Source organism: Camelus dromedarius, chromosome 34 (genome assembly GCF_036321535.1).
Source record: "Camelus dromedarius isolate mCamDro1 chromosome 34, mCamDro1.pat, whole genome shotgun sequence".
In the NCBI taxonomy this organism is placed as follows: Eukaryota; Metazoa; Chordata; class Mammalia; order Artiodactyla; family Camelidae; genus Camelus; species Camelus dromedarius.
Genome location: NC_087469.1, coordinates 13479986 through 13551435, shown reverse-complemented (window position 1 = coordinate 13551435; position 71450 = coordinate 13479986). Strand labels below are relative to the sequence as shown.

Here is a 71450-nt window from a genome sequence, read left to right as displayed (position 1 = left end):
CCATTCTAACCAAAATGTACCCTCTCATCCACTGAATACCATCTGAAAGTTCATCATTAGAGATTTGTGTTTTCTGGTTAAAGATTTTGTCTTCATTAAAAAAAAAAAAAAAAAGGCCTGGAAGAGGGTGTGAAACGTTTATGATCCCCAACAAGCTTTGAAAGACTGATGATGAATTTGTGAAATCTTTTCTGAGAGTTGGTTTTGACACAAAATTGAAGGTAAAGAAAAGGACTTTCTCTTTAGGACTATGAGGGTTCGGGGAAGAGGGATTTTTACCAAGACCAGAAGTGGGTACAGAGAGATTGGAGACTGTAAAGGAAAGCTCACCCGACTTCGTAATTTGGCCTTCGTCATGTGGTAGAGTCTGGGTTATCTGAAAAAATAGAGCATTGGTTTTGGACAGGAAGTAGGGACAAGGTGAAACATTCAACGGCCTTGAGCCTGTCTGCGGATTAAGTTGAATCAGAGAGATGGGCCTGACATCAAGTTTTGAAGAAAAAAATATTATTTCAGAGCTCCTCTCGCTCCTACCAGCTCCCATCTCCTTCCATCCTGTATTAGCCTCTCTCTTGCCTCTTGAAAGGGTCACTCACCTCTTAGCAAGCTTGTTCTCTTCCTCATTCCCTCCCTAAATTATACACATTTTATATTCGTCTTATGTATATTTCCTGTAACATTTATCAAGGCTCTTCCATGTGTCCACCTCTTTGCCAGGCTTTTCCCTTATACGATTTAACTCTCACAACAACCCTGTGAATTATTATCATTATCCCCATTTTATAGACAAAGAGATTAAGAATTTGATATTAATAAACATTTTGTGAGTGTCTGCAAGCCAGGTTCTACAGTTGGTTTAAAGATATAAAAGTGAATAGACCTAGTTCCCATCCTCCAAATCACTGGAAGGATGTGGATGTTCACAAAGACAGTGACATGTTGTGAGGAGAGCTGCGGTAGATCTTAGGACAAGGTAGGATAGGATTTTTTTGCTAATCCCCATCAGATCTGAGATTTGAGGTCCTACTTTTTCTGGCCTCTTGGCATTTTGATAGAACTTACTCAAAATTCTCTGCAACATGGAATTTCAGGTACTTGATGAATTTCACAATTCATTTTTGGTTTCCTGACCTGGGATCAAACAGCTTTGGGGAAGGCTGCTTCCTCCCAGGTGGAATAACAAACATTTTGGTCAGACCTGCTCCAAATTCTGCTTTAGGAGTACTTTATCTGGGGTTTCCACAAAAAGCCATGCTGGAGACAAGGATCTGAGTGCAGGTAGCTTATTTTTGGAAATGATCTCAGGGAAAAGGAAGAGTGAAACAAGAAAAGACAGAAAGCCAACCCAAGGGTGGGTTACTGGGCTGTTAATTTTAATGGGAAATTTAGGATCAATAATCTCAGGCCTTTTGAGATGCTATGAAGAATGCATCACTAGAGACCCAGAAGAGGGGAGCACTTATCCACCGGCTCCCAGGGTGTGTTGACTCTTTTACACTTCCAGGTTTGCACATGTAATAGTATGGCTGAGCGGATTCCCACACACATTCCACATGTGGTGGCAGAGACATCCTACAGCAGAAAGCAGGGCGTGTGTAAGTGGTGCAGCTGAGAAGCTGCTGTTTGGCTACAATTGCACGCAGCCAGCTGAAAACATAGCCTGAGTAATGTGACATGCGGCATACAATGTGTCTAACACAGAGAGCTTGCCGATGGCACCTGAACTCAGGGTCCTGTAAAAATGTTGAGAGTGGAGGGTAGAGGACAGCCCAGCTGTAAGGCAAAGCCCACATTATCTGGTTTGCAATGAGCTAAAAACTTAGAAAGGCCTCTTGCTCCATTTACTTGTGATTTATTCTGAGAGTCCCTCCCTTGTTCCTTATCTTATTGCTGTGTTTTGAGTTAAGGCATCTTGTCTGGATTACAAGATGAAACAGTGCCTGGAGGGTCTGTGGCACCAAGTCACTGACACCCAACAGCTCATTACACTAATTGGCCTCTCTCAGCACATCTGATCATGTCATTCATTCTCCTGTTCAGAATGTTCCGCGGACTCACGTCGCATAGACATTTCCTGTCCTGACAGTCAAGCCTCTCTCCAGTATGACCCTGGGGTGCTGTTCCAGATCTGGTGTCCAATTACATCCTTTACTTGTACTCTGCATTTCAGCTAAACTAAAGACCAGGTGGGCTTCCTCTGGATAAGGTGGAAAACTTCTTCAACGGCAGAGATTAGAGGCCCATGTTTTATTCCATAATCTACCAGCAACCAGCTCTGTGATTAGTTTTGTATGGAAGATACAGGGTAGGAGGATTATGTTAGTGTATTCCCAAACCTGGATAAATATCCAGATCACCAGGGGAGAGTTAGAAGAGAAAAACAGATTGTAAAGCCCCACTCCTGGAGATTCTGATTTGTATGTGTAGGTTGGACCAGCAGGGTATGTACTTTTTAAATTAGCATATACATACCTAATTCAATTGTAAATCTAGTTTTGTGAACCATAGGATTAGATGATTTTTAGTATTGCTTCAAACCTGTGAGGCCCCCAATGCGTGAATAAGCTGTCACTAAGCTCAAGAAGGCTCTAAGAAACTGGGACACAAAGGGATAACTTTTGTCTTGACAGAGGGGAAGTTGGGAAAAGAGCAAAGCAAGCAAAATAGGGAAACAAATAGTGGGTTCAATGGAGTGAAGAGGGATCAGCCATCAGGGTCAGTCTGAGGATACCAGGACCCCAAAAGAGAGCTGAGAGGATGGAGACAGGGGACATTAAGGCGAATTCCAACAATTTAGCAATTTGGGAGGGGGGAACTTCTTAACTGATGGGGATTGTTCTTTACTGTCAAGCTCAAATTCCAAGATGGAAGGTTTGTTTTTCCTGGGCCAGATATTGTGCAATTTCTGTGATAAACTGAAATGTAAGTGGTGTGTGGAATGCCCTCCTCTAAACTTGCATGGTGTTTTATTTTTAATAAATCATTTTTTTCTGGATCTTATCACATTTTTTGCATATTTAGTTAGATACGTTCTATCTTCTCTTTTCCAGTAGAATGTCAGAGCCTCGAGGGTGAGAGTTTGTACACCGCATTATCTCCCACAGGGAGATAGTAAATTCAATTGTTAAGAAAACCAGATTTGGAGTTAGACCTAGATTTTATATGACCTTTGTGATTTAACCTTTGTTACAAATTACCTTCGTAATCTCGTAAAATACTTCATCTCTAACATGGAAGTGATAAAACCTAGTTCATAGGATTTGGGGGAGAATTAAAACAAAGTATTATATGTAAAATGCTTTGGATGCTGGCATGCTGGGGTCCACATACTAGTGCTGGGACAGAAAGAGCATGGGGTGTACATATATGATGAGTGTTCAGTAAGTGGTAAATGATTATTTTTGCATTTTACTGAGGAGACATTAACTGAACAAATGTTTCTAAAATTGTACTCAAATATTACCAAGGGTATAAGCAAAAGTTCCGTTTTTTTAAGTTAATTTTTAGGGCTGCGGTCCCAGGGGAACCTCTGGCTTTTTCTACCTCTAATCAGGTCCCCAGATCTCTAAACCCAGAATAAAACTGCTCAGTCTCTTGTCACTGCCTGGCACTGATTACAGACAAAGATGCCGTCTCCCTTCTGCAAGCTGGGAAAAAGCCTTGGGGCGAAGCCTCAATCAGACGTCTCGTCTTTTAGTTCAGAAAGAATTCTAAGGCTGTCCAAGCTCTGATCCCCCAACCAGAACACGGACTAAGGGAAGGGGTGTCCTCTTAGTTCCTTCATCTGTGTTAGCACCGCAGCCATCTGTCTGTCTGTCTGCTAAGAGTTGAACCAAAAGGGACACGGCTGAAGCTTCAGGCTGAAGGAGGTGAGTGACTGTATCTGGGCTGAACTTTTTGCCTAACCCCCCAACCTCAAGTCACAGAGGCTCTGGGAAGGGCCACCTCACTTTTCTGGTCTGTCTGAGTCCACCAGTCTGGCACAGCTGGGCTGGCTCCATCCACTCAGAGGACTCTCCCCAGAGACTGACCGCAGTTATTGTAAACCTGAGCAGACACTGGAGGTAGAAGGGCACAATAAATGGACCAAAGTAAAGATCCAGATTCGTCAGCTCATCCTTGGGTCTCTTCTTCCCAGCAGAACCTGCCCTCATCTCGGAGGCAGATGGGTCCTCCTGATGGAGGTCCAGAGGCCGAGTGACTAGGGGGTCATGGGAATAGACCCACAGGCTTCCAGAAAGGCCTTTCTGCTGAAGTCAAAAATATCTCTGTGTGGATCTAGTTCTAAAGAACAAGGAGGTGACAGGGAGGGCAGCGTGGTCTCTCTCTCTCTCTCTCCTTCTAAGTGACTGTTTCCCCTTGTTTCCACAGAATTCCTTAAGTGACAATGATGCCTGAGAATTCTTCCGTGACAGAGTTCATCCTCGCAGGCTTAACCAACCAGCCGCAACTCCAGATGCCCCTCTTCTTCCTGTTTCTAGGTTTCTACATGGTCACCGTGGCAGGGAACCTGGGCTTGATAACGCTGATTGGACTCAACTGTAATCTGCACACCCCCATGTACTTTTTCCTCTATAATTTGTCCTTCATAGATTTCTGCTATTCTACTGTCATCACTCCCAAAATGCTGATGAGTTTTGTCTCAAAGAAGAATATCATCTCCTATGCAGGGTGTATGACTCAGCTCTTCTTTTTTCTTTTCTTTGTCATCTCTGAGTCCTTTGTCCTGTCCGCGATGGCATATGACCGCTATGTCGCCATCTGTAACCCACTGGTGTACACGGCCACCATTTCTCCCCAGGCCTGCTTACTTCTCTTGTTGGGTGTGTACGTGATGGGGTTTGCTGGGGCCATGGCCCACACAGCATGCATGGTGAGACTGACCTTCTGTGCCAACAGGCTGGTTGACCATTACATGTGTGACATCCTTCCCCTTCTTGAGCGCTCATGCACCAGCACGTATGTAAATGAGCTGGTGGTTTTTGTCATTGTGGGCATCGATATTGGCGTGCCCACAGTTACCATCTTCATTTCCTACGCCCTCATCCTCTCCAGCATCCTCCGTATTCGCTCCACTGAAGGCAGGTCCAAAGCCTTTAGCACCTGCAGTTCCCACGTAATCGCAGTTTCTCTTTTCTTTGGGTCGGGGGCGTTCATGTACCTCAAACCACCTTCTCTTTTACCCATGAACCAGGGGAAAGTGTCCTCCTTGTTCTATACCATCGTGGTGCCCATGCTCAACCCGTTAATCTACAGCCTGAGGAATAAGGATGTCAAAGCTGCCCTGAAGAAAACTTTAAGCAGAAAATCACTCTCCTGAGAAACGAGCAATACTTCGGAAAGGGACTTTTTTCCTTCCATAGATGATTCAGCTTCCATTGGTCACACAGAAGAAATCTGAACTCTTTCTCAAACAAGTTTGTCTTTCCCATCTTAAAAGTCCTTTGATTTAAGAAGATTCTTAAAACGACAGGATACTCACATTTAGTGGGCCTTAAGGATGAGCTAGTTAAGTTCTCTCCTGTTTCTGAGACTAGATCCAGGCTTACATGCCTTCCCCCAGGTCACACAGGTACTCAGCAGCAAAACCGTGACTAGAACCCAAGCTCTTCATCTCTAACACTGATTTCTTTCCATTATGGCTCACTTTCTTCCTCCCTCAGCCCTGGAAGATTTCATTTCAAATGTGAGCTGGTCTAGGACACCAAAATCTGGTTCTGTCTACAGAAATCTCAGGCAACTTTTCAAGGGCTAATTTTAAATATCGCATTTTTGCATGAAGGTAGGAGGTATAACATTTTGTTGAGATGGTCTTGGCTAAATGACCAGATAAATTCTTGAAGAATTTTGCAGAGTGTGGAGGAAGTGTGCTAGGACCCAGAGAGCAGCAAGCATGGTCCCTCCTGAGACAGCGGCGTGGGGATTTGGGGACTTGGCCTTTATGGGATTTGGTGATGCTGGCTGGAAGACCTCATAGAACATGTCTAGGCTACAAAGGACAGGATTGGGGAATTACTTCACACATAATCATTTCTTTGTTTTCTAATCGTGCTTTTAAAGCGAGAGTGAGAAGTCTGTAGCTCAGGGTAGTCAGTTAAGGGTCTGGAGACTGTTTCAGAACCATAGAAAACCTTGTGTTATAAGCCAGTAATCAGGTTAGCACAACAGGGCGGCCAGTCACAGAGGAAATGGCCACAGACTGTTACAGTACCCAGACAGAGGCCATGTGGGGTGTTCTCTGCTTCTCCAGATCACCTTTCTGCCCTTTGTAACTTACTCCACAAGTTAGATTTTATTTTCAACTTGATTTTCATGATTTTGTAAAATTCTACCATAGGGCTGTATTATATCTAATGAGCAGTTTTCTACTACTGTAATTAGTTTAATTTTTCCAAATTATAAATAGTGCTTCATTAACACACATTCAATAAATCTTTGAGTGCCCCCACCCCACCCCCAATTATATTCCTAGATGGGGAATTACTGAATTATACAAAATCCTCGAATTGTATTGCAAAATCCCTTCCTGAAAGTTTATCCCAACTTGCGCTCTCACCACCAGCATAAACATATCTGAACTGTCTATTTTGGCCAGATTCTGCACTGGTAAGGGTGGCACTCATGAAAACTTATTACCTTTAATTTTGGTGGTAGTGGTGTTTGTATTACTGTCTCCTCCTCTTTTATCTTTGTTTTTCTTCATTTCATAAACTACTTGTGGTATCTGGATGGGTAAAGAAAAGTAAAGAGGGAAGAAAATTGAAAATGTCTTCTCCTTCCTTCTTTTCCTTCCTTATATACTTCTTTTCTTTTTTTTTAAACAGCTTTCTTGGCTTAATCATACTGCTGGTAAGCTTTTTCATCCTAGGAAGGGAAGGTCTTTGGAGCCTTTACTCCTGTGATAATCTGCTGCGAGGTGCCCTTCTGGAATATCTTCCTCCGACCCCTCTGTGAGTTACAGGACCCCTGCTCCGTGTTCTCATGGCATGTTGCACTTCACCTGTCAAGTGCTAGTCACCATGTTAGGGTCCTTGCCCACCTACTCTTCTGTATCCGCCCCCAGCACAAATTAGATTGTAAGTTTTATGTGAGCAGAGTCCCTGAGGTCCGTTCTGATATGTCCCCCACACCGAGCACACGCAGAGTTGGGGTTTAACAAATGTGTCTTGGATGCATCCAGCAGTTTTAGCAGCTAACTAGCTAAAGGGGCTCCCCTGTTCTCGCTCTTCCGGCAACACATTACAGATAAACACGTGTTCATTTCTAATACCCCATTGCTGATGCCTTGATGATATTTTTCCGATGTTCATTCCTGATTCTCAGTTTTAAGCACACGCTGCCAGGTGTCTGCAGCAGAAACCGGACCCTGTCTAAGATTTGTAACCTCCCACCTTCCATTCCTTTTGACGGTAAAATGCATAGTGTTACATAAAATGGTTAACTTCAGCAAACTCTAAATCACTATCCAATTGAACATAAGGTTTTGAGGGAAACTTTATAAAATACCAACAACTGGGCATTCATTTCATACTCCCCATTGTAACCAACATCCCAGAGGCAACACTGAAGAAAAATTTGTACGATGAAAAATGAATCATTCATGTATGAAGCTCCCATTTTCCCCAGAGTAATGGAAACATAAGGTCGAATGATTGAGTTCAAAAGAGAAATATACTTAGGAAAAAGTCACCAAGACCACAGCCTGATTCTTCTTTGCTGACTTTGCAGGGCACAAAACTGCTTCCTCGAAGGAAAGCTTCCTTTTTCTTTACTCTCACAAATGGTATTCATTCTACATCCTCTCACAGTTGTTTCTGGGACATTTGATAATGCAGAGTTTTTGGAACTTTGCAAGTTCCTTAGTAATTTATTGGAGAAGATTACTACTTTTTGCTTTGTAATTAAAAGTAATTACATGTGGGGAGACATGAGACTATGAAATGTCACATTCCTTTTCAATCTTAGTTTTCGCATCCATTTGATGATTCTTGCCTGAATCAATTATTACTCTGATGGATGTAAAATGGAGATTTTCTAACTCCATTAACCCTTGTTATTTAGTTTTCATTCTGTCAGGAAGAGCCTCTTTTTCCTCCTGTATTTATTTATTCATTCATTCATGCATGTGTATCATTGTGGACTCATGCATTCCAATTTTATCTGAGCTATGATTCATTATTGTCATTATTTACTTTGATCCTCAATTTGTCCCTGATTTGTCTAGTGTGACCCTCTTCACACTAGTTCTTATGTCCTTTTAGTCTATCTCCCTTAGATATGGAGCACTTTATTACTTTCTGCCAAAACAATCAGGCTCATTCCGTACTTTCCCTGCCCCAGAACTGGTTCTACGTAGAGACAAACGGTCTTTGAAACGAAGATATAAATGCTAGATGAAATGAGCTGTATTTAATGTAATGCTGCAAACAGGTATTTAATGGGAGAATATCCATGTCTGTAACGTACTTGTTTATATGTTTGCTCTTTGTATACCTGTCTGTGTTCAAGCGAGACATGCTTTCTGTGAATGGGCCAGTGTTTTGTGTCCCAACGCCGATGACTCTTAAGTGTTGCCTCTGGTCTCCTTCTCACCACCTTATACCTGTTCACACAACAGTTTCCCCGGGTTCCCTCCCATCAGCGACCAGCGAAACCACATGAAAGGAAGAACTAGGCACGGAGTGGGAGAAAAAAAAGCCCCAAGACTTTATTGTACCATATACAGCAACATATAACAATGTTATACCATTGTATCAATGATTACAATGTATAATTATACTGGTGTTTATTCCTTGTTCTTACGTAATTCCTCTCCCTTCATTCTCCTTTCACTTCAGACAGGTAGCTTTGGCTTGTATTTATTTGCTTTAGGTGTTTTGGCTAGGTATAAATCAGAAGCACCTTGCAGTTAATACCCCTTCTATTTTTGAAGCCAAAATCTACTGAAGAAATAGTACTGGTTGGCCAGGAGGAGTAGGTTCAGTGAAGGAGAACTCTTAGGGCAACGAGGTGAAAGACAGAGAGAGACTCCTGTAGTCAGAAAGTGGACAGAAGTCAGTGGGTTTAGCAGACAGCAGGGGCCAGAGGACCTAAACAGCTCCTTATGCTCTTTTTAGTAGGGTGACCATATAATTTGTTATCCAAATCCAGACACTTTTGAGAGTGAGAGGGTTTAGTATTAATAATTATACAGGGATAATGGATGTAAATCAAGTCTATTCCAGGCAATCTGGGGTTATTTTAGGCAGCTTCAGTGGAAATTTACAAATGTAGTTGCTCACATACCTTTGAATGTTTCTTAGAATATTCATGTTGCAGATCACATGGTGAAAAATTTTGTTATCTGAACGATGATGGGATTAAAACCTGTAGGTACAGCTCCTGTTAATACCTTAGCCGGCACACATCCGTGGAATAACTTTGTGCAGGGGTGTGTGTGTGTGTGTGTGCTTCTTTGCATGTGTGATGTGATATTTTAATCTCCTCATATATAGTAAGAGCCTGTCTATAGCCCTCAGCAGAGATGAGGGTGGGTGGTGCTTGTGGTGGTGGTGGTGTGGCATCTCCACTGTTCTGAGCAGTTTATGGTGCTAGAAACATTTTGTCTGAGGTGCTTTCCATATCACCTACAAGTCTGACCTAACTTTTTTTTTTTTTGTCCCAGTCTCAAAACTCCCTTTGACAATTTGGAAATAGGGGTAAAATAAGTTTGGGACCATCCTCCCTTAAAGTCACGTGTAAGTGCCAAAAGTTAATGAAAGAGAGGAAAAATGAGCCTCTCCCCCTCCCCAATTCAGCACTAAATAGCATGAAATCCTTCGAGTTGAGGAGAAGTTTGAGTACAACACCCGAGTCCCAAGATGCCAGGTAAACATCATCATTCAGGCTGTAAACAAAGACAGTGCAATTTCTTCCCTATAGGGACAAATCTCTGAGAAATTCCCAGAGGATTAAAACTGTATCTAATCAGATCCCTGAGTTCATCAAGTAGCATAAAGTTCTTCACGACATGCCAGCTGGGGTTCTGATGAAAATGAGGGTTGCTATTTTTTTTCTCCTGAAGTTGATGTATGCCATCTGGGAAAATCTACAAACAGAAATCTCGGTCTATTCCTAGAGCACCTTGGAGACTGAGGTCTGTAAAAGCTCTAATTCTCAGCAGCAAGGGAATCGGAAGAGTTAAAACTTAAGACTGCCTGCCTTATGCCACTTTCTCCTTTGGGCTAATGGAAAAAGAGATTGCATAAGACCTAAGACTGTGGGGGGCCAGGGAAGAGGAAGGTGAATGTCTGACTGCCATCTTCCCTCATAGTTTTATTTTTAATTCACAACCAAGGGGTCTCGTACGTATTGATCCCTGCCCTACTCTTAACACAGACACCGGTGTGAAATGTAGTGAATGGACTCAGAGGAGGAAGGTAGGACGTGCAGACAGAAGGGACACTCATGGCTTTCTCTCCAGGGCAGGAGCCCTGTATCTGGTTGGGACAGAGAGGCAGAATGAATGGAGACAGTGGTGGACAGGAGACCTCCTGTCTCTCAGAGCCTGAGTCAGCGGTCTCGGGTTGGACTCCTGGCCCTTAGAATGTCTTTCTGAAAGTCGCTGGGCAGCCAATTCAGGTGCTCCATCTCCTCACCTCCCAAGTGGGGACAGAATTCTTGCTGCCCATACTAACAGACTCTAGCTTGGAGTCACGATCAGCCCAGGGGAGCTAAGAGATAGTCATAGACACATTGTCAGTAGCTTGGGGGGAGGAGGCAGATGAGAGGAAAAAGGCAAAAAGGAGGGCATCCAAGCACTGGCTCATCTTCTAGACCTTTTTTCCATCAGCTATGCTTGTGCCTATAACCAATTCATGTATTTCATCCCTTGTTCCCACAGCAGCTCCCCAGAAGAGAATGCCTCTAAGAAACAGCTCCTCAGTGACTGAGTTTATCCTTGTGGGATTATCAGAACAGTCAGAGCTCCGGCTCCCCCTCTTCCTCCTGTTCTCAGGGATCTATGTGTTTACTGTGGTGGGCAACTTGGGCTTGATCACCTTAATCAGGCTGAATTCCAGCCTTCATACTCCAATGTACTTTTTCCTCTTCAACTTGTCTTTCATAGATCTCTGTTATTCCTGCGTGTTTACCCCCAAAATGCTAAATGGTTTTGTGTCAGAAAATATCATCTCTTACGTGGGATGCATGGCTCAATTATTTTTCTTCTGTTTCTTTGTGAATTCTGAGTGCTACGTGTTGGTGTCGATGGCCTATGATCGCTATGTGGCCATCTGCAACCCGCTGCTCTACACCGTCACCATGTCCCCTCGGGTGTGCTCTCTGCTGACGTTTGGTTCGTATGTGGTGGGGTTTGCTGGGGCCATGGCCCATGCTGGAAGCATGCTGAGACTGACCTTCTGTGATTCCAACATCATCGACCACTATCTGTGTGAAGTCCTCCCCCTCCTGCAGCTCTCCTGCACAAGCACCCATGTCAATAAGCTGGTGTTTTCTGCTGTTGTTGGAGCGGTCATCACAATATCCAGTATTGGCATCTTAATCTCTTACGCTTTAATTCTCTCCAATATCCTCCACATTCCTTCTGCTCATGGTAGGTCCAAAGCCTTCAGCACGTGTGGCTCCCACATAGTTGCTGTGGCTTTGTTTTTTGGGTCAGGGGCATTCACCTATCTAACAACCTCTTTTCCTGGAGCTAAGGACCAGGGTAAATTTGCCTCAGTCTTCTATACCAACGTGGTTCCCATGCTTAACCCTTTGATCTACAGTTTGAGGAATAAGGATGTTAAACTTGCACTGGGGAAGACTCTGAACAGAGTGCTCTTTTGATAGTTCTGTTTGTATCACTTACTTACTGGTGAGCATCGTTTTCAAGTATCTTTTTATCTACAGCTGGAGGAATTTTAATCTTTTTTCTTAAGTAGCATCTTCTCCCTATTTAAAAATTGCAAATCTCTTACTTACACTCTTTCTGAGGTTTATACTACTTAAATTGGCTCATTGCATGCAATTTAGCATCTATTAAGTGCCTATTGTTTACTGGACTCTATACTAGGTCCAAGAGTTCAAGGCTCTATGCCTTCCATCCTTTTCTTTGTGAGCTAAATGGGTTTATCCAAGCAACTTTTCCAGCTAGGAGACAGGGCAAGTGGTAGTATGAAGGTCCAGGAGAGTGATTTTTTTTTCCTTCAGTTACGGAAGCATCCTTACCAAAGATAAAAGGTAGATACACCTTGGGCCATAGGTAAGATAGTCTCCCAACCCCTAGGGAGGTTGCTTGTCCAGGAAGACTGTAAATCATCTCTTTCATATACACCCACGTACACACAACAGAAGGCCCCACCCAAGGGTTCTTTACACGGCCTGTTGAAATGTAAAGATAAATCAAACTAAAATCTCTTTCCAAGTTTCAAAACTCTTAGGCCTTGGATTGGTAACCATGGGTTAGGTCGTCTTATAATTGGGCCAGATTCTTGGGCTCTGGGTTCCAAGGCTGAAAGCAAAAGAACAAAGGAGAAATTCCATGGATTCACATGACTATGTTAATGGCCACCCCTATTCTGCCCTGGAGACACTGTGCATATTCATAGGCATTTAGGACAATTTTTTTTCTAACTACTTTGTTTTTAATGGAGGTACTGGGGATTGAACCCAGGACCTTATGCATGCTAAGCATATGCTCTACCACTGAGCTAAACCCACCCCCAACCCCAGGACAATTCTTATTCTTTACAGTAGATTCAGATTTTACTGTCTCTGAGAACGTGTGTGTGTGTGTGTGTGTGTGTGTGTGTGTGTGTGTGTGTGTGTGTGTGTGTGTGTGTATACTACAGTTAACCATTAGAGAATTAGGAAAAAAGAGGAGTCATATTACACTATTCACTTGTAGGAAGACTTGGAAGGGATCCCAGTTTTGAGTATCAAAGACTGGTCTGTACTAACCTGTGGAAAATTCTGCTATTCTAAAATAGCCCAGATTGTGAGGAGTACACCCTCATGAACTTCCCTGAGTGTAGCAGAAGGTGGACGTAGGGCCAAACCAGCCCATATGGAAAGATGGGCGGATGGGGCCTCATGGTGTGGTCGGAAGAATGGGGCACCCTCTGTGTAGAGGACAGAACTTGGGATGTCCATGAGGAGACCACGTGTGAAAGCATCTGGTACTCTTCTTTTGGATATGGGGAGAGTCACACCAAGTACTCAGGCTTGATATTTCCTTTTTCTTATATTTTTCCAACTCATCTATCAAATTGGATAGTTGCACAGTGTGTATTGGTATGAGAGACAAGGAAACAAAGAGAAGCAAGACCTTCCTCAAATTAACCTCTCTGCTGATACTCAGAGGCAGAAGTCATAGCATCACAGAAGTGGCCGCATCATACCGAGAAGAAAGGTAGTTCAAGTGTTCCAGGTCACGGCCAGAAACAAGACATCCTGCGATGGAGCTGAGAACAGCAGAGAGAAGCCACCTGTAGCGTGGAACTGACTAAGGAGGAGACGTGAAATAAAGCCTATCTTCTCCAAAAATGCTAAAGGGAGGCTATCTCTGAAGGTAGAAAAATCTGATACCTGGGTTATATCTAGATTATGATGACAATGATACTTAACCTTTAATGAGCATACGGGCTGTGGCTGGACACTCTGTTTGGTACCTTGCACATATTAACTCACTTATTGGAATTGCGTCAGTGCCATTCTGAAACACTGCTGGTCAGTCCTCTGGACTTAGCTGAAGCTTGCCCTCCAGAGGTCTAGGTCCAGGCATGTGGGGATCTGGGGATATTAGGAAGAGTTGAGAATAAGAAAGAATAAGAACAAATATAATTTGATGTGCATAAAGGGAAGAATTATCATTTGTATAAATGAATGAAAATAAGGAATAAATCAGAACCATAAGGATGTGAGTAGAAAGGGGTAACTATTAAATAAATGCATTAACGCCCCAAAATAACTTTCTTTACATTCATCCCGTATTGGCACTGGGGTGAGTAGAGGTGAAAGCATACGTATGACTTAACGAGACGCTGGCTCAGATTCCTTTGTCAGGGAATATCCGAAATGACAAAAACTCTCTCTTTTTTTAAGTTTAGGTGTTTTAATAATGGAGTGAATATTTTACATAAGGAGTTATATAAAATCCATGGTTATACACGTAGGGGCCTAAGAAAGATGCAAAATATAAATTTTAAGAGAAATATAATTTTTTTAAAAAAAAACAACTTCACTGAGTCACCAGCACAACCTGGTGGCTGCTAAAATGAACTACTTGTTTCAGTGTTCGAAAGTTTCTCTTGTGAGTTATGCCTCCATTCTTGTATGGACCTGGCTTTTTTTTATATATATATAATCACATTAAGAAATTTATAACTATTTAAATGAAAATTTACACAACTTTTGTAAAACAAATATAGGTATTTCAAAACTGTATACATACTGGTCCTCTAATATCAATGTGATTGGATGATTTGTCTCCTCTCAAAATTGATTTATTTCCAGAGGGCAAGAAGTGTGTCACAAATTTTTAAATTATAATCCTGCTCCTCATAGAAACTTAATACTGCGTGAAATAAAAGAAATGATCGGTAGCTCACAGAGAAAAAAGTGTGACAATGAATATATATACGTTCATGTGTAACTGAAAATTGTGCTCTACACTCGAATTTGACATAACATTGTAAAATGATTATAAATCAATTAAAAATGTAAAAAAAAAAAGAAATGATTGTTTTACTTCTTGGCAACATTTTAAAGAGTTTGCGGGTTTTACAGGTGATTTATGCCCATTTTATGGAGTCTGGGATTTTTGTCAGATTCATGATATCTGTAATCTGAGATGGCCCTTCCTCCAAATGATCATGACTACAAGTATTTGGGAAAAAGCTGAAAGATCATTTGCCAGAAAGGTTTTAAAAAATATTTCACCATGGATGAGGGCAGTTGCACTACTACATGACCTCTAAATATAAGATTTTTAAAACTATTGATGACTCATTAAAATAGATTGTTTTTATCTGCTTGTATTTCCACTCACTAATGCAGAAATTCAACTCCTGTGAAATTTCCTCAAGAATTTCTGGGACTCTCCAGAAAGATCTCCTTGTGCTCGGGAAGCAGCCGTCTCACTGGCAGCTCACTACTCTCTCCTGCGACCTCCCCCTCCCCCAAAGTTGCAGGATTTGTGCTCTGCAGAGGCGGAGAGCAGCGGCTGGCCCCTGAGTTCCGGTCAGATATGCCTGCTGCCCTCTCGCCAGAGCTTTGAGACCAGTCTATCAGAGTACAGACACATTCTCTGAGGCTCTGTTCCTAGCCCCTGACACAGAATTCCATTTCCTTCATTTCCCACCTCCTGCACACATTTGCTGCTCTGGTTGATGGCCAATTTCATTGCTTTTTTTCTTTTTCACATACCCATGTAAGAAGCAATTAAACGAGCATCTGTGATGTAGCAAGCCCTGCATGTGGCACTGGGGATGCGGCACTGAACTATACAGATATGGTCCTAGTTCTCATGAAGCATCCATCCCAACAAATAAATATGGACACAAAACAGATCATCTCACCATGAATTAATGAAGCCCACTACTTTATCAGACATTATGAATCTTCTTTGGGCTTACCTGAATTCCTGTTCAATAACTATTGATTTTACTAGCTTTGGCAAGTGACACAATTTTTATTGAGTTTTAGATGAGACTGTAGGCTTAATCTAGACAACAACAGAAGTCCAAGTTAGCACAGGGAACCAAATTCAATATCTTGTAATAACCTATAATGGAAAAGAATCTGAAAAAGTATGTATGTATAACTGAATCACTTTGCTGTACACTTGAAACTAACACAACATTGTAAATCAACTATACTTCAATAAAAATAAGTAAGAAACAAAACAAAAATCTGTGATTCACTTGTGTGACTCACACACCATGAATCATTGTGATTTTCCATACCATGTTTATATATATGTGTTACACACACACGCGCGCGTATGTAAATGTAGATAATGGAGATGATGCGAGTTCCTAAATCTTTAAGGAGCCCAGAAACAGTATTTTGAAGTTTTCCTTTTTCTCCTCTGTGTTCAGGATTATATGAAGTTATAATTGCTACAAAGCTGGCAGAAGTCTTCCCTGGAAAGGAAGAGTGTGGATGTTTTTAGGAATGGAGAGAATAGAAGAGAAATGTGTGGAACCACAGTTCAGATGCAGAATAACTAAAAAGTCATCTGGAGGCAGACGTAGTGGAAGGGGCAGGGAAGAAAGGTGGATTTTGGCTGTGTTTGGCGTGGGTGACCTCATACACGCAAAGGGAATGAGTTAGACAAACACATAGGGGTTAGGGACATATGATCAACTCTTTGGTTCTGAATATTGAGCCTAAGTTGCTTGAGTGTAACTTTATTTTCACCAATCTGTACTGAGGTGAGACAAAACAAGCATTTAACACACACACACTTCTAGTGGGCCCATTCTGAACCTTGGAAATCCCTTGGTGTGTTGAGGAAATTTATTGTCATAGCAGCAACGTGCACACAGGATGCCCCATAACAATATGTATTAAGAACACATCAAGGCTTAAGGAAGCTGTCCTAGTACACACAACATTGATTACACTGATACTATTCATCTCAAGTTAAATTTGAGATAATAATAAAATCAATCCAAATTGGCAATAGTTTAAGATTTCTGTTTCAAGGAGAATATAATTTTAAAATTCCCTTCAATTCTTCAATTTCTGTTTCTGAGATAAAAGCCTATATCCTTTATCTTTTTTAAATTAAACTTTTTAAAGTAGTTGGTTCACATGCAGTTTTAAAACTAATGCAGAGAAATCCCATGAATCCTTTATTCAATTTCCCCCAATGGTAACATCTTAAGACTACAGCATATTATCACAACCAGGATGTTGACACTGATACAATTATTGATCTTATTCAGATTTTTTAACTTTTACTCCTTTATGTATTGTGTGTGTGTTTAGTGCTATATCATTTTGTCACATATGTAGGTGTGTGTATTCAACAACAAAGTCATTATGCACGACAGTTTCATCACCACTAAGATGCCCTGCGCCATCCTTAACTTGTGTTGTCTATCTCCCTCCTTAAACTTAATTCCCAGACTTAAACTCTAATCTTTAAACCACTAATCTGTTCTCTATCTCGATTATTCTTTCATTTAATTCATATTATATAAGATTATATAAATGGAACAGTACAGTACATAATATTTTGGGATCGGCTCTTTTCATTCTGCATAATTCCCTTGAAATTCATCCAGATTGCTGCCTGTATCAATAGTCCATTCCCTTTTTAAATTTCTGAATAATATGTCATGGTGTGGATAGATAAACACAGTTTATTTATTTATTGAAGGATACCTGGATTGTTTCCAGTTTGGGGCTATTACAAATAGAGTTGGTATAAACATTTATGTACAAGTTTCTGTGTGAAAATAAGTTTTCCTTGGCTTGGGATATATTCCCAAGGGTGCAATTGCTGGTTACTATTTTATAAGAAACAGACAGTTTTCCAGAGTGACTGTAATATTTTATATTCCCCCACAGCTTTTCTGTATCACTGTCAGCATTTGGTTCTGGCACTATATTTTATTTTAGCCTTTCTGATAGATACGTAGTGTTATTTATTTGTGGTTTTAATTGTGTTTCCCTAGTAACGTTGAACATCTTTTCAAGTGCTTATTTACCACCTGCATGTCCTGTTCCGTGAAATATCTATTCATGTCTTTTTATCATTTTCTAATTGTTACTTAATTTTGCTTTTAAGTTTTGAAAGTTCTTTATATATTCTACAAAGACTGACCATTTTCAGGGGAATGACTTTCCTCCCTGTGTTGGGACAGTGTGTGATTTCTCAGTGATTTTCTGATGTTGGTTCCTCCTACCACCCTGGGAATTCTTAATAAATTTTTATTACTTAAGAAAAAAGAAAAAAGTTTTGAGAGTTCTTTATATATTCTTGATACTAGTCCTTTGTCAGATATATGCTTGAAATTATTTTCTCCCTATCTGTCTTTATCCTTTTAACAGGGTATTTGACAGAGCCAAAATATTTAATTTTGAGTGAACCTAAATTTATAAATTTTCCCTTTTATGATTGTGCTTTTGATGTCAAGTTTTATGCCAAGCTCTAGATCCTGAAGATTCTCCCCAAATCTGTGTTCTTTTAGCCAACTAAATTAGATTAACATTACTGGGTTTTGGTCTTAACCCTCAACTCTATCTATCCTACTTAGAAGAGAAAGTTTCAGAAACAGGTGAAGATCAGAATCTTCCAGGCAGGCTTTCTTGGTGATCTTAGCTAAGAGTTTACTCTTCCTCTTCTATGGTTCTAGGAGACTGTGAGACAGAGTAAATCCCATTATTATCATTAGCTTTCATAACGAAATGAATTATTTGGTGCTTTAACTTTGTTAATTACAATTGTAATTCTGATGACATTTGGGAAAGATTGATACAAAAAAAAATTCTCTCCTTTAAAAAGGAGAGAGATATGTATATGTGTGTGTGTGTGTATATATACACACATATATATATATATATATATGAGGGGAAGGTAATTAGGTTTACTTATTTATTTATATTTGGAGGAGGTACTGCGGATTCAGCCCAGGACCTAATGCATGCTAAGCATGTGCTCTACCATTTGAGCTATACCGTAACCCCATTAAAAAGGAGCAATATTAATCAGAAATGAAAAAGGACCATTTTCCTCTGAGTGAACCCAAATGTACAGCTGTACAAATTATTCCCTTCATGGGTTGATTTTTCTTAATCATATTTTTGACTGCCTTCTGTCTGATACTCAATCACAAAAATTAGGAAAATAGCATATTTCCCCACTAAGTCATAACTAAAATTCCTTGCCATAGTGTGAGTTCCATGAATGTAGGGAACTCTGTTTTGTTCTGTATTATATCCCAGGTGCTGCACCTACTGTTCAGAAATATTTGTGGACTTTTGAATGATGGCCATTCTGACTGGTGGGAGGGGACACCTCATTGTAGTTTTGATTTGCATTTCTCTGATAATTAGCGATACTGAGCATTTTTTCATGTGCTTATTGGCCATTTGTATGTCTTCATTGGAGAACTGCTTGTTTTGGCCCCAGGTCAATGTGCTTGGGGAAAGGGTTTTCTCTCCTATATGAATTCTGTAGTAGGAAGCTCGACATTGAATCTCATTAATATGAGACTGAATGGCAGATTATCCCTCAAAGGTACATGCCCACACATTTTTTTTTCATACTTATTGAAAGAGTGAATTTATATTTTCAAGTCTGGTAACTGGTTTATTTACATAATTTCAAATATGACATTTGGGAGTGGAACACTTGCTGTTTTTCCCTTGGATATGATTAAATGGATGCCAAGAAAGTTCAGGTCATTATCCTATAACTTGTTTCAACTTGTTTTCATATTTTTAAGATGCTTTTCATCTCTGGCAGCAGCATTAAACGTTGGTGGAACTGAACAATAAGCCAGCTGGCAAAGGAGAAATGTAATCTCCGAAGGCTTAGTCCCGATATCATGAAGAAAAGTACAGAAGGGCAGATTTGGACCGAGAGGCAATTTAAACGTAAGTGAATCAAAGAAATAGGTTCTATGAGGGCAACTGGAGAATGTTCATCAAATTTACATACACACATATCCATAGGCTTAATAAATGCACTCTAATAATTTATGTATTGGTTTATTAATTGTAACTTTTTTTTGGAAATAACAAAGACTGGGATTAACCTAGTTATGGTTTTTCAAAAAGAGATCATATGAATTTTTGAACATTTGTACAAAAACATGTAGGTGCCTTAAAAATTAAGATTATCTATATGTATGAATATAAAATAATCTCCAAAATGTATTATTAAGTGGAAAAGACTCTCTTGCACCACTGTTCCAGTCTAGGGGGGCCCCTTCCAGGCTAGCTGCACAGCTGCCAACCCGGGACTTCACTGCTCCTCTGAATCTACACTTTCCTAAGTCTTACTCATTCTCTAGTTGTTTCTCAAGAACTAGCACATATACGATGAAAAGCAAGTTAAAAAATCAGCGCGTATAGAATGCTACCATTTGTATAAAATCAGTGGGATAACAAATATGAACTTTATTATATATGAATAAAATGTCACTAACAGCACTGGTAGTAACTAACAGGACTGGCTGCCTTCTGGGAGAACAGTCCGGTGGGGGGCTGGGAACAGGGTTGTAACGGAGACTCTTCACTGTATGCCCTTTTGGTACATTTTGAATTTTGAACCATGTGAATGCATTATGGATTCAAAAACTAAATAATAAAAAGGACCCCAATACTAAGAAGCTGTATTTCCTTCATATGCGATTATTAATTCTATATATACACATAGGAAAGGAGAAAAATCTAGGTGGAGATGGTGATGGTGGTTAAGAGAGTGTGGTAAAAGAAAACTGTCCAGAGGAAATAGTTTCCTAAGAAGGAAAAATAGCAGCAAGAAGTCTAAGAGGCATGAGAGAGGATGGATTCAGGAACAGAGCTTTCAGAGAAGGAAATGTGCACCGATATAGGAAAATGCTCATGACAGCAAGGGATTAAAAAAAGAGTGTAAGAGCAAAGAAAACAATCAACATATTGAAAAGGCAGCCTATGAAATGAGAAAAAATATTTGCAAACCATACATCTGATAAGGGGTTAATATTCAAAATATATAAGGGACTCATACTACTCCATAGCAAACACACACACACAGGAAATAACTGAGTAAAAAATGGGCAAAGCACCTGAATAGACGTTTCCCAAAGAAGACATACAAGTGGCCAACAGGTATATGAAAAGTTCTCAACGTCACTAACTATGAGGGAAATGCAAATCAAAATTACAGTGAGATATCTGTTACCTGTTAGGATGGCTATTATCAAAAAAACAAGCAACAACAAGTATTAGCAAGAAAGTGAAGAAAGGGAATCCATGTACACTGTTGGCAGAACTATAAATTGGTACAGCCATTATGGAACAGAGTATGCAGACCCCTCAAAAAATTAAAAATAGAATTACCATATGATCCAGAAATTCCACTTCCATTTCCAAAGGAAATGACAGCAGGATTTTGAAGAAGTATCTGCACTTTCATATTCGTTGCAACATTATTTACAATAGACAAGATACGGGAAGAACTAAAGTGTCCATCACTGGATGAATGGGCAAAGAACATGTGTTATGTATATACAACAGAATATTACTCAGCCATAAAAGAACATCTTGCCATTTGCAACAACATGGATGGACCTTGAGGACATTACGCTCGGTGAAACAAGTCAGACACAGAAAGACAAATACTGCATGATCTCACTTTTTTGTGGAATCTAAGAAAGTCAAACTCACAGAAGCAAAGAGTAGAATGGTGGTGGCCAGAGGCTATGAGGGTGAAGGAAATGGGGAGATGTTAGTTAAAGGTACAAATTTCCAATGATATAAATAAGTTCTGGGGACCTATACTTGAAATTTACTAAGGTAGTCAATCTTAAGCGTTTTCATTGCATACACAAAATGGTAACTGTGTGAGCTGAGGGATCTGCTAATTAGCTTGATTGTGGTAATCATTTCACAATGTAGACATACATCAAATCATCATGCTGTACACCTTAAATACATGCGATTTTTATTGTTCATTTTTATCACAATAAAACTGGGAAAAATAGTGCATAACTTTATGCATAATACCACACGAATCTCTTCCTAAATATATCTGCAGATGCAAAGAGGGAAGTCTTGAAGATAATATACCAAATCACGAATGGCAGTTTTCTCAGTGTGGTATTTGACACCTAGCATTCTAGGAGCCTAAAGTTTAGGGCAAGGCAACTGTCAGTCCTAGTGAGGAAACTGAAATGCAGTCTGGTTTTACTGGTTCAAGTCCAGCACGACTGCACAATAGCAGGGACACCTCTCCTATGTCTCTGCTGCCACCCCAAGAAACAAGATTTTACCTACCATAATGAATTTTTGTGTTCTAAAAATGCCATAATCACTTTGCATGCACAGCTAATTTAGTTACTTGATTTTATTATCTTCTACTGACAGGCATAGGTTACATTTTGGAGACAGTTTTTAATTTCATGTACATAATAAGCAGTACAACACATCTCTATTTCATTTTAGTTTCTGAAGGTAAAACTGCATGCTTTTCTTAATTTATGTTGTAACCAAACATAACAGTTCCTTTTTTTTTTTTTCCAAAGGAGATCCAAGTTTTTCAGGAGGAACATGTTACTTTGCAAACAGTAGTGCTGGATACTCAAAACATTAGCCAATTTAAAAGATGCCTATGTTACAATAGACTCAGAAAAAAGCAAAAGCTGGGAGATCCCACCACCACTAGACCTGCCTTATCAGAAATGCAGAAGGTTGTACTTCCAACTGAAAAAAGAATGGCATGTCTTTCAATGGTATCAAACCAACTCTATTTTTCAGTCTCAAAGATTTAAATTCATGAATTTTAAGAAAACTTATTTTCTGAAAGAAAGTGAAAGTTTTTAATTATATCAACTTTCAGTTCGCTTTAGAGAAAAACTCATACCAAACAGCTCAAGCTATTAATTTCATGAATATTTATTTTGCCAGATTCCAGTCTGAGACTAACTATGCATAGGAGAAAAAAGAAGTGAACACTAGGTGGTCAAGGTTATTCGATTAAGCAAAGATGTAAACAAAGTTATGATAGTCTGATGTACAGACATATATACACACACACACATATATACATACACATATATTACATCATATTCCTGATGCTATTATAACGTCAGGCAAAATTAGTTTAAATTAACTAAGTGTATTCCTCTCAGTTCCTAGTTGGTATTAACATATCCCATACTTAGCCTTGAATGTTCGTGATCCCTGTTGACTAAGCATAAGCATCTCCCAGATACTACTGAAGCTTTGTTGAGTTAGGAAATGCAGTACTATAGAAACCATAACTAAAAGAACGCTGAAATTCTAGAAAATTTGTAACTTACACAGTAGAAATTCCTCAAATGCTTAAAAACAGAAAGGGCCATATTAAGATTGCTTTTAGGGAAAACAAAGAGTGGTGCCCTCATCAGACCGGATCCCACATGCACGCTGATGTATGAGAAGCACATAAAAGAGGCAAAGTGGGAGGTGGTGCTAAAAGGAGTAGGAATAAAGTTCTGTTAAGAACAAAGTTCAGTTAAGAATGCTGCTGTTAAGAATAAAGTTCAGTTCAGTGAGTAAGCATGGAACCAAGAATAACCATGAGATTCAATAACTTTCGCATGTTTAAGTGGCATGCTTAGAGAGAAAAAAGCATCTAAAGCAAAAACTTCATTCTGAAGAAAATTCCAGGAAAACACACTCACACATACACAAACATACAGACACAACACACACACCCCAACAATCCTGCTTAGTTTATAATTCTCTTCAGGGTTTTCTTCAGAGCAAGTTTGATATCCTTGTTCCTTAGACTATAGATGAAGGAGTTCAACATGGGTACTATATTGGTATAAAACACTGAGAAGAACTTCCCCTGGCCCACAGAACCATCAGAAGAGGCCTTGAGGTGTGTGAATAACCCAGAACCATAGAAGAGGGCCACAGTTATTATGTGGGAGCCACATGTACTGAAGGCTTTGGACCAACCCTGAGCTGATGAGATGTGGAGGATATTGGAGAGGATGAGAACATAAGAAACAAAAATAATGACGCTAGATATTATGACAACTGTGCTCACAATAATGGATTCTACCAGCTCACTGGCATAGGTGCTGCTGCAGGACAGCTGGAGGAGGGGGAAGATGTCACACATGTAATGGTTGATGATATTGGAATCACAGAAGAACAATCTGATCATGTCCCCTGTGTGGACCATGGCACCAGCAAACCCCATCACATATGAACCAGACATGAGCAGAGAACAGACCTGAGGGGACATAGTGACCGTGTACCGCAGGGGCTTACAGATGGCCACATAGCGATCATAGGCCATGGCTGTCAACACGTAGCACTCAGAATGGACAAAGAAACAGAAAAAGAACAGCTGAGCCATACAGCCTGCAAAGGAGATGATGTTCTTCTCTGACACAAAGCTCATCAGCAGTTTAGGGGTGATGACCAAGGAGTGGCAGAGATCTATGAAGGACAGGTTGAAGATGAAAAAATACATTGGAGTGTGAAGGTGAGAGTTCAGGTATATTAGGTTAATTAGGATCAAATTCCCCACCACTGTGACTGTATAGTTCAATAAGAAGAGGAAGAAGAGGGGAAACTGGAGTTGCACATGGTCTGTAAATCCTACCAGGATGAACTCAGTTACCGAAGAGTCATTTTTCATAGCCATTATCTGCAGGGGTGTGATCTGTGAGGAAATGAGAGAAGAATGTCACATTAGGAAGGGACTCAGATCCTTTGCTCCTAGACTGAGGGCCTGTTCCACGGGGGCTCAAGTGTGACTGTTGGGACGGTGCTCTGGAAGAAGAGCCAGATCAATGACTTCCTATCTTTTAACTTTCTTCTCTCATCTGTCCTTCCCTCCCACGTTTTCAAATCTCAGCTGCAAGTTCTCACCTACCTTAGGATGACACAATGCAGGATAAAATCTTTCAGCAGGGGCCCAAAGTGATGTCCACATTTGCGAGATAAGGAAACAGTATCTTGAAGATACAAGTAGGCTGACCCAGGTCATATAGCAAGAAGGAAGCCCAGAGTGAGTACTTGGACTCCTTTCTGTCGAAATTCCTGAAGCTTGAGACAGAGAGGTCACTGTGACCCCACTGTGCCCACTGCTCAACCCACTGTCTCCCTCATACTTTTCAGAAACTCAGGTCCTGGCTTAATGAAAGTGCCGGGAGTGTCCCCTATGATCCTGCATTCCTCCTACCCATCCCTTTTATCCAGTTTCACCTCAAAATCACAATGAATTGTTTCAGAAGGGCAGGTGCCCTCCCCACATCTCTCCACTGCTGCAGCAGTGGGAATGAAAACATCAGAACAGAAAAGATCCTTCTCCAAGGATCAGTTCCCACCAAGAATTTACAATTGTCTGTACTGGGAGGGAGTAGCCTCCACCATGTTCCTAGTTATCCCCCAGAGCTCATGCTCAATTCTAAAAAAGGAGTGCTGAGGGCAGCATCATTTGCCATTTCCAAGATTTTTTTACATTTTTTCTGTGACTGATAAAGCATTTTTTTACATTTTTCTGTGACTGATAAAGACCTCACTTTCACCAGACCTAAAGCGTTCTTTTCCCTTCACTGTCCTGAAGGAGACAAAGGTTCTGACAATGGAGGAGGCAACATCCCTTCTGTTTGCGGATTTGCATATGTCTTCAAAGCAAGGTAAATGCATCAACTTTGCTTCTCCAAACCATCAGCTGGCTAACAGTGTGAATGCATCTTACTCTCCGTGGAGCTCAGCAACTTGTTTGGAAGCTTGGAAATGAGCTTCATTTAAGATCAAAGTTTGATTGGGTCCCTCAGGGAAGAAATTACTGAGCCAGTGTTTACATCCTTTGTCAATAAGTTGATATTGATACCTTTGGGACTCAATATTCTTCTCCAAGGATCAGTTCCCACCAAGAATTTACAATTGTCTGTACTGGGAGGGAGTAGCCTCCACCATGTTCCTAGTTATCCCCCAGAGCTCATGCTCAATTCTAAAAAAGGAGTGCTGAGGGCAGCATCATTTGCCATTTCCAAGATTTTTTTACATTTTTCTGTGACTGATAAAGCATACGTCATAGCTTTAATACCACCCATCTTTTGGTACCTCTCACATGTATAGAGAAGTATAACAGAGAAATGTTAAGAGATTGAGCTCTGGAGGCAGACTGACTGAGCTTGAGTTTAAATTCTTCCACTTACTACAAATGTGATCTTGAACAAGTTACTTGATCTCTCTGAGCATTTTGCCTCATACACATGAGTTTAATAATAGTTCCTAATTCCTAAGACTGCTTTGAGGATTAGAAACCTCTAGAGCACTTAGAGCACTGCTTGGCAGATGGTAAGTGCTGAGCTGGTATTCGTTCCCCTTTGTCTTTATGCTTATCTGTATCCATAGCATGGTCCTCTTCCCTAAGTTCACAATTTTGTACCTAACTGTTTGCTAGACAGCCCCCTTCAAATTGAACTCAGCATCTCCTTGTGGTGCCAGAACTGTTTCTCCTCCTGTCATCCTTTACTAAGTTAATGGCATCACCCTCTACCTCATTAGCTAATCTATGAATGGTTGTCATTCTGGGCTCCTCCTCACTAACCATTAGCATCCAATCTTCAATGTTCACAAGACTCTATCTCCTTAAAATCCCAGGTTTCTGATCCTTCCTCCTTATGGTACTGCCTTTGATAAAGCTCTCTTACCTCAAGTCTGAGATGTTTTCTGTCCTTAACCTGGAGTCCTACCATCACCAATTATAAATGCTTTTTTTAATCGATGTGTAATAAATTACCATAAACTTAGTGGCTGAAAACAACACCCACTTATTAGGCATAGTTCTGTAAGTTAGAAGTCTGGTATGGAATGACATGGCTAGATTCCTTGTGCAGGTCGAAATCAGGGTGTGGGCTGCATTCCCTTATGGGGGCTCTGGGGAAAAATCTGTTTCCAAACTCAGTGAGGTTGTTGGAAGAATTCAGTCCCTGTGGTTGCAGAATTGAGAGCTCGATTTCCTTGCTGGCTGTCAGCTGGGGGTGACTCAGCTTCGAGGAGCTGCCTGCATTCCTCATCATGAGGCCCTTTTGTCTTCAATCCGGCAGTAAATAGCACGTCAAGTCTCTATGACCTCCCCTTTCACCACTAGCTTGAGAAAAACTCTCTGCTTTTAAAATGCTCATGATTAGGTTGGGTCTGCTCTGAAAATCTCCCTAATTTAAGGTCAACTGTATTACATAAAACAGCAAAACCCCGAGAGCGGTAGATCACTCTATACACACTCAAGTAAGAGGGGATGATACAAGGGAAAAAGTCATCGGGGGAGGGATCGCATTCTAGAATTCTGCCTACCACATCTATCTTCCCTGGAAATCTATTCTTCACACATTTTATATAGCATTACTTGTGAAAATGTAACATGCCTTTGTTTAAAACCTTTCAGCTTCTCTCTCAATACAGGTGCAAACCCCTCAGCCTATTACAGAAAGACTTTCAGGGTCTATTCCCCAACTTTTGGCCTTCCTTCCCAAGGTTTACTTCTCGAATTTTACTCTCTAGTAATACTGAAGAGCCTGAAATTCCTCTCACACGTTCTGATGATTTCTTGGCTTTATATCAGTTCATCTGCCTGAAATGCCTTCTCCCTTGTTCTTCACTTGGGTACCATTTACTCTCTAAGACTTTTCCTGCTATCATTTCTGATAGAACATCTGCTCTCATCTCTTCTCCTGTCTCTATTCCCAGAACCCAGAGTGCCTTCTCAGAAAGCTGCCAAAGAGTCTTACTCACTTATCTTCTTCCATTTAAATACAATGAGTTTACCTGGGTGCCTTCATTTAATGTGTAAAATCCGAGAGGGTGCAGAGTCACCCTTATTTACTTTTTATTCATACTGCTATTAACAGGTCTATCTTCCTTTCTGTGTCTTCTTTTGTGTTTTGGTCTTTATATTTCTAAATAACACGCAGTTGTTTCTTGATTTTTCAGTAGTATGCCTCATCAATTGACTTAACATTTGGGAAATTAAATCTAGTCAATTTTCACCTGCCACCACCACAAACATACTCCCTAATGTGTTCATCTTCCCAGTAAAGTTAATTTTTAAAATTAGATTAATATTCAGTGTTTACATGATTATAAGGATGTAAATGCTCTGCAAATCTAAGCAGTAAGCCATGCTGCTTACTTTTCCTTCACAACCCTGTTCTCTCTAGGGTAAATGATGGTCTTAGTGGATTTAAGTTGCAAGGTACTCTGAGAACAGAAAGGAATAAGATGCAGATCCTGCCCCTCGGTTCTCTCATTCTAATCAAAGTAAGAAAAGAAAGTAGTAATTGCATAGTTTATAAATAACTGGTGCTAGCCACAGTACTAAACTCTTTCATTAACTTATCCTTAATAATCTTCATGACTGAGACAAGTATTTGTTTCACATTTGAAGAAACCAAAGCTGAGGTTGAAAAAATTTTGCCAAAGTCATAGCAACTATGGCAGAGCCAAGATTTAAACACAGATCTTTATTAACGTAAAGTTAATTTCTCTCACAATGCTATGCAGACAAAAGGGAGTAAGTACTGCCACAGAAGTTTGTACAACGCACAGTAGTGACACATATTAATTAAAAACTTTTTCATTGTAAAAAATAATTACTTTTCACTGTAAGTGAAATGAACTTGAGACAAACAAAAAAGTTCATTTAACTGGCAAGTCCAGGGCTGCATTTTGCTTCAGATTTGACTGGATCCAAGGGGTCACGGAGGTGGTGTCTGTCTTTTTCTTTCATTTGCTTGTATATGCTTGGTTCTACATGGCTTTTTCTCCATGTGTGGACCCAAAGACTCAACTCAGCTCTTCATGAATATGTACCTCCACCTTTATCACCAGATCACTCCTTTGCTTGATCTTATCTTAGCTGAAATTTCAAAATGGGCCTTACTAAGAGCTGGGGTACAACTCAGGGGAAAATGCCTTACAATGAGACCACAGGACTAGCTTGGGACTCCATGGCCCTACTCCGTAGGGAACTTAACATAGATAAGGCATGAAGAGAACCCCAGAGAGATGGTGAAGGGGGATCAAAAGGTGTTAAATTTTCAGCAAAGTGAGAGGGCATCCTATCAACTCTGGAGCGGATCATAAATTTCTTGGAAAGACTTCTTAAAGAAGATAACATTTTTAGAACACCAGCTAACATCACAGAGCTACAGCTGTATGTACTGAGAGGAGATCTATACAAATGGGCAAGAGATTACATCAGAGAAATCTGTAGAATATTAAACAAATGAAAGCACCTAAAATATTCACTTCAAGGGAAACAAAAAAGAAAATGAAAGCAATAATAGTACTTGATATATTATCTGTAAATGGTGTTTAAAACTGTTTGATAATGTGACTGCCAGTATTTACCTAAAAATGTAGTTATAACCGTATTGCAAGAGAGATGTGTGTGTCTGTGTGTCCATGTGTCCGTGTGTGTGATGAGAGGGAGGTGAAAAAGATTCCATAGGAACCACATTGGAAACTATTAGAGTAATCTAAATATGAGATGAGGAGAAGCTTATAAAATCAGTGTAACTGAGAGAGAAGGCCACACCAGGATTTCTAGCAGGTAGGTACTCTGGGACTTGGAGACTGGGTGAAGAAGTTAAGTGAGAAGTTGCTTACTTCTAGTTTGCTGCCTAGATGGCAGTGACAAGAGCTTAGACAACGATGACCAGAGGAGAATCAACGCTGAGAATCACAAGAAACTGTCAAATGCGGTTTGGGGCACTTTAACTGGAGGCACATACACAGACATAAGATAGAACTGTCCAGGAGGCAGGCAGGGAACAGGTTCAAGCTACACGCATAGATGACTATGAATGAGGAGGAGAACAAACACTTACTGGACTCTTTCTATGTTCCAGGCAGTGTTCCATTACTTTACATTTATTCTCATTTTAGAGACAATAATTCTCATCTAACAGATGTGGATACCAAGGGTGGAAGAGGTTACAAAAACTGCCTAAAATCTCACAATTAGAAAGTGGAGAATCCCTCTGGGCTTACATTTCAGACAGTCTGACTTGATGGTCCACTTCCTTAAACTCTGCCACAACAAACCAGAACCTCAGGCTGGTAGAATCACTGATGCTCTCAGCTCTCCTGACACTGGGAGAGTGACACAGCCACGACTGGGCTGCCTGCTGTGGGTGCTGCCTCCTGCTCAGACCTGGGTGAGCTGGGTGGCACCACAGCTGCTCGAGCTTTTGGCTTGCCCCACCCTTGCCGAACCTCTGTCTACCAAGCTGATATCCACACCTGTAAGATGCCTTGTTCTGCCTGTCCTCCAACCTCAAACCAATTGTCTGAATTCCCAATCTTCTTTCTTTTAACTCTTTTCTATTTAAAGGCGCTAGAGTCATTTTTCCTCCAGTTTTATTAAGGTATAACAGACAGACAGCACTGAATTAGAGTCACTTCTTATTTGTCCACAAAAACCCTGACACAGTAAATTTCCCCCACGTACATAAGCCAAAGTACAAACTAAGTGACAAAACACATTATCTGTCAAATGGGTTAAATTCTAAGTTAGAAATACGAATAAACTTTGCAGTACAAGATTTCAGGGTGTTTTAATTCACAATTCATCACCAAAATCTGTGTAATCTTTGTACCTCACTTCTCAAAAGGGAAGACTCTAGCTTCCTCTTTGGCAAACCATGTCATTATTAGTTTTCCCAGTAAGTCCTGTTCCATGTGACATAAACTCACTTGATACAACTTTGGATTTTTCCACCAAAAATTGTCAGAAGTAAGTTGCAAACACAGTTTATATTTCTTGAAAAAGATGTCAAATCAAAAGGACCTTTTTCACTGGAACTTCCAGCTATGGTTGAGTAAGAAGGTCAGCAAATCTCCACGATAACATCTATAAACTTGGACAAAATTGGCAAAAACAATGAACTCAGTACATTGGAAATCAAGCAAAGCACGCAACAATCTGAGAAATGCTGATGCTTCAGAAAAGTGTTGAACTTTACGTAAGAACAATGGGAGTCTGTGATAGTTTGTATAGGGCTCTTCCCAATGCAAAATTTTTACTAGATATTTTAAGGTTAAAGATAAAAAGAACTGTATACAAATACTGTACTCTAGTTGCTAAATTTGTTTCCCAAAGGAGTATGTGTTTGCAACTCTGAAACTCCATTATATGTGTACCGAGATCGTCGGGATGATAAATAAATTGTAGATAATGGAAATGTTATACTCAATTGCCTTTTCCTGGCTGACTTGCTAATGATTCCCAATGATTCCCAATGATGCCGCGGGGAGCGGCCTGCCCCACCTGCGCGGCTCCTCCCACAGCCCGGCCGCCGCACGCGCGGGCCCAGGCGGGCCCCACCGCATCCTGCCCGGGGCTCACGGGCAGCCCAGCGGCCTCCCTGCCCTGGGCCTGAGCACAGGGACAGCCTCACTCTTACCTTCTCCGAGGAGTCTCTGAAGACTTAGCCGGCGAGGCGGAGGCCGGCGGCCCCAGCGAGGTCCTGCGCGCGGGCTCCCTGCGCCTCGGCAGGTGCTGGGCCTGAAGGTGAGCGTCGCTGGGCCGGGGTGACAGCACGGAGGCTGCCACAGGACACGAATGGGGGCCCTCAGGCCAAACCTCGTTCGGCAGCAACTTCGACAGGGGTGACTCGGAAGCCACCCTGGGGCAGATCAGCCACTGTCAGAAGCACCGTGGAGCTCCTGCCTCGGGCCCAGCCCTGGCCCACAGTGGCCCCGAGCGAGGCCATCCACCAACTGACGGCAGCCTGGCCCCTGGCACGTCCCACAGGGACAAATGTTCGGCCATCTAACGCCGGGCCAGTCTGAGGACGCCAGGTGGGCTGAGCCGCACACCTGGCGCTGAGGACTTGATGGGCGGAGGCGCCGCGTGGAGCGCGGGGAGCATGCGCACGGGCCGCGCGCACGAGGCCGACGCGCAGGGTTTCGGCAGAAAGGAGGCGGGCGGCCGCGGCCCGGCCGGGAGGGCCTGGCGGAGGAGGACAGCAGGGACAGCAGGGTGAGTACGTTCACGCCCAAGATTCTGAGTACGTTGCAAAGAAGTAGATCTGGTCACCAGCTTGGGCCAAGTTTGTCTCAGGCGGGGCCCTGGTGCCAGAGCAGCCCTGACCCGGCTGAGCTCAGCTCCGGCTCCGCTTGGTGGATGTCCCGCCCCCTCGCCCCGCCGCCCCCTCGCCCCGCCGCCGCCTCTCCTGTCTTGGGGCTTTGGGCCCTCCCTTCCCCAACTCTCTTGTCACAGGTTAGTCTCTGGGCCCTCAGCCTTCCTCTTCTTGCGCATTTATGTCTCTGTCTCTGGGCTTTAGGTCCCTCTGGACCTTCACTCACTTTAGGTCCCGTTTTTCGGGGAAGGGGGTACCTTTTTGTACTTAAGTACCCCATTCTCTTGGGTCCTGGTGTCTCGGGGCTTCCATATTCTCAGGGTTCCGCCTCTGCTAACGACTTCTGGGCTATGCAGCCTCTTCACTCTGCCGCCTCTTCGCTGTCTCTTGCCTCCCCATCTTCTCTGTCAGGGCCTCCCACCTCCCCAGGCCCGTTCTCCCACCTGCATCTCAAGTGGCTGGGGACTCACTTCTTGTCCTGCTGGTATTCCCCTTTCCTCCTTGCCTTCAGGCACCTTTCTCGGTGGCCCATCCTTTTGTTATGACGAAGCAGAGCTGGTTGCAGGCAGTTTGTAGAGGTGAGGTGGAGAACCAAAGGATGCCTCTTGAGAGGTGTAATGGGGCAGGCCGCTCGCAAGGAGTCAGGGGGCGGAGGGTCCCTGAGCGGCTGCCTTGCCCAGGCCAACTGAAACAGACCTGGCCCGCTCCTCCAGCAAGGCTCTGGCCAGCACCTGGTTAGGAGTGAGAGCACTAGGCTTTGCTCTCACTCGATAGAGCAAGGCTTTGCTCACCACGATAAAACCTGGTCTGGGTGGATGATGCCCCAGCCTCATGAAGAGTCCCTGGCATGCCCTATAGACACATTTTCACAGGTACCACCCTCAGCCATGCCTGGAAAGGGGCTGAGTGTGGGGCACTTCTGGAACAGGTGAAGGCAGAGGAGAGTGTATAGTGGCTCCTGGGCCCCAATCCACCGCCCACAGGGGTCCTCGTGCCCCATGAGGTGGGAGTGGTCCTTGCTCTGCAGGTGCCCAGCAGACTCCAACTCCACCCTTTCTCAGAGCCTTTCCTTTTTGTTACTTACCTGCAAAATCTGTCCTCTTACCTTTCTTGTGTCCTTTTCACCTCCAGAGAGTAATTTTGATTTGGAATGATACCTTTTGGCGCCAAATGCTTAGAAAACCCCTCAATGTAGTTGCTAGCACTGTGAAATGAGTCTTTCTACTATTTCAAATAGTTTTTTTTAAATATATAAAGTATAAGAAACACCAAGAGGAAAAGGATTTAAGAAATGAGGCCACTAAGCAAAGGCAGCAGTTCTGACTCCCAGCAGCTGGAGAAGGGAGAGAGGTGGGGCTTGGGGGCAACTTGTGCTCCTTGACAGCTCTCTGTCCACCAAAGCCATTGCCCAGGGAGTGGAGACAGCAGGGACTTTTGTTCAGGTGGAAAAGGTCACTGGGGAGCTGGGTGAGCTGGAGTGTTTCTTGGCCTTAATGCGTTTCCTGCCATGTTTGTTTTCACATGGGGTGGTGTGTCACTGTTCTAAGCAGACTATTTGAGGTTTGTTGCTAAGGAAGAATCTTAACAAGTGGTGGAACATACTGCCCATGGAGAGGCCAAAGACTGGGAGCTCAGCCAAGGCCCTCGGAGCCTCCTGTCTGCATCCTCCCACATCTTGCTGAATAAGATATCTCCTGAAGTGTGACTCTACATATTTTGGTGTTAGCAATAAAACATAATGTACACCTACACACACAAATGGTGATGTGGTACATTTTCATGAAGAGGAGCAGTGGGACATACCCTGTGTTCCCCTTGTCTTTGACTAATTATAAGACCAAATCAAATTTTGACAAATTGTAAGACCAGGTCAAATTCTGGCCCAACTGTGCAGGCCTGGGAGAAATGACAAGCTTGAGCATGAAACACCACCCTCGGGAAAGCAAAAAGGAAGCTATCAGCAACTGAGTTAATTTCACAGGATTGAAAGACCTTATACCTTAATCATACAAGCTTAAGAATTCTGCTGTAAGTTGGAACAAGAAATGTAGAGCAGATGTCACCTAGAGAAGATCAGAAAGTGCCAGAATTACTAGCAGGACTGACAGAAGGTAATTCTCTCCTGAAGCCAGTCAGAAAGACTAGAGGCAATGACTACTTCTTCAGATACGAAGACAACAACAGAGTCTTCAAGGAATTTGAAAAATCAGTGTAATGTGACACCACCAAAGGAACACAATAATTTTCCAGAAACTGACCCCAAAGAAATGGAGGTCTGTGATTTGCCTGATAAGAATTTAAAATAGCTATTTTATGGGAGCTCAGCAAGCTACAAGAAAACACAGAAAGATGGTTCAAAGAAATCATGAAAACAAAACAGAAACAAAATGAGATGCTTAATAGAGAGAAATAAAAAAGAACCAAATAGAAATTTGGAGCTAAAGAATACAATGAATGAAATGAAAAAAAAATGTGATAGAGACCATTGGCATCAGGTTAGATCAAGCAGAAGGATGAGTCTGTGAAGTAGAAGACTGGACATTTGAAATTATTCAGTTAGAAGAGAACCAGAAAAAAAATTTTTTAAAAAGCATGAATAAGCCTACTATGGGATATCATTAAGAGAAACATTGTAGGCATTATTTCCCAGCAGGAGAAAGATGGAGAAAGGGGCAGAAAGCTTATTTAGAAGAGTAATGGCTAAGAACATCCCAAATCTGGGGAGATTTTTGGAATCCAGCTTCATGAAGTTAAAAGGTTACCCAGTATCACAACTCAAAACAATCTTCTCCAAGACACACTGTAATTAAGCTGTCTAAAATCAAAGAATTTAAGAGCAGCCAAAGGAAAAATAATCTTCAGTTGCAAGGGAACCCCCCACTAGACTATCAGCAGATTTCTCAGGAGAAACCTTGTAGCCCAGGAAGGGAGTGAAATAATATACTCCAAGTGCTGAAGGGAAAAACTGCCCTGCTAACCAAAAATACTTTTACCAGCAGAGTTGTCTTTCAGAAATGAAGGTGATGAACATAAATACAAATCAGAAACACACTCATAGACATAGAATACAAACTTGTGGTTGCCAAGGGGGCGGGGGGTGGGAAGGGACACAACTGGGATTTCAAAATGTGGAATAGATAAACAAGATTATACTGTATAGCACAGGGAAATGTATACAAGATCTTATGGTAGCTCACAGAGAAAAAAATGTGACAGCGAATATATATGTGTTCATGTATAACTGAAAAATTGTGCTCTTCACTGGAATTTGACAATGATTATATGATAACTCAATAAAATTATTATATGATTATATACTCAATAAATGATTATAACTCAATAAAAAGTGTTAAAAAAAATGAAGGTGAGATAAAACTTTACCAAACAAACACAAGTTGAGGGAATTAATCAGCACTAGACCTGCTGTAAAAGAGATGCTGAAAGCAGCTCTTCAAGCTGAAACAAAAGAATACTAATTAGTAACATGGAACATAAAATATACAATACACTGGTAAGTAAAAAAATCTAGTCAATTTCAGAATACAATACTATGTAAGATGGTGGTGTGTTAACCACTCAACTCAAGAAAAAGTTAAAGGACAAAACTATTAAAAATAACTATAGCTACAATAATTTGCTAATGGATACATAACATGCAATGAGGTAAATTGTGACATCAGAATGAGGGAGGAAAAGGGTAATATTTTTGTATGTGATCACAGTTAAGCTGTTATCACCTTAAGATAGTGTTATACCTGCGAAATACTTTATGTAAGTCTCATGGTAATCACAAAGCAAAAGCCTACATTAGATACAAAAAGATAAAGAGAAGAGAATAGGAACATAACATTAGAGAAATTCATCAAGTCACAAAAGAAGACACCAAGAGAGGAAAAAAAGAACAAGGGAATTATAAAACAGCCAGAGAGCAATTAAGATGGCATTAGTAAGTCGTTACCTATCAATCATCACTGTAAACGTAATTGGTTTAAATTCTTCAGTCAAAAGGCATAGAGTGGCTGAATGGATTAAAACAGAACGAAAAAGAGACCTAGTTGCCTGCTGCACGCAAGAGACTTACTTTAGCTTTAGCACATAGACTGAAAGTGGGGATGTGAAAAAGATATTCTATACAAGTGGAAACCAAAAAACAGTAACAGTAACTATACTTATATCAGACAAAATTAACTTTAACTCGACAGCTATAGCATGAAACAAAGACGGTAATGATATGACGAAGAGGAAACATTACAGCTGATACCACAGTAGTACCAAAGATCGTAAGACTACTATGAACAACTATGCACAAACAAATTGGATAATCTAGAAGAAACAGATAAGTTCCTGGAAACAATCTACCAAGACTGAATTATGAAGAAATAGAAAATCTGAACAGACCAATAACAATTCGGGAGATTGAATCAGTAATCAAAAATTCTCCCAGCAAAGAAAAGCCCAGGACCAGAAACCAGAAAGGTTCACTTGTGAATTGTACCAAACATTTAAGCAAGAGTAAGACCAAAACTTCTAAAATGCTTCCAACAATTGAAGAAAGGGAACACCATCAAACTCAGTTACAACCAGAATTGCCTTCACAACAATGTCAGGTAAAGACGGTGAGAACTGAAAACTACAGGCCAGTATCTCTGATAAACATAGATGCAAAAATTCTCAACGGAAATCTCACAAACCAATCCAACAGCACATTAAAAGGATCATACACACAACACAAACACATGCTGCGTGCAGAATTACCTAATGCTGAATAACATCTGTAGTCCCATACCCTGTTAACCTTATACCAACGTCAAATTCCTGGTGTTGCTGCTGTTCTGCGGTTGTAGAACATGTCACCGTGGTAAGAGGCTGGGTGGATTTCAAGGGACTCTATCCCTAAGTTTTGAAATTTCCTGTGAATCTATAATAATTTGAAAATTTTAAAAATTCGACTTCTCACAAGCGTGATTATAAGTTAACACATACATGGAAATTATAAAGTCATGTTTCTTTGTAATGGAAGCTGATTAACAGTGATTTTTCTTATAGATTTGATTTTAATCTATAAAAAGCAAATACATACAGCATCAGAACGGCCTAAGGTAATTCCATTTCCATGGAATTATTCTACCAGTAGATGTTTTATTAGGCAATCATCTCTGAAATCAAATAAAAAGATCCTTTGATTTTTGTCTGTAAAATTTGTATAAAAACTGATTAAAGGGACTCAAATATTTTAAAGGGCCATAGTAAGTAAACTTTTCTGAAATGTTCATATATATTTATGAACTTAAATTCTTAAAAATAATGTTAACCTAGATTTATAATTAGTGAATTTTCAATGACATTAATTATTTGCATCTTTATGAGGGACAGGAGAGAATCCTTTCTTCTATGCTCTGGGGGATATATAATCTCTGATGGAAAATTAACATTTACTGTCACAATTATAGTGTAAATGCGCACCCTCTGCTCTTCCCTGAAAAGCTTACCATGAGGGGAAGATCCTAGGGGGACAGCTACACCTGGATTTCTAATCAGGTCCAGAAGAATTATAAGCCTTTAGCAGATGCCATGTGCTGTGTGACACGGTGGCTCAGATACCAAGTCTGTGGTTTCCCTTCACAGTCTCTTAATAAATTTATAACCACAAGATTACTCTGAACCATAGACTGACTGCTATGATTCAGACTGTGGTATCTGGGCTATGATTCTTTTACCAATAAAGGGAGAAGACTCTGTGACTACATCTGCTCAGCTTTGATATCTGCAAAGTCCGTTCTTATTCCAGGACAGTGGAGGTGAAACACGCCTACAGGGCCAGGACTGAGTCTCCTCAGTGGAAACAGAGTGAGTTAGCCAAGTGTCTGTTTTTGTCTCTCTGTTGCTGAAAAATGAGGGAAAGGATTGATACTGAAAAACAAGAAACTCCGAAGTCTGGAGCTCTGACGCGACTGCCTGCATTGTTCTCAGCACACCCTCTGTGTTGGCTGCATCCTCATTCTGGTAGCAGGAGAACGGTAGCAGTTCCAAGTGACAAACCCAGAACATAGCAACGTCAGAAGAAGAAGAAATCAGTTTCTAAGAATTTCTTAGTTGAAATATACATATAGAAAACTTGACATACGTAATAAGTGTACAGCTTGGCATATTTCCACAAACATAACAACTAACTAAATCAGCAGTTAAATTAATTACGTTTCTCTTCCATGCTGTCCTACAAAACCAAGGAAAGCACACCCACCTTCCTTTATTCATTCTCTGTCCAGCTAGGATGGAAGGGAGGAGGAGAATGTGTGGAAACACTGGAATGTACGATTAAGTACAAAGCTTAGGGTCCAAGGGTTCACCTCAGTACCTGTTACTGATCATTGACTTCCTGGATTCTTGTAGTTAAGCATCTGAAAACCTTATAGACTGTGAGAGACTTCCTGGCAGCAAATATGTATATGGGTCTCTGCCTCATAGAAATCCTCTCTTTTGTTGTAGGTCATCACAGGGGAACTGAGGTATCTAGTAGGGTGATGGATACCCTGTTTTTCAAGTATGTTAACCCATTACTGTATTTATTTGCTTTAGGCTGGTAAGGATATAGACTCAAAATGCTAAAAAGAATTTTAAAAATCTCCATTTTCTTGCTTCCCCTCTCCCACATTTTGATTCTGATGTCCCCTTTTGCATCTTCATGTTTATTCTCTTGCTGTTTATTGTAGTTACTGCATTTCCAATTGTGGTTTTCTCTGCTCTGTAGATTCCTGCTTTTTATTTAGAGAAGACCTTTCAGTATTTCTTTCAGGATAGGTTTAGGTTTATCTCGTAGGGTAATGGAAACATGACCAGGAACTAGGAAGTGAGGGATCAGATGAACAGGAGGGAGAGACAGGGATGCATCCCCACTCCTGAAGCTCACCATTAGGTAGGCTCGTTCCTCGTCGGCTCCGCCCCTCTGTCTTCTGGTAAAGATAGAGCAGTTCTTTGTAACACGCAGCTCACGCAACCAAAGGCAGTGATTTCAGTGCTGAGGGGTGTGTGTGGCAGTACCTTCAGACCCTATGAAGCAAAGGAGGACTTCTGTGATTTCTGCCAGTCTGAGTCTGTTTCTCATAACGCTCATATAAAAGACAGTTTGTCAGGACAGAGCTGTGTTCCTATTAATGGAGTTGTCTTCTGTTCTCACAGATTTCCGAAGTTGAGAATGCTGGCTAGAAATGACTCCTTAGTGACTGAATTTATTCTTGCCGGGTTAACAGACCGTCCAGAGCTCCAGCAACCCCTCTTTTGCTTGTTTCTGATGATCTACATTGTCACCTTGGTGGGCAATCTTGGCTTGATCATTCTTATTGGTCTAAATTCTCACCTCCACACCCCCATGTACTATTTCCTCTTCAACTTGTCCTTCGTTGATCTCTGTTACTCATCTGTTTTCACCCCCAAGATGCTGATGAACTTTGTGTCCATGAAGAATATCATCTCCTATGTTGGGTGCATGACTCAGCTGTTGTTCTTTCTCTTTTTTGTCATCTCTGAATGTTATATGTTGACCTCAATGGCCTATGATCGCTATGTGGCCATCTGTAATCCGTTGCTGTATAAGGTCACCATGTCCCGTCGGGTCTGTGTGGTGCTGTCTCTGGCTGCATATGTGATGGGATTTGCCGGAGCCTCTGCCCACACCGGGTGCATGCTCAGACTAACCTTCTGCAATGTTAATATCATCAACCATTACTTGTGTGACATCCTCCCACTCCTCCAACTCTCTTGCACCAGCACTTATGTCAACGAGTTAGTAGTTCTTATTGTGGTAAGTATTAATATTGCGGTACCCAGTGTCACCATCCTGGTTTCTTACATCTTCATCCTCACTAGCATTCTTCACATCAGATCTGCTCAAGGAAGATCAAAAGCTTTCAGTACCTGTAGCTCCCACGTCATTGCTCTTTCCCTTTTTTTTGGTTCAGCAGCATTTATGTATCTTAAATATTCTTCTCCTGGATCTATGGAGCAGGGAAAAGTTTCTTCTGTTTTCTATACTAATGTGGGACCCATGCTCAATCCCCTGATCTACAGTTTGAGGAACAGGGATGTCAAAGTTGCACTGAAGAAATCCCTGTTTAAAATCCAGAGGAGAAACATGTTCTAATTAGAAACAGCAATAATGTAAAGACATTCAATTTTGTACTTAATTTTTATTAATGATTTTCAAGGTGAGAATTCATTCATAACCATGTTGCTTCTACAGATTGTATTATGTGTGGTATAATGGATTTGTGTCATCATTTCCCTTATAGCCAATCTTGTCTCATTTTTTTCCTCTATCTCTTGCACCTTGTAACAGTTTACTAAATACTAATAGCATTTTTATAAAAGGAAATATGAACTGATTTTTTTCATACTCCTTTTTTGTCTCCTGGGCTATTCCTAATCAGGACAAATATGTTGAATTTTGTAAGTACATGAAGTTAAAATTAGAACTTGCTGATCTAGATACAAAAGTGCCAAATACTGGAAAAGAATTCTCTCTGTGGTTTTTTTTTTTTGGTATAAATGTATTTTTATTTAAGTATAGTCAGTTTACAATGTGGTGTCAATTTCTGGTGTACAGCACAGTGCTTCAGTCATACATGAATATACATATATTAATTTTCATATTCTTTTTCACTGTAAGCTACTACAAGATATCAAATATAGTTCCCTGCACTATACAGTAAGTAGAAACTCGTTTACTCTGTATTTATCAGTTAATATCTAGAAATATGAAACTCTAATTTATCACCTCCCACCCCCCTCCTCCCCTGGTAACCACAAGTTTGTTCTCTATGTCTGTGAGTCAGTTTCTGTTTTGCAGATAAGTTCGTTTGCCTGTTTTTTTTTTTTAAGATTCCTCATATAAGTGGTATTATATGGTATTTTTCTTTCTTTTTCTGGCCTACTTCACTTAGAATGACAATCTCCAGGTCCATCCATGTTGCTGCAAATGTCATTGCTTTATTATATTTTATGGCTGAGTAATATTCCATTGTATAAATGTACCACCACTTCTTTATCCAGCTATCTGTTGATGGACATTTAGGTTGTTTCCATGTCTTGGCTATTGTAAATAATGCTGCTATGAACACTGGGGTGCATGCATTTTTTCAAATTAAAGTTCCCTCTGGATATATGCCCAGGAGTGGGATTGCTGGATCATCTGGTAAGTCTGTTTTTAGTCTTTTGAGGAATCTCCATACTGTTTTCCATAACAGCTCTGCCAAACTACATTTCCACAAACAGTGTAGGAGGATTCCCTTTTATCCACACCCTCTCCAGCATTTATCCTTTGTGGACTTTTGAATGATGGCCATTCTGACTGGTGTGAGGTGATACCCCATTGTAGTTTTGATTTGTATTTCTCTGATAACTAGCAATATTGAGCATTTTTTTATGTGCCTATTGGGCATTTGTATGTCTTCACTGGAAAATTTCTTGTTTAGGTCTTCCGCCTATTTTTGGATTGGGGTGTTTGTTTTTTCCTTTATAGTTGTATGAGTTGTTTATATATTCTGGAAATTAAGCCCTTGTCAGTCTCATCTTTTGCAAATATTTTTCCCATTCTGTAGATTGTCTTTTTGTTTTGCTTATGGTTTCCTTTGCTGTACAAAAGCTTGTAAGTATAATTAGGTCCCATTTGTTTATTTTTGCTTTTATTTCTATTGACTGGGTAGACTTCCCTAGGAGAACATTGCTGAGATTTATATCAGATGATGTTTTGCCTGTTTTCTTCTAAGAGGTTTATAATGTCTTTAAACAATATTGTTACTGGTATACACAAGGAGGATTCAAAGAAATGTCTTCATTGCAAATTGCGTAGACAGCTTGCAGTAGGCTCAGATCCTCCTAATGTTGTCTTTTCTGTTTTTCATACTACTTTTTATTATTCTTACTTTTCTTACTCCCTTTGAAAATGGCAAAATCTGTTTTACATGACACCTGCTTCTGAGAGCCTCTTTCAGCCAAATGCATTTAATATTCAAGAGAACACATAAAAGCCCACCATTTATTGCCAACACAGCATTAAGAGAGGGTGGTTAGAGGAATAATACATACATATCTCAGGACTCAATAAGCATGATGGGTGGTTTATTATACAACTGCATCCATTACTATCTAAAATGACACCAAATGTTTTGAAAGAAGCATATAATTCTTATTGTAAATTTTGTTTTTTATTGCTTAAGGAAAATACTACACATTTGGTTAGGAGAAACATCTTAGCCATGTTTTACTTCTCCAGTGATGTATCATGAAAAACAGGTGCATGTTAAGACAATAAACCATATTCCTATCAACAGCATTTTGTGAAATTACTTAAAAGTTGCCTCACCAATAAGATAATAAATATATTTACCTAGATGCTCTTCCCTATAATTTCCCCATTTCTCCAGTGCATTTCCCATTCATATATTTGGAGTATCAAATATAGCGTTAGGTCAAAAACTTCTCGTATTGGATCCCCTTGTTTGAAAAGTAGTAATACATTTAATGTTATAAGGGATGATTAATAAAATATAATAATAAATAGCAATAACAAATAATCCGAAAGAACTTTGGGGTATAATTTCTTTTGGGGAGTGGCATGTAGCAGCCATAGAGAGGTGCTGTTAACTCCCCTTCAGTAGAACCAGCTGTGGGAGCATCACTGACTGTCTCTAGCTGATACTCCTTTGGATCCACCATGGTGTTCAGGCAGAGCCCATGCTTACTCTGAGATGTCCTCAGCCAGTGGCTTAGCACAGTGGGTCATACCGGAACTCATCAGTTTCTGTGTAACATGAGTCTTCTGATAGGTGATCTTTGCCTGGGGACTTCCTGTCATCCTAATAGACTTTTTGAACTGCACTGTGGTCTTAAGATTTTCTTACCCAATCCTTCCTTCTCGCTTTCCTTTTGTAGGTATCACACATTCATCCTGGTCTGAAGCGTTTTCCACTGACCTCCACTTCCTCCCATTTTATCCTTTACAGACACTTACCGCAATAAATGTCTTGGAAATCTAAGCATTTCTTAGCATTTGTTTCTTGGGGAACTCTAAATGATGCAGAGGATTTACACTAACTGATTTTATAACTTAGTTGCAGGATATGGTAATCAAGACTGGTTAGTTTTGTTATAAATACAGACAGATAAATCCATGGGGCACGACAGAATATTCAGAAACAGATCCTCACTTTTACAGTTAATTGATTTTTGACTGAACAACTAAGTAAATCTATAGGTAAAGAAAAATCTTCTAAGCAATTGATGCTGGAAGTACTATGTGTTCATGAGGGAAACAGTGAACTTTGATTTCTACTTCACATCATACACAAAAATTAATTTTAAATGGAGATCAAAACCATACACTTAATGCTTAAGTATAAATCTTCTAGAAGAAAACAGAAACGTATATTGGTATAGGCACAGATTTCTTAGACATATTCTAGAAAGCACTAAAAGAAGGAAAAAAATAAAATGAACATTTGAATTAGAACATCTAGTTATCAAAAAATATTTATAGGCAAGCCACAGACTAGAAGAATATTTGCAATACATAGATTTGATAAAGATACAGTTTCCAGAATATATATATAACACTATATTCTTAGTTAAAATGTATCTCTGATAAAAAGACCATTTCTTGTACTGGCATGTCATTTGAAAGACATATCCCAAAGGAACATGTGCAAATGGCCAACAAGCACATGGAAATGTGCCTAACTTACTGCACCCCCTTAGTTGTATAGTCAGTAGCTGGACAGCACTCCCATACCAGCTATACCATCCTCCCTCACTGCATTGCCCGGACTCTGCCCCTTGAGTAGCTCAAGCACTTGTCAGGCTTTCCTCTTGGTCTCTCTCCATGTTGGACGCTGCACCCTCTTGGTGGATTTCAGGCATCCAAGCACCAGCTGTGGGGCATCTCCAAGCCCTCCACCAACCCAAACACCAATTCTGTAGAGTTTCTCCTCCAAGATTCTAGAATCTGGTTATGCTTCTTCCTCTTTCTTTCTGTTCCATCAGTCCTGGGAGTGGTAGCTATTTTATATAGTTCATTTGTCTTTATATTTTTCTCTGGTTCATCTTTTGCTCTTTTTTCCTTTCTATGTATATATCTCCAATTCTCTTTTTTAAATATCCTTTATAGGAAGTTCAAAATAAGCTATTTTTTGACTAGAATTTGAAACAGGAAACACATTTTATGTGATATTGTTGGGCTGACTTGCCCATCTCACAAGGCATATCCCATCTAATCAGCACATGCCAAACCCTGATGACAGTGATTTAGTCAGAAATAGTCATTTTGCTATAGTCTTTTCTGCCAAAATTATTTTAACAAACTTTTCTCTTCTCATTGAAGTTACTGAATTGGTAAGATTAAATCTAGAGATTCTAGAAGTCCTATCTTCACTACATGAGGAGAGCTCATCTGAGGTTAAAATGTAGAAGAACCAAGCAAACAAAATGTGGGAAGAGAGACACACCTCCGTGAATGGTTGGTCCCATCCAAGCAAATAAAAAGCCATGTATATTCTTGACTTACCAGTTTCACACACTTTTTGGGAGTATGCTGTCTCTGCAAAATATAGTTGCAGTCATGACACGTGCCTGCAATGTGATATCCAAATCCCCAGCACACCCTGGCGGCAGTATGAGTCAGCATAGTGCCTGGAGTGGTCTGTGAATCAACAGGCTTATTTTACAAATTGACTTTAAATTCTTTTGATCAACCTGGCAAAAGTGATCATTATAAGAAATTAAAAATCACAATTCCCATAAAACTGAAATGATTAAACACTTAAATGTAGTTTTTTAAAAAATTACTATAATTATGGAATTTGAAGTAAAAATTACTTCAATATAATAAGCATTTTCAAGTCAACTTTAGGGTACTTGGAAATATTATGCTCGTAAATGGAGAATTTCTTTAAGATATGGGTAGTGTCATATATGACTTTATTATCCTTCTGTATGTACTTCATAAATACTATTTTAACTGGGAAAAAAGTTTGTTTTATCCATGTGAAATTCCCATATGAACACATGTTAAAGGCACAGAGCCTAGATCATGTCCTAGATAGGTGTTCTTGGGAGGGCAAGAGGCAGATGTGTCCAGTGTGGCGGCACGTACCATGCTTTGGCCAGAGGCAAGAATGGTCACCCAAGTGAGGCATCCACTGCTCTATTTCAGAAGCCCAACCAAAGACGTCCTCCACCACCTGGACACCAGCTACCGCAGCCATGTGCAGTGCCCACTGTGGACAGGAGTCCCATAGGGCTGCTGGAGGAGTTTGTGTTTCAGGTGCTCAACCTGTGGTGCTGGCAGGCTAGGCAGGGAATTCTGATGTTCATAGCTCCCAGCAGATGTCTCAGTCTCTGTCTCCCCATTTCAGATACTTCTGTTCATCTCCAGCTAATTTATCCTTTTAGTGACATCTAAACTAGTTGCAGTGTGATTGCTCTAAGAATACACAAGCCTTCTGCAAATAAGAGCTTCTTTGTTAATTTGAAATAATTGAAATGAAAAAGTGAGGCTGGTGCTAAATTGATTGAACATTAAATTTTTAAATAAAAGAAAACTCATTACTTACATATGATTTCAATTGTAAAGTTTTAAATGGTGGTAAAAATGACTTAAACTCTTATCACTTACACATACAAAATTTCTCACTAATGATGATTACAACAGCTATTGGAGATATAGTCATTAAAAATTCTTGATCAGGAATTGCAAACAGTTATTTCAAGCACAAAGCCTGTTACAAAGAAATTATATTCCAGAAGCAAGTACAAATTTTCATTGAGAATTACAAATATATTTTATTTCAGATTATTATTTAATAAAAAATCATAAATCTCATTTAAGACATATTGTTGATGTTTAAATAATTTACATTATAATGGTATATAATGAATATACCAACTTTTCTGATTCTACCAGCAAATGTAACATAACCCTGAAAAGTTCATAAAACATACATTTGCAGTTTAATAAATGCAAAATTTATGTAATCACAAGCCAGTTCATAAAATAGAATATGGTAGAATATTTTATGCGGTATTTTTAGCTGTTTTGAGTGGGTAGTTAGATCCAGCAGCCTAGCCCAACAATACCAGATGTGAAGGTTGTTAAATGGCTTATTCAGTCAACTTTCTTCTCAAATTAGATTACATGGTCAGGGGGCATTTACTGTACAGTTTTATTTTAGGTGAATGTCTTCAGCTGTTGTATCTTCAAGTATTTTTCTACCACTCCCCTTCCTTGTAATTTTTAATTTTGAGGGGTCTGAGAATAGTAATTGGGACTCATTTTAGTAACGATTGGATTTTCAACTATCCTGTGTGTAAAACCCGTATGAAAGATTTCTCACGTATTTCTCTTGACTCTCTACCTTTTTTCTTTTTATTTTCTCTCGTTGAATCTGCCTGATTCCATGGCTTTGCCTTCTATTGGAATAATCCCCAAATCTTTTCTCAGACCCAGGTCTTCTTCTTGAGCATTACTTCGCTTTACTTAGATTGTGTACTTCTGCTTGGTTGTTCAGCTGGCGACTCAAGATCACCATGTTCAAAACTGAACGCAGAATGTTTATGATTATTTCTGTTCTTTCTGAGTTCTCTGTTTTTAGTAACCCCATAATGTAACCAAACACCTAGGCTAGTATCTTTGGGAAATTTTTTTTGGTCTATTTCTGTCTACTTTGTGAGAAGTTCTGATGAATCTTTCTTTTCAGTGTCTCTTCTATGTATTTCTTGAAATTACTCACAGTAGCACTTTTGATTAAGGACACTTTTATCATCCATTGACTATTGTAATTACCTCTTGCAGCTCACCCTGCCTTCAGTCTCTTTTATACCAGTCCATTCTGCCAGCCTTTGCTGTATTAATCTTTCCAAGCGTGCATGTAGATGATTTCAATCCTGTAAAAAAGAAATAAAAATCTTGAATGGTTCCTACTGGCCTCCCATAGTGCACTGACCTTGATTTTGGCATTTGAGAGCTTCCTATACTGATCCAAATCTGTCTTTTTATCTGAGTCTATGCTGTAGTCCTGCAGGAAGAGGCATTGGGACCTTTTTGAGAGCCTGTGGAAATCCTCTGTGTGAAATTCAGGGACGATGGAAATTAACTTCTTTTCTCTGAGCTCAGTAACTGATCTGAATCGCTCTTAGATGGCATCTCAGAGTTTATCAGTGACCTTTACGTGCCTTAGTGATGTTCTCCTCATCCCATTCTCAGGTCTACAAAGAAGAATGTTGGCACTGCATAAGCCTTTGCCTGTAGGGCGAGAGTATTGTTGTAGTATCCAGTATGGGTTCCAAGAAAGATAGAAAAGGGATCCTCATTGCTTAATTCCTCATTCCTTTATTCTTTTATTATGCAGATATTTATTTGGTATCTAATATATGCCAAGCATTGCTCTAAGGTGCTACAGAAATTGCACTGAAGAAAAGAGACAAGATTGTCTCTTTAAAGCTTAGATTCAAATATATGTGGGTGCATAAATGTGTGTTTATGTGTAGTAGGAACATGCAATAAACAAATAAATGTATAGTATTTAATACAATAGTAGATGCTAGGAAGAAACTATGTGGATGCAGGAAAGATCATCCTGCTTTTCTATTTGGGGATGTGCCTTATTTGGTAGGAAATTAAAATGTATGTAAAATGGTACACCTCAATAAGTCCATGTTGTTATCATGATCTGAGCTGAATAGGAAAAGTGGGTAATTTCTTCTTGCCTCAAAACCTGATCTCTGGGGAAGGTAGTAAGAAAACATATGTTTTCGCGCTTTTAATCAGGTCTCTAGGCTTTCCCAACTCATAAAAACCCATGGGTCATATTAGCGGGTGGCTCTCTTGGCACCAGTAGAGGGTATTTACTACCCCCTAGACTGGAGAGGACACTGTGGGCATAGCCACCATCAGAAATCATGATCTGTAACTCATGGCATCCCGGAGCCTGGGATACTGAAGTCTGTGCTCTGGCTCCCTTAGTCATTCAAAACACAAACAATAACAAAAACCTCTGTTTTGGATTGTTCACCCCTAAAATTCATCAGTCACTTGCCTGTCTGTGTGAATAGTGGAGGAGAGTTAATGAGGTAAGCTAACCTCAGTTTTGGCATTTGAAAGCTTTCAGTACTGATCCAGATCTGAGTTTTGATCTGAGTCTCTGCAGCATTTAGCAGAGAGGGACTTTTTGAGAGCCCGTGGAAGACCTCTGTGTGACATTCAGGGAGGATGGAAATTATTTTCTTTGAGCTCAGTTAACCCAGCAGGATTGAGGTCCCCATGCAAAAGGGTAAGTGTTGAATTTAATCTGTCCTGTTATTCTTCTAAACCTCATTTATGGAAGCCAAGCACTCCTTGAAGTGACATGTCTTCTTTCTGCTGAGATGACTGTTGATCATTCGGTGAGCCTGGAAAACTGTCGAAGCAGAAGTGGAGCAGAGATGCTGTAGTTATGAGTGGTCGCAGAGTTACTGAATCTTGTCCCTACAGAACTTGCCTGTTAGTGTTTTTGATACATTTTAATGTTACCCTTTGTCCTGTTCCCACAGATACGTCCTAGGAAAGAATGGCCTTAGGGAATGACTCTTCACTGACTGAGTTTATCCTGCTGGGTTTAACACAAGAGCCAGAACTCCAGCTGCCCCTCTTTTTCATTTTCTTGGGAATATATATGGTCACTGTGGTGGGAAACATTGGCTTGATTATTCTGATCGGTCTGAATCCTCACCTGCACACTCCCATGTATTACTTTCTTTTCAATCTTTCCTCCATTGACCTCTGCTACTCTTCTGTCATAACTCCCAAAATGCTGATGAGTTTTGCAAACCAGCACGTAATCTCTTATGCAGGGTGCATGGCTCAGCTCTATTTCTTCTCCTTCTTTGTTATTGATGAGTGCTGCATTTTGACATCAATGGCTTATGACCGATATGTGGCCATCTGTAAGCCCCTGCTTTACAAGGTCACCATGTCCCATCAGGTCTGCCTCCTGCTGACTGTGGGTTCATATGCGATGGGGCTTGTGGGCGCCATGGCCCACACTGGATGCATGCTGAGACTGTCCTTCTGTGATGGCAACGTCATCAATCATTACATGTGTGACATACCTCCTCTCCTTCGGCTCTCCTGCACCAGCACCTACATCAATGAGCTGGTGGTGTTCATCGTGGTGGGCATTAATGTCATAGTGCCCAGTCTCACCATCTCCATTTCTTACACCTTGATCCTCTCCAGCATCCTCCGCATCCGTTCTACAGAGGGCAGGTCCAAAGCCTTCAGTACCTGCAGCTCCCACATCATTGTGGTTTCTCTTTTCTTTGGATCATCAGCATTCATGTATCTTAAGCCTTTTCCTGCCGGGTCTCTGGATCAAGATAAAGTGACCACAGTGTTTTACACCATTGTGGGGCCAATGATGAATCCTTTCATCTACAGTTTGAGAAACAAAGATGTCCAAGTTGCCCTGAGTAAGACTTTGAGGAAAAAGTTGTTCTGCTAAATGGAATCTGTGTTAGTGATGCCAAATCCTCATAAGGGCACATGATGAATAAAGCTATGGAGAAAGTAGTAAGAAATCAGAAAAGAAATGCAAATGATTTAAATAAGAGAGTAAATTAAGTTCATTGTATAAATCACTTCACAAGGAAAAAATGCTATAAGAAGGAGGAAGATCAGCCCTTCATCCTTTCATAGAAAGTAGGGAACGCAGTTCATTCCATCATTCTCCAGCTTATTTTCAGAGATTATAAGGTTTTAAGTAGAAAAAGTTGAATGGGGATGAGTCCAGGAATGATAAGATTGTGAGAATTTTGACTGAGTCATGTCCAGAATTCCTGTGACGCTTTGTCATGGAGATATGGACTTTGGTGGACTTCAGATTCAGTCATTGACTCATTTATTTAACAAACATCTTTTGAAAGACTGTTGAGTTTGAGCATTGAGGATGGTCTTTTCGAGTGCTGGTGGGGCTTTTGTCTGGGAGATTTCTTTGTTTCCCCAAAAGTGGAAAAGTATAGGGAGATGCACCTCTCACCCTGGCCTCTGATCTCTTCTCACTTTAGTCTCAAGGGAATGTGGTAAAGGGAGATTTTCTTCTGATCCCAGTCCCTGAGAAGACTAAAATAACAGTTTAGAGCAGTCAGGAATAAAGGAAGCAACACTGGGTTTTACCTCTTGAGACTTAAGGGCAAGAAATGTGGGCAATAGGATATGCTATGTCTTCACTGGGAAGAATTTTACTGGAAATGTTTACCAATTATGAGTAGAGGAATTTTTGTCCTTTCCTCAAATAGACTTTGAAAACTCTAATTCATTAGCAATCAGCACGTTCCCTTACTATTTTCATTTTCCCCTTTGTCCCAGAGGTTACATGGTACAAATGTTGTAGTTTATTTACTCAACAGATAGAAACTGAACACCTATCCTGTATCACGCTTGGCTTTTAAACTTCAGAGATACAACGGTGAACAAGACAGACAATGTCTGTGCTCTCGTAGTGCTAACTGTCTATGGGAAAGAGGAGTTGGGGTGCAAGTGGGCAGGAGGAGGAGGCACGGTGAGCAAATGGACAAAGACAGGGGGTCAGGGAAGGCTTTTCGGAGTAGACGTTTCAGCTGAGAAGAGGAGAATTGGACACACAGCGAGACACCAGGGGCATGAGTGTGTCCACACAGAGGAAGGACCATGTGAGGACACAGGGAGTGGGTGGCTATCTGCAAACCAAGGAGTATTGCCTCAGGAGAAACCAAGCCTGAGAACACCTTAATCTTGGACTTGAGGCTTCTCAACTGTGAGAAAGTGAATTTCTGATCTTTAAGCTACCTAAGTCGCCCTAGAAAACCAATGCATAAAATATCTACTAAATACATGAAATTTAATAATAATGAACTATTTACTAAAGACTATGCAGCATTTTTTAAAGAGTTGAAATTCATGGTGTAACCATCTCATATAATGCTGAATATACTCATATCAAATTTGATAGTCAAAAAGGCATACCTGTCAAGCTTATTTTTACTGAAAAACTAATCTCTTTATTTGAATCATCTTCTTAGTTCACTCTGAATTTCGAGACTCTATCAAAAATAATATTCATCAAGAAGTCAGGGAGTGAATATGTTTACGTGTGTGCAGAGGTCGGGCTTTATGAGCACATTTTACAGGAACCCCGGTTATAGGACAAGTCTTGGAAAGGCCAGAACACAGAAGGCCAGCTCCACTCCTCTCCCTCCCTCCTGGTGGGGAAGCCTCAGGGGAAGCCAGTCGCAGAGCTGTGTTGGCTGCAGCAAGCTGCCTGCCCCTTTTCCTTTGTTCTTAACTGACCCCCGGCATCTGGACTGCTAGTTTCATACGCACTTTGGGTGAGGAGAGCTAGAAATCCATCCCTTGTTGTGTGTGAGCTTGAGGAAGATGTATATACTGCTGTTGTCGGATGCTAGTCCGTCTCCCAGTTCTATACATTTCAATTAGACCAAGTTGACGTGCTGTTCAGACAATATTATCCTTAACTGATTTTTTTGCCTGCTTGATCCTTATCATTCTGTGCTGCCTCTCTTTAATTAAAGATTAAATGTTCCTGGTAAGCTTCCTTGTGCTTATATCTACTTTCTGAAATCAATATAGTGACTCCAGCTTGCTTTTGAGTGTTGTCATGGTATTTATTTACTTTTAACATAAGGTTTTATATTTAAAATGAATTTCTTCTAGACAGTTTATAGCTGGGCTTGTTTTATTACCCACTCTGAAAATCTGTCTTTTATTGATGGATCTAGACCATTCACGTTTAAAATGATTAAAATGATACAGTTGGATTAACATCTATCTTGTATAGAGCTGCTTTCTGCTTGTACAGATGTTCCTTTTTCTTTTGTGTCTTCTCTTCCTTTTTTATTCTCCATATTTAATTGAGCATTTTATATTATTCTATTTAGTTTCTCTCTTAGCATTTTAATTATACTTTAAAAAAATTTATTCAGTTGCCTTATAGTTTATAATACACGTTTTAAATTAATCTAAACCCATCTTCAGATAACGCTGTACCACTTCGTATGTAGTGTAAGTACCTCAGAATATTTATATTTCTTCCCTCCTGTCCTCATAACATTGCTATTACTTATTTCATTGATCCGTGTTATACACATCAATGCATTGTCACTATTATTATTTTAAATACACAGCTATCTCTAAGAAAATTAAGAATAAAGAAAAGAAAATATTTTATTTTACCTCCATTCATTCATTCTCTGATGTCTTTTTTTCCTTTTGTCAATTCAAGCTTCTGACCTGTATTAGTTTCCTTTTGCCTGAAGAACTTCTTTTAGTATTTTTTGAAAGTCAGGTCTGCTGGCAACAAATTCTCTCAGACTTTGTTTTTCTAAGAAAGTCATTATTTCACCTTCAGTTTGAAGGGTAATTTTATTGGATACAGAATTCCAGGTTGGTGATATTTTTTATTTCAACACTTTAAGTATTTCATTTACTCTTTTTCTTGATTGTATGGTTTCTGATGAGAGTTCTGCTGAAATTCTTATCTCTGTTCCCTATAGGTAAAAAAAAAACTTTTTTCTTTTGGCTTCTTTGAAGATAAAGGCAAATGAAAGAAAAGTGCAAAGTAATTACCCAGCTTTTCTTCCACCTTATTAAAACTTATTATATTTTTGCAGTTTTAACAACAAGAGTTATATATCAAGAATCTTTACTTGATTTTAAAAAATATACTTCTTGGAATATTTCTTAGAGCAATTTCTTTTTTCTTTTAAATTAATTCAAATATTGTCTAAGACAAAAGTCCCCATCAGAGGGAGCTATTTACTTAGAATATAGCTGAAACAAGTTCCAAGAGGATAATTCCCTTCACTGACAGGGACTCTTTTAGACCACATAACTGTCCCTTAATTCACATCCCATAATTCATAGGGAGAATTAACACAGTTCAGTTTTCACACACTGTTGTAGTTCTCATACAGAAGAAAGCCTTACTTTAGGACAGTTGACATTGTAAGAAGACTTTCCCCTCAAGACCTAGTGTTCCCAAATTCTTTTCTTTACCGAGAGCTATGCTATTGACGGTGTAGACAATTTATGAACTCGCAAATCTCAGAGTGAACGTTTTTCCTGTAAGTCACTGATAGGACATTTGATACTCCAAACAGGGTAAATCTCAGATTACTGCACTTCTCTTTATATTACACACATACTGTCCCATTGTGGGATTTGCTAGGACACATACCTGAGTTCTGTTGTTCAGAAATGCAGTTGTTCATTGCCTTTACATTAAGGATTTATATCCTTCTGATCTGTTTAGAAAACAAATTGTGGCAAGATTTGAGGAAAGGAGAGAACATCTCTCAATCATGGCCACTTGTTTTTGAGCAGGGGTTGGGAATTGAACACACTGGTCACATAAGTCATGGATTGGCAGGTCCTTTTTCTGCTTCTCTGTCTTTACTCAAGTTCCAAGAGAAAAAATATTAACGTCCACTTGAAGCTTTATGGTCACATTTTATTCAGAATAGGGAGCTTTGGTTAGTACGAAGATGCCCAAAGAAAAGAGTCTTTCCTCAAAGAAAGTGTGAGACTTTCAGATGAGAAGGGGGAGAAACATATACAACTCTCAGCCCTTACCCCAATAATAGTTGTTTACAAGGGACAATGATAAAACTGAAGGACAAAGAAAAATAAAGGACTGAAAATGAAGTACTAGGCGGAAAATCTAACAAAGCACCTGGCGTAACTAAATTAACACAAGCAAAATAGACTTTAAATATGATTATTAGAGATAAGGAAGCCATTGCATAATAACAAAATAACAGGGTATAACAGTTTTCAACTTGCACACACTTAGCAGTGTAGCCTCAAAATATATCATACAAAACATAAGATGATTGCAAGAGGAAATCAACAAATCCAGATTCATATTGTGAGATTTTAATATGCCTCTCTCAGATATTGACAGATCAACTGAAGTCTAAAAGGGAAAATAGACAATTTGAGCAAAAAAAATTAATAACCTGGATCTGTAGATACTATGCGTAGGACTTTGTAGTCAACGATGGAGCATACATTATCTTTTTAAGCAAATGTAGAATTTTCATCTCAATATTTTAAAATTTAGGAAAGGTCCTCAGATTCAGTCTCAAATACAAACAAGCTGATATCATGAAGACCACATTCTCTGATTAAAATGTAAAATTAGAAATAAAAAACAAAAAGATATTTACCGTGCTTACATTTGAGAACATATGAAACGCTTCCAAATATTTCATAGGGCAAAAAAATGAGAAGTTAAAATGATAAAATATTTAGAACTGAGGGACAATTAAAACACATATATTGAAACATTTAAGATAACTGCTAGAGTTAGAGGGACATTATGTCCTTAAATTAATCTTGTTTTAAAATGCCATTTTGAAATTAATGCACTAAGGTTAGAATGGCAACATCAAGGTAAAGAATAACAATACTTCAGTAAAAATACAATACTAATAATATAACAATAATGTAATACTTAATAAATATTAGAAAAGGGAGTAGCACAATACACAAAATGAGAACAGCGACAAAAGCAAAAGCTGGCTATTTAAATGGCTGATAAAATAGAAAAAAATTCTGGAAAGGTCAATCAAGCAATAAATGAGAAGATGCAAATAAATATTAGGAGTGAAAAATGGAGACATAACTGAAAATGTCAGATATAGTAAAATACATGCCGAGGATATCACGAATAATTTTACATAAACTTGAAAACTTAGATGCAATGGGTAACTTTGTGTAAAAACACAACTTATCAAAAATATTTTTTTAAAACTCATTTAAAAAATGGTCTGAATAAACCTTTAAACAACAAAGAAATTTAATCAGTAGTTTGAAACCTTATTTCCCCCCAAATACTAAGATGGTTTTACATGTAAATTCTAACATAACTTCAAACATAGATTATCTATGACTTATGTGAACATTTTTGTGGAGCAGAAATAGAGAGATGGCTCCCTTTTATTGTTACAATAATATTGAGATTTCAACTCCAAAGAGGATAGTATGAGAAAGAAATATTAATAGGGCAATCTCACGTGTTTGGAAGCATCAGAAATTTATTTCCATTGTGTACCACGGAAATACTTAAATTATTGGCATTATGTCACAAAGTAGCAAGTTGGAATTTGAACAAGTGGCCTAAACTAATTAAATTACTGAAGTCATTCATTACACGAAAGAATATTTTAATTAAATTTATTCCAGAAACAACTATATTTGAGACCTTGTGTTCCCTTATTGATTTTATGACAGACTATTAAATGGAAAAAATACAGTAGCTTTCCCAGACAGCAAATCTCTGTGTGGCTGTCGGAAGATAACTAGAGTAGAGATTCAGACAAAAAATATTGCTAGGTAAAAGGCTTGGCACAACACTTTGTAAATTCTAAGGTGTTACAGAAGACAGTGTATTTTATTACTGAGTTTTACTAATAGAGACCAATCCCTTGGGTGATGAGATCTTTTTGAGACCTAATTTGCTTTTTTTTAAAAAATTGATTGTGTAATGCACCCAGAGCCAAATCTTGAGAGATTTGTAAACGTTTGGGAATTAGTTGTTATATATTTTAAGCCCCATCTTAACATTTGCAAATAATATCAGGATCCAGTTTTTGAAGGTAAATAAATGTCTTCAGGTAAGTAGATATCAGCTTCTCAGCAGAGAAAAAATTCTGCATGCTGTTTGGACTGATTCTATTTTAAATGCTATAATTAATCATTTCTTCATGATATTAGATTAATAATATCAATGGGTTATATAGTGCTTAATGTTTACTGGGTTTCTTAAAAACCTCTATTAACTCAAAAAAATTCCTATGAGATGGGTTTTTACAGATGAGGACAGTGAGTCATAGGTAATATAACTTGCTCAAAGTCACACAACTCTAAGTGGCAAAGCCAAGAGATGATTCTGGGAAGACTGGACGCAGAGACGCGTTAAAGCTCTAATCACTATGCTATCGTATTCATTTATTTTTTGTGATTGTATTCATTTAATTTTTAAATGACTGCAAAAAAACATACATTGTAAGACAGGCCAACTGCTCTGAAAACTTTGCCTGGAGAAGGGTAATCCTGAACTCTACATGTAATTATGTAGTTGCTTTTTGTCAGTCTGTACACTGGGTGACAATTTCCTTGATTTGATTTCCGGTTATCTGCATTTCAGTTTCAGTATTTCCTATCAGATGCTCCAGTGAGCCAAACAATTTCCACAGAGCCCAATATTTTAAATCCCTCTTGTCCTGAATTCTGTTACTGGCTTAACTGTCACTGGCTTAACCGAAAGATCTTTTGTGTGTAGATGAATTTTCTAATTAAACAGTGTCCTATCAAAGGCACAAATGACACATGCAAGTTAAATTGTCAAACTTACGCTGCTGGGCTGTTAACCATCATTGTTAAAGTTTAGGAAATTGGTGAGACTATTTAGATGGGGAAAGGTCAACATGCTTGGTTATATCAACAGCATTTCATGACCTTATCCTCCTGCTGCTCCTGCGTGCTTATCTGGGCAGTTCACTGCAACTGCTTTTCCTAGGAGCAAAAGCAGAGTTGATGTGATGGCTAATATAGCTCATTCTTAAATCTAAATCCTGACGTCCTACATTCACAGCTTCTAATATGCACCAAACTCCTCACAATTCTTCCAAAGTCACTGGAGGAACCTCAGAAATCTCCTGTCCACTCTGCTTCTTGTATTAAGAACTTTTAAAGTTTTTTGCTTTTTGGGGTTAAAGAGAGTGCTCTTCTTGATGCTACAGATGCAGAAACAAACACTGCTTTTCTCAGAACACTCATCCACTTCTCCATCCACGCCCCCTGGGGAAGGGTGCCTGCTGCTTCAGAGCTTTGACGTAATACAAAGTAATCTCATTTTTAAAATGTAAGAAATAATAAAAAATGGCAACTGGTAATTACATAGTGGTTTAAAGTTTTCAAAGCTCAGGACAGATCTCTTTATCTTCATAGCTCCTCTTTTTATGGTTAAGGACACAAAGATTCAGAGTAAATAACTTGCTCTAGTCATACAGACTCTACAAGTGTTTTTGCCCATTCTTCTGACTCTGTGTCATTATACAGTCGTAGGGTATACGATTTTAAATTAACAAGGATTTTCTTCTGATGTAATTTATACAGATATTTTGTAACATTTGCTTTGGAGAGGATTATCTCCTTCTCATAGTATTTGAATCCCATGAAAAATCAAACTTTATTCTCTACCCAGAAGATTGAACTTTTTGAATTCAACTTTCTTGACAAAAATACCCACTCTGTCAGAACCCAAAGGGACATGTAGCTCCATTCCCAATGATATTTGAGATTCAGATATCTAACCAATTTTATTATTTTCTCTCAAATGAAGTTACACTGTAGAAAAGATAATAAAAATAGGATTTCTTCAATAATCCTAGCTCTGTATTCTAGATCCTATAACAGATTAGTTTAGGAAAATGTTATTAGTGGAGGTTATCTTTCTAGGAGAGAAAATAACAGATTAATATCTTCCCTAGATTTATGTTTAAAAATGTAGGCATTAAGCAAGGAGGGTTGTCTTAGATTTGCATATCTCTGTTAACTTAAAGAAGCAAAACTTTTCAAAGATTTTAACTAGGCACACAGACACATACACACAGACATATACATATATATGCACACGCACGTATACACATTTACAGTTTTAATTCTGGATGTTTTCTGGGTAACCTGATGAAGGATTTGGTGAGCAGTATTCTTACATCCTGGAGTAGCTGATGATGCTACTTCCATTGTGCTTCCCAAAGGTGGGAGCTGGCACCTTTCTGTGCTCTCTGTTGGTTGTATTATACAACTTTAAAATACAGTAGCATTGTAGGACACTAGCGATGGGGGAGAAAAATTGGGAAGGAAACAAAGTAGGGTCTTTTTCTCCCAACAGAGAAGCATATTACCTATGTAAGTAGAAGTTGCTTACTTTCATTTAGTTTGGTATAACATTTCATTCCCAGTGAAATTTCACACGTGTAAATACCATTTTATTCTTGCGTAAATTTAAAGTGCTTCATTTTCTGAATTACTTCGATAGGAAATTTAAATATTGTATTTCATGCTCCCCTGACTTTTTGAGCTAAAGATAAATAAATGTTCTTTTGGTGATTCAGGGCAATCATTTTTTGCCCATGAGCTATTTTGTGTATGTATCTGCATTTTCGTAAGTGCAGATTTTCTGAAGGCCTAGATAACTATGCAATTTGAGGATTTTTTCCTTCTATTTTTAAAATAGTTTTCTGAAGGCTTCTTTTGTTTTGCTGTTAAACTTCTCTTCTTGCTGTCCTCAGCTTTCTTTAACAGCTTTGTCCCGTCTCCCCTCCTCTTTTAAAATCCTGCCTTCACTGTGATCTTCAGGTTTGTTAAAATTATTTAAGGGAAAAAAAGAAGACATGGCACTAAGAGAAAATATGCAGGTTCTGATCTAACAGCTTTGAGGGAGAAAGGTCAGTGAGAATTTGGCCTCTAATGATGGATGGAAGGAAAGAGGGAAGGAAACAGTGAGTTACTGATGGTTCAGGTAAAACATTTGAAACCCAGTCTTACTTCTTTGCTGTTTCTTAAACAAGAAAGGTTTAAAATAGAATCTAAGAACAACCTTTGACACCACATTTCTGTCAAGCACATATACATTGAAAAGAAGAATTTCCTGGCTTATTAAAGTTTTCCCTTCAAAGGACAGAAATGGGAGAATGAGGGTCTGCATTGATTAAAGCCATTTCTTAATTTCTTTTGGTACTCATGGTCTCTTGAAAGAAGTCTTTTATGTTTCTAAATTCCCAGTTTTAAAGAATATTAATTATGTTGACTCATGTAGATGGATTGAGGAATTAAAATGGATGACTTTTATTTCATTTTTATAAAATTGGAAACCATGTTTCAACCCAGTTTGAAGGTTCTGTTGGTATATACTCAGACAAGTGGTGGGGGAAGGGGAATCATCGTTTCATGATGGTAATGAAAGACTAATTAGGTCCTGAAATTTTGTGCTTTTTTTTCCAAAGTGAAGTAGTCAGCAGCGTAAGTTTGGGAGTGCAGTGAAAGGGCTCTGACTTATACAGGAGCATTGAGCATTGGGTGGAACCAAGGCTCTGAGCTACACTCCTGGTCTTTGTCCTTGAGCTTTTAAGAGGTCTCTGGGAAGGATCAAGTCATGGGGACAGATGAGAGATGGAACCAATCAGGACAGGACATGCCATTCTGCTTTGGGAATCAGGAAATAACTCTGACGCACCTATTTTCTCTTATTTCTTTCTACAGATAATATCTTGTAAGAAATGTCTACTTTAAATTATTCCTCAGTGCCTGGGTTTATCCTTGAAGGACTGACAAAGCACCCAGAGCTTCAGTTGCCACTCTTCCTCCTGTTCCTGGGAATATATGTGGTCACAGTGGTGGGGAACCTGGGTATGATCCTCTTAATTGCCAACAGTTCTCAGCTTCACTCCCCAATGTATTATTTTCTCAGTCATTTATCATTCATTGATCTCTGTTACTCCTCCGTCACTACCCCAAAGATGCTGGTGAACTTTGTGTCAGAGAAGAACATTGTCTCCTTTCTGGGATGCATGACTCAGCTTTACTTCTTCCTTATTTTTGTGATTGCAGAAAGCTACCTTCTGACTACCATGGCATATGACCGCTATGTTGCGATCTGTAGCCCACTGCTTTACAATGTTATCATGTCCCACAGGGTCTGTTCCATGATGACGGCTGTGGTGTATTCACTGGGGTTGTTTGGGGCCACAGTTCATAACACCCGGATGTCAATGTTGTCCTTCTGTGGGTCTCATACTGTCAGTCATTATTTTTGTGATATTCTCCCCTTGTTGACCTTCTCTTGCTCCAGCACCCACATTAATGAGATTCTGTTGTTTATCATTGGGGGAGTTAACACCTTAGCACCAACACTGGCTGTACTCATCTCTTATGTGTTCATCCTCTCTAGTATCCTCCGTATTCGCTCTGCTGAGGGACGATCCAAAGCCTGTGGCACTTGTAGCTCCCACCTTGTGGCTGTGGGGATCTTTTTGGGGTCTATAACATTCATGTATTTCAAGCCCCCTTCTGGCAATAATATGGAGCAGGAGAAAGTGTCCTCTGTGTTCTACACCACGGTGATCCCCATGCTGAATCCCTTGATTTACAGCTTGAGGAACAAGGATGTGAAGAATGCACTGAGGAGGGTGGTTGGGGAAAGGCTGCAGTCCTGACAAAGATTTTCACAGGGAGGAAGAAAAAGTGAACCAGATGGAAAATTGTCATGGGCTCCATGTAATTTCCTTCTCTCTTCCAGAGACAAAATTCATCATTATTTACAAAATGTATATTTTGTACTTGAAAATATTTGAGGCATTTTTGGAGATTATCAAACGGTAAGATTTTCTGAAAGTCAGTATAATCTTTGTAAAATTTACATGTATTAGAGGAACAGGATTTGACAGAAGAGGGAGGGCAAATGAACAACAAACAAGAGAATATCTTGATGATACAGATTTTGAAAGTGCTTGATAAATAGAGAGCGAGTTAAGGTTCTGTTTGAAAAGAGATGTTAATTGATTCAAAATCCTGGTGGGCAGGAAGAGAGGTATCTTTAAACTTCCAAGGGAAGGGTTTTTTCTTTTCCAAAGCCATTATATTGTGATACTGAGACTATCAAGATCACAACAGAGCTGTGAGGGGTGCAGTAATTATAGTGAAGGACCACTTGTAGGTGAGAGAGAGAGAGAGAGAGAGACAGAGAGAATGGATGCACTAGGTTTAGGGTGAGAGGTGAGGGTGAGGGTGAGGATAAGAGATGCCCGTTAGCCTAGTCGTATCAGATTCAGTAAGGATGAACAATAATTAACCTGAAGTCTCACATTGCCTGTCTTTGGAGGCCATCACTTAGGCTATGGCTTTTCTGTACAAAGTCTAGTAGAGTGTGGCTCCAACGTGGGGAGTTGAACTTACTTTTTATTTTGTATTAGAGTCATCATTTTAAGGAAAGCAATGCTGTTTCTTTTCTCCTGGAATGTATAGCTCTTTCCTACCTTCAATATGAGTCCTAGTTTTTAATCATCCTTTGAATTTGCCTGTATCCACCATTTCCCTTTGGTGCAGGAATCCAGCTCTCTTGGAGAACAGAAACACACTTCATTGGTGGTTCCTTGCCCTGGGACATCATCATTCCAGCCATCAGTGCATAACGTCCAGATTACTCTACTCTTAAGTATAGGATTCTGTCTTAGAGATGCATACCTTAGGCAGCTGGGAATTAAGCTATGTGATTTAGCAGTTTTGTCTTTGTTCAGTGACGTGAAGAAGAGTACCAAAAAAAGTTTTAATCAGATTTGCAGATGAGGTGAAGTTGTGAGAAGAGTTAATTTAATGGATGAAAGAATCATGTTTCTTCACAAAGACCTCTAGAGGCTGGAATGATGAACACATTTAATGAGATTAAAATGTACATGGATAGTGTAATATTCATACTTCTGCAAAAATGAAGTGTGAGGTAGACTGGTTAACTGCAGAGAATTAAGAATTTTTGATGACAGTAGAGTCACTATAAGTAAATAGTACAGCTACTTAAAAAGTGAATGTGACCACCTTGTCTGCATTAGCTGCATTTTAGTATTTAGAATAAGAAAAATTCTTAAAAACTTATTTGCACTCTAACGATTAGACTGCTTCCATTTGAATGTAATTTATTCAGTGGATATCACTTTTCAAGGACCATTAGCTCCTTAGGTAGTCTGAGGACTGTGGCCATGATGACTAAGGGAGTTGAAATCACACATCCATTCATATATTCATTCTCTTGGTTAGATCATTCAGTCTTTAAGGGAAATATGTGCTATTAACTTTTTTTCGGTGGCTTTAATATTTCAGTGACTAGAGTCCTGGATCTAGGTTCCTGGCCTTTAAGTTACCATTTTCTAATACATTGGTTTGTGGTCTGTCCTCTCCCCTCTCTCTCTCTCTTCAGTTTAATTAACTTGTTCTACTTTATTTTCTTTTCTTTTTTCTGCTGTTCTTACTATGATTATAAAACTGAAGCAACATTTTTAAATCACTTGATTTCCTAAACAGACTTGCTACCTAGAAAGAGTGTTTCAAATCCATATCTGTAAGTTACTTCTTACCTTTTAGGTTTGCAGTATTTTAGTTGACCCACTTCTCTTTCTTAGTGTAATAAGGTACAGTATTCTTTTCACAGTAAGACCTCTGCCCATTTTTATTTGCTCATTAATGAAATCTACCACCCGTTTAAAGGGAAGCTCCATAGTAGAAGACAAAAATCTAAAGTCCTGATCAGAGCTTATGTATTTGACAAATCCAGGGACAATTTGAGTGAACCCCTGGTGGGAACTAGTTCTTGAGCCTGTGCAGAAGCCGCAGTAATTCAGTGAGGCTCACCACAGTTTCACGTCTGGGTCTCAAACGCAGTTTACAGCAACCTGGCCGATCTGCTCTACTGGTTTTGGAACTAGTATTTCTTGAATATAGGGCTGGAAATAGAGCAAAAACAATGAAGGATTGTTCTACCCTCTCTTTTCTTAAAAAAAAATATATGTGTATATATAAAGGTTTTGTTTTCCTCATAATCAAATCATTACCTTCTTGGGAAAAGGTTCCTCTACATGCCAAGTTTAAGCTGCAGCACTGTCTGCTCATGCCCTCGCTGAAGCTGGTCCAACTTACCCAGCCTACATTTGCCAAGGTCCATAGGTGCATGGCTATGTGGAGGCTCGCTTAGCTCCCTTTTTTCAAGGAGCTTAACTTCTGCTGAGGCATTCGCCTTTGGTTAAGACCCAGCACTAGCAGTGTGGCCTCTGCAGAAGTGAATGTGCACCCACGTAAATTACTCACCTTTGAACAAACCCACAGTATGATGCACCTCTGGAGGTTAAAATCCCACATTGTGAGAGTTTTAGACTCATAGCCACCTGCTGGAATCCTGTTAATTAAAAATTATGCTAAACTATAAAAACGTTGCAAAAAAGATGTCACTTCATGCCACTCAGGTAAAAACCCTGTCTCCCCATCAGAAGCCCAGTACTCTTAGGTGCATTTTTGCTCCTAAATCTATTTCTCTTGTTAAAGTCTTTGTAACCCTAGTCCAATGCACAAGGTACAGTTGTTTGAGGAAGTAAAATATAAAGCTCTTGTTCTGCACTAATAGAGAAGGTAAATTAACAATCTGTCAAGTGAAGACCAAAATATCTTTATTATATCCTTATTGTTGGAAAAGGTGTATTTGGGGGCAAGTGAACTTCTTAATACTAAGCTCAGAATTAGACAGATTTTCTACTATGATCACAGAAAGCTTCCTGCAGGTCTCTTCCAGTAGAGGTGGTACTGTATAGGAAAAAAGCCAACCAAGAATATAGTCTTTCTGGAAATATGCTAACTCTCGCAAAGAAAGGGAATAGTTCCTCCTTTGAAACTAACCAATCAGATAAGTCACTCCAGCTTCCCTGGAGGTATGTATAAGGGTGTAAAGCAGGATGTGGAGTGTCAGAGTAACTTATTCCTACACATGGGAGGAATATCAGGAAGGAGAAAGGAGTGTTTCATTCCTCTTTCATGTACACTAGAAATTTAGAAAACTAGATACGAATCAGTGTAGGAAAAAAGCAAGTCTATAATGAATATAAATAGAATAAAAAATGACAAAGATTCAAAATTAAAAAGTATGACTGAGAAATTCTAAGTAAGTCTTATGAAAAGTGACAGAAGACCCACTTTATGATTAAAATATTCATTAGTAATCTTATTAGGATGATTCTCTTAACTCCCCAAGGAAAAGTCAGAACCAGTGGAGAAGAGCATAAGGAGTTTAGCTGACCAAAACAAAAGTACATGGATTCCTTTTTAATTAATACAGAAAAGACTGGTAGCCCATAAAAAAAGTAGCCAAAAATCATTCAGTGGACAAATAGCAAAAGAAATGTAAATGCAAATTAGCACATTAAACTTGTCCAAATTTATTAGATTAAAAAATTCAAATAAAGCAATAATAATACACATATTTAAACATCAATATTAATTTCTGTGAGACAGTTTAATATATATTAAATATATTCTATTATAATTTTTTTATTGAGTTATAGTCAGTTTACAATGTTGACTGAAAATGGGGGTGTGAAAAAAGATAGTCTATACAAGTGGAAACCAAAAAACAGTAACAGTAACTATACTTATATCAGACAAAATAAACTTTAACTCGACAGCTATAGCATGAAACAAAGACGGTAATGATATGATGAAGAGGAAACATTACAGCTGATACCACAGTAGTACCAAAGATCATAAGACTACTATGAACAATTATGCACAAACAAATTGGATAATCTAGAAGAAACAGGTAAGTTCCTGGAAACAATCTACCAAGACTGAATTATGAAGAAATAGAAAATATGAACAGACCAATAACAATTCAGGAGATTGAATCAATAATCAAAAATTCCCCCAGCAAAGAAAAGCCCAGGACCAGAAACCAGAAAGGTTCACTTGTGAATTGTACCAAACATTTAAGCAAGAGTAAGACCAAAACTTCTAAAATGCTTCCAACAATTGAAGAAAGGGAACACCATCAAACTCAGTTACAACCAGAATTGCCTTCACAACAATGCCAGGTAAAGACTATGAGAACTGAAAACTACAGGCCAGTCTCTCTGATAAACATAGATGCAAAAATTCTCAACGGAATTCTCGCAAACCAATCCAACAGCACATTAAAAGGATCATACACACAACACAAACACATGCTGCGTGCAGAATTACCTAATGCTGAATAACATCCGTAGTCCCATACCCTGTTAACCTTATACCACTGTCAGTTTCCTGGTGTTGCTGCTGTTCTGCGGTTGTAGAACATGTCACCGTGGTAGGAGGCTGGGTGGATTTTAAGGGACTCTATCACTAAGTTTTGAAGTTTCCTGTGAATCTAAAATAATTTGAAAATTTTAAAAATTCGACTTCTCACAAGCGTGATTATAAGTTAACACATACATGGAAATTATAAAGTCATGTTTCTTTGTAATGGAAGCTGATTAACTGATTTTTCTTATAGATTTGATTTTAATCTATTAAAAGCAAATACAGCGTCAGAACAGCCCAAGGTAATTCCATTTCCATGGAATTATTGTACCAGTAAATGTTTTATTAGGCAGTCATCTCTGAAATCAAATAAAAAGATCCTTCGATTTATGTCTGTAAAATTTGCAAAAAAAACTGATAATTTAAAGGGACTCAATGAGGTATCACCTCACACCAGTCAGAATGGCCGTCATTCAAAAATCCACAAATGACAAATGCTGGAGAGGCTGTGGAGAAAGGGGAACCGTCCTACACTGCTGGTGGGAATGCAGTTTGGTGCAGCCACTATGGAAAACAGTGTGGAGATTCCTCAAAAGACTAGGAATAGACTTACCATATGACCCAGGAATCCCACTCCTGGGCTTGTATCCAGAAGGAAATCTACTTCAGGATGACACCTGCACCCCAATGTTCATAGCAGCACTATTTACAATAGCCAAAACATGGAAACAGCCTAAATGTCCATCAACAGGTGACTGGATAAAGAAGATGTGGTATATTTATACAATGGACTACTACTCAGCCATAAAAACCGACAACATAATGCCATTTGCAGCAACATGGATGCTCCTGGAGAATGTCATTCTAAGTGAAGTAAGCCAGAAAGAGAAAGAAAAATACCATATGAGATCGCTCATATGTGGAATCTAAAAAACAAAAACAAAAACAAACAAACAAAAACAAAGCGTAAGTACAGCACAGAAATAGACTCACAGACAGAGAATACAGACTTGTGGTTACCAGGAGGGTGGAGGGTGGGAAGGGATAGACTGGGATTTCAAAATTGTAGAATAGATAAACAAGATTACACTGTATAGCTCAGGGAAATATACACAAAATGTAATGATAACTCACAGAGAAAAAAATGTGACAATGAGTGTGTATATGTCCATGAATGACTGAAAAATTGTGCTGAACACTGGAATTTGACACAACATTGTAAAATGGTTATAAATCAATAAAAAATGTTTAAAAAAAATAAAGCAGATGAAAATCATGAAAAAAAAAGGGACTCAAATATTTTAAAGGACCATAATAAGTAAACTTTTCTGAAATGTTCATATATATTTATGAACTTAAATTCTTAAAAATAATGTTAACCTAGACTTATAATTAGTGAATTTTCAATGACATTAATTATTTGCATCTTTATGAGGGACAGGAGAGGAAGGATCCTTTCTTCTATGCTCTGGGGGATATATAATCTCTGATGGAAAATTAACATTTACTGTCACAATTGCAGTGTAAATACTCACCCTCTGCTCTTCCCTGAAAAGCTTACCGTGAGGGGAAGATCCTAGGGGGATAGCTACACCTGAATTTCTAATCAGGTCCAGAAGAATTATAAGCCTTTAGCAGATGCCATGTGCTGTGTGACACGGTGGCTCAGATACCAAGTCTGTGGATTCCCTTCACAGTCTCTTAATAAATTTATAACCACAAAGTTAATCTGAACCATAGACTGACTGCTGTGATTCAGACCGTGGTATCTGGGCTATGATTCTTTTACCAATAAAGGGAGAAGACTCTGTGACTACATCTGCTCAGCCTTGATATCTGCAAAGCCCGTTCTTCTTCCAGGACAGTGGAGGTGAAACACGCCGACAGGGCCAGGACTGAGTCTCCTCAGTGCAAACAGAGTGAGTTAGCCAAGTGTCTGTTTTTGACTCTCTCTGTTACTGAAAAATGAGGGAAAGGATTGATACTGAAAAACAAGAAACTCCGAAGTGTGGAGCTCTGATGCGACTGCCTGCATTGTTCTCAGCACACCCTCTGTGTTGGCTTCATCCTCATTCTGGTAGCAGGAGAACGGTAGCAGTTCCAAGTGACAAACCCAGAACATAGCAACGTCAGAAGAAGAAGAAATCAGTTTCTAAGAATTTCTTAGTTGAAATATACATATAGAAAAGTTGACATACATAATAAGTGTACAGCTTGGCATATTTCCACAAACATAACAACTAACCTAATCGGCAATTAAATTAATTACATTTCTCTTCCATGCTGTCCTACGAAACCAAGGAAAGCACACCCACCTTCCTTTATTCATTCTCTGTCCAGCTAGGATGGAAGGGAGGAGGAGAGTGTGTGGAAACACTGGAGTGTACGATTAAGTACAAAGCTTAGGGTCCAAGGGTTCACCTCAGTACCTGTTACTGATCATTGACTTCCTGGATTCTTGTAGTTAAGCATCTGAAAACCTTATAGACTGAGAGACTTCCTGGCAGCAAATATGTATATGGGTCTCTGCCTCATAGAAATCCTCTCTTTTGTTGTAGGTCATCACAGGGGAACTGAGGTATCTAGTAGGGTGATGGATACCCTGTTTTTCAAGTATGTTAACCCATTACTGTATTTATTTGCTTTACGCTGGTAAGCATATAGACTCAAAATGCTAAAAAGAATTTTAAAAATCTCCATTTTCTTGCTTCCCCTCTCCCACATTTTGATTCTGATGTCCCCTTTTGCATCTTCATGTTTATTCTCTTGCTGTTTATTGTAGTTACTGCATTTCCAATTGTGGTTTTCTCTGCTCTGTAGATTCCTGCTTTTTATTTAGAGAAGACCTTTCAGTATTTCTTTCAGGATAGGTTTAGGTTTATCTCGTAGGGTAATGGAAACATGACCAGGAACTAGGAAGTGAGGGATCAGATGAACAGGAGGGAGAGACAGGGATGCATCCCCACTCCTGAAGCTCACCATCAGGTAGGCTCGTTCCTCGTCGGCTCCGCCCCTCTGTCTTCTAGTAAAGATAGAGCAGTTCTTTGTAACACGCAGCTCACGCAACCAAAGGCAGTGATTTCAGTGCTGAGGGGTGTGTGTGGCAGTACCTTCAGACCCTATGAAGCAAAGGAGGACTTCTGTGATTTCTGCCAGTCTGAGTCTGTTTCTCATAACGCTCATATAAAAGACAGTTTGTCAGGACAGAGCTGTGTTCCTATTAATGGAGTTGTCTTCTGTTCTCACAGATTTCCGAAGTTGAGAATGCTGGCTAGAAATGACTCCTTAGTGACTGAATTTATTCTTGCCGGGTTAACAGACCGTCCAGAGCTCCAGCAACCCCTCTTTTGCTTGTTTCTGATGATCTACATTGTCACCTTGGTGGGCAATCTTGGCTTGATCATTCTTATTGGTCTGAATTCTCACCTCCACACCCCCATGTACTATTTCCTCTTCAACTTGTCCTTCGTTGATCTCTGTTACTCATCTGTTTTCACCCCCAAGATGCTGATGAACTTTGTGTCCATGAAGAATATCATCTCCTATGTCGGGTGCATGACTCAGCTGTTTTTCTTTCTCTTTTTTGTCATCTCTGAATGTTATATGTTGACCTCAATGGCCTATGATCGCTATGTGGCCATCTGTAATCCGTTGCTGTATAAGGTCACCATGTCCCGTCGGGTCTGTGTGGTGCTGTCTCTGGCTGCATATGTGATGGGATTTGCCGGAGCCTCTGCCCACACCGGGTGCATGCTCAGACTAACCTTCTGCAATGTTAATATCATCAACCATTACTTGTGTGACATCCTCCCACTCCTCCAGCTCTCTTGCACCAGCACTTATGTCAACGAGTTAGTAGTTCTTATTGTGGTAAGTATTAATATTGCGGTACCCAGTGTCACCATCCTGGTTTCTTACATCTTCATCCTCACTAGCATTCTTCACATCAGATCTGCTCAAGGAAGATCGAAAGCCTTCAGTACCTGTAGCTCCCACGTCATTGCTCTTTCTATTTTATATGGGTCAGCAGCATTCATGTATCTTAAATGTTCTTCTCCTGGATCTATGGAGCAGGGAAAAGTTTCTTCTGTTTTCTATACTCATACGGGACCCATGCTCAATCCCCTGATCTACAGTTTGAGGAACAAGGATGTCAAGGTTGCACTTAGGAAATCCCTGTTTAAAATCCAGAGGAGAAGCATGTCCTAATTGAAGCAGCAATATTGTAAAGAAATTCAATTTATGATTTAATTTCATTGGTGTTTTTCAAGAAGAATCTTTATCACCATGTTGCTTCTACATATTGTATTATATGTGGTAAAATAGATTTCTTTTAACATTTTCCTTGTAGCTGATCTTGTCTCGTATTTGGCCTCTGCATCTCTTGCACCTTACGTCAGTGTACTAAATAACTAATGATGTGTTTATGAAAGGAACCAATATGCTGACCTTTTTAAAAAATCATTTTATCATACTTCTATTTTCTGGGTAATTCTTAATCTGGACAAATATGGTGAATCATAAATCACAGAAAGTTAAAATTACAGCTTGCTTACCAAAACATAGAAGTGCCAAATACTTCTTGATAAGCATTCTCATTCTTATCAATACTGTTACCGATATAGGGAAGAGGAGTCAATACAATGTCTTCAATACAGACTGTTGTATAGCTTAAAGTATGATCGAATCCCCTGGTCTTTTCCTTCTGCTCTATTTTTCTTATCAGTTTTCTTTCTATATTTTGTCCTTTTAATATATTTGTCCTTTTATATTTTGTCCTTTTTATATTTTGTTCCCTTTGGGTATGGCAAAATCTATACCATAAACCACCTGTTTTTGAGAGCCTCTATCAGCCCAGTTCATTTAATATCGAAGAAAATACATGTAGCTCCACCTTTAACTGCCAAAGATGGCGTTAACAGTATGATTAAAGGGATAATACATATGCACCTTATGACCCCAGTAAGAGGTTGGTTTATTATAACACTGGCATTGATTACGATCTAAAATGACATCAAATATTTTGAAAAAGAGCATGTAGTTCTTACTGCAGAGTTTATTTATCACTTAAAGGAAAATACTGCACATCAAGCTAGGAGAAACATGTAAGACATTGTTTTACTTCTATAATAAGATTTATCATAAAAAGGTTTATATTAATGATAATAAACTACATTCCTTGCAGTGTTTTATGAGCTTATTTAAACCAATATCTCACTCCATTTGGTCTGCTGTAGCAAAATGCTACGGATGCAGTGGCTTATAAACACAGAAATTTATCTCTCACAGTTCTGGAGGTTAGAAGTCTAAGATGAGGGTACCAGCATGAGTATGTGGGAGCCTTTTTCTGTGTTGCACCTTTCTCATTGTATGCCACCATGGTGCTCATTGTGGCTGGAGATCTCTATGGAATGTCTTTTATAAGGCACTAATCCCTTTTATGAGGATTCCATCTTTATGGCTTAAGTCCATCCTAAAGGCCCCACCTGCTAATATCATCACCTTTGGGTGTTAGGATTTCAGCATTTGACCACAGCACCTTGCCTCACCACAAAGATAATAAACAGATTTAAAGTAATGCAGCTTTCTTTTTTTTAACATTTTTTATTGATTTATAATCCATTTTACAATGTTGTGTGAAATTCCAGTGTTCAGCACAATTTTTCAGTCATACATGGACATATACACACTCATTGTCACATTTTTTTCTCTGTTAGTTACCATAACGTTTTGTGTAAATTTCCCTGTGCTATACAGTATAATCTTGTTTATCTATTCTACAATTTTGAAATCCCAGTCTATCCCTTCCCACCCTCCGCCCCCCTGGCAACCACAAGTCTGTATTCTCTGTCTATGAGTCTATTTCTGTCCTGTATTTATGCTTTGTTTTTGTTTGTTTTTTTTGATTCCACATATGAGCGATCTCATATGGTATTTTTCTTTCTCTTTCTGGCTTACTTCACTTAGAATGACATTCTCCAGGAGCATCCATGTAATGCAGCTTTCTTTAATTTCCCTGTGTCTCCGGTACTTGTCCCATTTGTATATATAAAATGCCAGATGTATTTAGAGGATAAGAAAAACTTATTGAGTAACAACAATAATAACAATAATAATAAATAATAAGCTTCATCATTTATAAATAATAATGAAATATAATAGCCAATCACAATAGTAAACAAGTAAATCAAAAGAACTTTAGAGTATCATTTATTTTTGGGGGGTGGACTATGGAGGCTGTTGATGTGCTGCTTAGCTCCCCTTCAAGATAACCAGCTGTGGGGGCATCAGTCCCTGAAAGCATGTAGCCAGTTCAGCTTTGGCTACACCACAGTGTTCAGGCAGAGGTCATGCTTACTCCGAGATGTTCTCCACCAGTAGCTTAGCACGGTGGGTCATATTGGAGCTGGTCCATTCTTGGGTAACACAGGTGTCTCCTAACAGACAGTCTTCATTAGGGACTTCCTATCATCCTTATTGAGACTGTTTAGAATTGCACTGTGGTCTGAGATTTTTCTACCCAATCCTTCCTTCTCTCTGTCTTGTCTTAGATGTTAGACTTTCATCCATGTCTGACGGCCTTTATCACTGACCCCCACTCCCTCCTATTTTATCCTTCACAGACGTTTGCTACAATAAAAGTCTTACAAGTCTAATTATTTCTTGGCATCTGCTTCTGGAGAACTTTAAATGACACAGAGGACTTGCATTACTGGTTTTAAAGCTTACTGTACTGTTTAGATAACCAAGACCGATTGGTT

At 39.4% G+C, this 71450-nt stretch overlaps 7 protein-coding genes across 9 annotated transcripts; 6 read left to right on the top strand and 1 right to left on the bottom strand.

The window, feature by feature from the left end:
• Window positions 1-4378: 4378 nt before the first annotated feature.
• On the top strand, window positions 4379-5395 carry LOC105094480 (olfactory receptor 8B8). Its single transcript, XM_010986519.3, has one exon. It carries the CDS (start codon window positions 4388-4390, stop codon window positions 5318-5320), a length of 933 nt encoding a protein of 310 aa, XP_010984821.1. The 5' UTR covers window positions 4379-4387; the 3' UTR covers window positions 5321-5395.
• Window positions 5396-10896: 5501 nt separating this feature from the next.
• Window positions 10897-11829, top strand: LOC105094481 (olfactory receptor 8B4). The gene has a single exon (XM_010986520.3). The coding sequence runs from the start codon at window positions 10900-10902 to the stop codon at window positions 11827-11829; it is 930 nt and encodes a 309-aa protein (XP_010984822.3). The 5' UTR covers window positions 10897-10899.
• An 11320-nt stretch (window positions 11830-23149) lies between these two features.
• On the bottom strand, window positions 23150-24349 carry LOC105094517 (olfactory receptor 143). The gene has a single exon (XM_010986568.2). It carries the CDS (start codon window positions 24344-24346, stop codon window positions 23414-23416), a length of 933 nt encoding a protein of 310 aa, XP_010984870.1. The 5' UTR covers window positions 24347-24349; the 3' UTR covers window positions 23150-23413.
• Window positions 24350-38976: 14627 nt separating this feature from the next.
• LOC116150182 (olfactory receptor 8B3) lies at window positions 38977-53540 on the top strand. 2 transcript variants are annotated; one of them, XM_031443452.2, is made up of 2 exons: window positions 38977-39905; window positions 53522-53540. In XM_031443452.2, exons 1-2 carry the CDS (start codon window positions 38992-38994, stop codon window positions 53538-53540), a joined length of 933 nt encoding a protein of 310 aa, XP_031299312.1. In that variant the 5' UTR covers window positions 38977-38991. The 2 variants fall into 2 exon arrangements, with proteins under 2 accessions (XP_031299312.1, XP_031299311.1); XM_031443451.2 differs by lacking the exon at window positions 53522-53540 and having other exon boundaries at window positions 38977-39936.
• LOC116150183 (olfactory receptor 8B3) lies at window positions 48392-53399 on the top strand. 2 transcript variants are annotated; one of them, XM_031443453.2, is made up of 2 exons: window positions 48392-49292; window positions 53371-53399. In XM_031443453.2, exons 1-2 carry the CDS (start codon window positions 48392-48394, stop codon window positions 53397-53399), a joined length of 930 nt encoding a protein of 309 aa, XP_031299313.1. The 2 variants fall into 2 exon arrangements, with proteins under 2 accessions (XP_031299313.1, XP_064338243.1); XM_064482173.1 differs by lacking the exon at window positions 53371-53399 and having other exon boundaries at window positions 48392-49363.
• A 5622-nt stretch (window positions 53541-59162) lies between the features above and the next one.
• On the top strand, window positions 59163-60098 carry LOC105094520 (olfactory receptor 8D2). Its single transcript, XM_010986570.1, has one exon. It carries the CDS (start codon window positions 59163-59165, stop codon window positions 60096-60098), a length of 936 nt encoding a protein of 311 aa, XP_010984872.1.
• Window positions 60099-67952: 7854 nt separating this feature from the next.
• Window positions 67953-68960, top strand: LOC105094521 (olfactory receptor 8B3). The gene has a single exon (XM_010986571.3). It carries the CDS (start codon window positions 67954-67956, stop codon window positions 68896-68898), a length of 945 nt encoding a protein of 314 aa, XP_010984873.1. The 5' UTR covers window position 67953; the 3' UTR covers window positions 68899-68960.
• The last annotated feature ends 2490 nt before the right edge of the window (window positions 68961-71450 follow it).

What these genes read in the sequence shown, in the direction of transcription:
- LOC105094480 (XM_010986519.3), top strand. Translation starts at nt 4,388, where the DNA reads ATGATGCCTGAGAATTCTTCCGTGACAGAGTTCATCCTCGCAGGCTTA.
- LOC105094481 (XM_010986520.3), top strand. Translation starts at nt 10,900, where the DNA reads ATGCCTCTAAGAAACAGCTCCTCAGTGACTGAGTTTATCCTTGTGGGA.
- LOC105094517 (XM_010986568.2), bottom strand. Translation starts at nt 24,346, where the DNA reads ATGGCTATGAAAAATGACTCTTCGGTAACTGAGTTCATCCTGGTAGGA.
- LOC116150182 (XM_031443451.2), top strand. Translation starts at nt 38,992, where the DNA reads ATGCTGGCTAGAAATGACTCCTTAGTGACTGAATTTATTCTTGCCGGG.
- LOC116150183 (XM_064482173.1), top strand. Translation starts at nt 48,392, where the DNA reads ATGGCCTTAGGGAATGACTCTTCACTGACTGAGTTTATCCTGCTGGGT.
- LOC105094520 (XM_010986570.1), top strand. Translation starts at nt 59,163, where the DNA reads ATGTCTACTTTAAATTATTCCTCAGTGCCTGGGTTTATCCTTGAAGGA.
- LOC105094521 (XM_010986571.3), top strand. Translation starts at nt 67,954, where the DNA reads ATGCTGGCTAGAAATGACTCCTTAGTGACTGAATTTATTCTTGCCGGG.